This window comes from Wolffia australiana, chromosome 10 (genome assembly GCF_029677425.1).
Source record: "Wolffia australiana isolate 7733 chromosome 10, ASM2967742v1".
NCBI lineage: Eukaryota > Viridiplantae > Streptophyta > Magnoliopsida > Alismatales > Araceae > Wolffia > Wolffia australiana.
Genome location: NC_135844.1, coordinates 7,198,423 through 7,259,370, shown reverse-complemented (window position 1 = coordinate 7,259,370; position 60,948 = coordinate 7,198,423). Strand labels below are relative to the sequence as shown.

The 60,948-nt window shown below is 39.6% G+C and overlaps 4 protein-coding genes across 4 annotated transcripts; 3 read left to right on the top strand and 1 right to left on the bottom strand.

Annotated features, from left to right (window-relative positions):
- The first annotated feature begins 20,934 nt into the window (after window positions 1-20,934).
- Window positions 20,935-23,780, top strand: PRA1.H (prenylated RAB acceptor 1.H). Its single transcript, XM_078582421.1, has 4 exons — window positions 20,935-21,505; window positions 21,581-21,720; window positions 23,377-23,448; window positions 23,523-23,780. The coding sequence occupies exons 1-4, from the start codon at window positions 21,048-21,050 to the stop codon at window positions 23,615-23,617; spliced, it is 765 nt and encodes a 254-aa protein (XP_078438547.1). The 5' UTR covers window positions 20,935-21,047; the 3' UTR covers window positions 23,618-23,780.
- A 3,360-nt stretch (window positions 23,781-27,140) lies between these two features.
- LOC144708958 (transcription factor MYB73-like) lies at window positions 27,141-28,459 on the top strand. The gene is made up of 2 exons (XM_078582422.1): window positions 27,141-28,058; window positions 28,329-28,459. The coding sequence occupies exon 1, from the start codon at window positions 27,301-27,303 to the stop codon at window positions 28,048-28,050; it is 750 nt and encodes a 249-aa protein (XP_078438548.1). The 5' UTR covers window positions 27,141-27,300; the 3' UTR covers window positions 28,051-28,058; window positions 28,329-28,459.
- A 13,102-nt stretch (window positions 28,460-41,561) lies between these two features.
- LOC144708925 (uncharacterized) lies at window positions 41,562-42,314 on the top strand. The gene is made up of 2 exons (XM_078582374.1): window positions 41,562-42,083; window positions 42,165-42,314. Exons 1-2 carry the CDS (start codon window positions 41,811-41,813, stop codon window positions 42,288-42,290), a joined length of 399 nt encoding a protein of 132 aa, XP_078438500.1. The 5' UTR covers window positions 41,562-41,810; the 3' UTR covers window positions 42,291-42,314.
- Window positions 42,315-43,773: 1,459 nt separating this feature from the next.
- Window positions 43,774-46,986, bottom strand: PDE334 (ATPase, F0 complex, subunit B/B', bacterial/chloroplast). Its single transcript, XM_078582423.1, has 2 exons — window positions 46,482-46,986; window positions 43,774-44,181 (listed from the first exon to the last, which is right to left on the bottom strand). The coding sequence occupies exons 1-2, from the start codon at window positions 46,878-46,880 to the stop codon at window positions 43,918-43,920; spliced, it is 663 nt and encodes a 220-aa protein (XP_078438549.1). The 5' UTR covers window positions 46,881-46,986; the 3' UTR covers window positions 43,774-43,917.
- Between the last annotated feature and the right edge of the window lie 13,962 nt (window positions 46,987-60,948).

The following is a 60,948-nucleotide window of genomic DNA, read 5'->3' as shown; positions in this document are numbered from 1 at the left end:
GTATACAATTATTGAAAATCCAAGCCTTCATCAAATCTTACTTTGTTGTGTCGACTTCAAGAGTGCACTAGTGAGATTATAATTGCATGCTTTTCTAATAGTTATGTGTCTTCACATATCTCATCCCATTTATGAACAATTTAGGACTTTTATTTATCAAGATTCCATGTATACATGCGCAGTGAGAATGAAAAAAATTAGCAATGATTTGTGCATTAAGACATCACAAATTCTGGTCACAAAGGATTTTCTTGTATTTAATAGGTTTTTATAACATTAAAAATATAAATCAAATAATTGTGTAGTTTTGGAATGATTTAAATATTTTTAAGTATTCAAAAATATAATTTATTTTATTTAATCGATTGTTCATGTAGGGAATGCACGTCCGATATCCGGCATTGAACATTCAATATCTGACATCCAAAAAAAATGGAGACCATGTCTGATGTCATATATGGGTATTGGACTGATTTAGTCTTCCAGGTGAAAAAGGATATCAGGGACAGATATCGAACGGTTAAGGTTGAGACGGATATCGGATACTTGATACCGGATATCTATATCCAGATATCGGACTCGGTATCCGGATATCGATATATGGTATTAAGAGGAAAAATCAATAATTATCACGATTTGAGATGATTTAAGTTAACAACGACAAATGTTTTTACTATAATGTTATCTCGTTCAATTTATACAGCTCAAAAATTTTATTTTCTTCCATATGGGATAATAGGATTTGGCGTCTAACACTAAACTCTGAATCCTACTGTCCCATATGGAAGAAAACAGGAATTTTGAGTTGTATATATTAAACGAGGTAGAATTTATATTTAATGAATTAATTATATATTTTTGTTATATTTAATACATATACATTTAGTCGGCTTGTTTATTATATACGACTCACTATTGTTGTTTTCTTTAATATGGGACAATAGGATTTGGAGTTTAATGTTAAACTTCAAATCCTATTATCGCATATATAAGAAAATAAAAAATTTGAGCTGTATATGTTAAACAAGCTACAAAATTAATCAGAAGCTCCACTTTCCTGTTGACCCATGGATTTCCTTTCAAAACTATGACACGATGACAGCGACAATGAATTATGTTTATTTTTACAACCTTTCTAGGTTGGTTATCGAAATCCGATATCCAACTCCGAAATATAGTATCAGGTACAGCATTTGTCCCAATGGCGTAGTCTGATACCGGTATCGGGACGGCCGATCCCTATAGCCATGTGGAAAAACCTAATTTGTTTAGAATGCGACCTATGATTGGTATCAGCCAATCATTGACTATAGTTAAAGATTTTCAATGGCCAATCATTAGTGGTGTTCAATGATTACATCATGCTTTAAAAAACATGTCAAATATATCTGAGCCTATAGAAAAATGTTGGGTTCTAGAGGCCTTGATATTGATGAATAAATAAAAAAATTCGGCAGTGGAAGACTTGAACAAAATCAAACGGCATCATTAAAACTATGAAGGAAGTACCTTTGCACAGATTGCATCCATGATTTCTTGGATCCCGGAGCAAGACAAGTCGAGCTGCTCAAGTGTGTAGCCTCTAGACGTATCCAGGGGATCCTCAGCACGTCGAACCTCCTACTTCTCGTTGACGAGCCCCGTTCAATCTGCATCATCATCGTTACGTCATCTTGATCGCATCGCGGGTGAAGAGGGGGTGTGGGGAGAAGAGAGAAGAAGGGGAAGGCCCCCTGAACAATTCTGTCCTGGGTGAATTTCGTTGAGGGCCTTCCCCTATGTACTAAGTGGGTATTTTTCATAAAACCCCCAACACTTATGTATATCTACTGACGTCCAAAAGACCCTTGGTATGTGACCCTCTAGGCCGATGTATCGGTCTAGTTAATGACTCCAGCGCCCTATAACCTTTATTGGCCTTCCAAATTAATTAACTATATTATCATATAGATTAATTAATGTTGGATCAATTTAACACAATCGATAGGTCGAGTCTCCAACACGTGGGGTGTGAAGCTACACCTCGTGTTCTATAAGATACAAAGGAGTGTGTTTCAATGCACTTCATGGAATCTATTCATCATGGGTTACCATGTATGTATAGTCCCTCATCCACTTGACGCTCCATGGATGACTTAGGGTATGGTCAACTGTCAAACCCTAATCATTCATCTGAGTTAGTACTGATGATGTATTCGAAAAATCATCGGAGAAGTCTTCTCCAATATATCACTACATTGGCCAAGGACTTCATCGCGTCATCTTCCTTGAGCTATTACCTCTTATACCAAGGGTGGATGATCCCATCTTGACCACTCAATTGTCTTCGTAAACTTCTTGATGTACCCGAACTAAGACCACTTAGAATCCCATGAGTAGAAACTTGTTGGCCATAGCCAAAGTACAATCGTCCATCCACAAGACGTCTTTGGTGTCCCAAGTCTAAGGACCACTTACACAACCATGACGTGAATCGACCTGATTGACAGTTCTTTATAATACCATTCAAGGATTCATACGGATCAATTCATTAAACTCTTTCCACTAAAGATCACCCATTATCTATCCTTAGTGTCTGCACACTAATGGCTACGGGACCCGACCATACTCATCATATGAGTGAGGCTAGATAGTGATATTCTATCAGGATACTTTGATGTCCTTCTCGTGTATCCTTTGAATAGGAATATGTATGACACATGCTTAAAGACTAGTGATCCCCATATTACGATCTCATCATAATTCACTAAGTTCGATCATGTGTTCATCACGTGCATTATATGAATACGTTGTCAAACTAGCATTTTACATATTTGATCAAAATTAGCATTTTACAGATTTGAACTGAGAAACTGTGATCCCATTGAATCTGATAGGGATTGCCCTAGGTTTGGCATGCTCTGTATCCATGAAATATATTTGAGTATTAATATTTTTAATAGGATAGGAGTACACATATAAGGAGTCGATATATGATATTTATTGCATGATACCTAATGATCTTACCAAAATCAGCTTGACAGAGAATTTTTCATCTACCAAAATCTAAATATATATATAAGTTATAATTAGTATTTTATTATTATTAAATAAGTTATTAGTATTATATTAATGATTTTTATTGCACTTCTACTGTGTGTTTGGGTGGCCAATAAATATATTAAATAATTTAATATTTATTATATTAAATAATTTTTCATCTACTGATGCACTGTTCATTCTAGTTCGATTGGGGGTCAGGAATGCTTCCCCTACCCTGCAATTTTGTTCTGATCGTGAGAGCTACCATCCTTCTCCTCTGGGCGACCGATTCTCATGGGCAAAATGCCCCTCTCGCCCCAGGCACACTCCACCGCAGAGAAAGAGGTCCCCGGCGACCCCCCCTCCGTCAGCCCTGGTCTATTGACGTGGCTCTAGTCACCGGTGGATAAATTTGCAATTCCGTGGTGACAAACATTGCAGAGGCGGTCGATCCCACCCCGCACAAGTCTCTTCCAGCATGCCAATTCTCCCGGCGGCCACCCCTTATGGGAATCAGCGAATTCCCAGCGTTGACAGTCATACCACCGCGGTGGATCATTCTAGTGATTGTATTGAGTGACAGGCCCTCCCGACGGCCCTCCGACTGACCAATCAAACTTCGCGGATGACCTGATCACGTTGAATCCGCTAGATCAACGGATCTGCCGATCAACCGTAACTCTGCTTGCATTGATCGACTTTGGTTGAGAGAAGGGAAGACCTGCCAGTCAGTCGGGATTCTCAACACTTGATCAAAGACCCAGCGCCACAAAAGGAAGCTCGTTGTCGGTAATTCCGGCTGCGGGCATTGCTAGAATTTTACCGACGTCGGCAAATCCACCATCTATCTAGTCGATTAGACTACAGACAATCGCACATCCCCAGCGGCGTGGCACCAAATTCTTATTGGAGATGACGCCTCGCCGATAGCTGGGTATCTTTTCCAACCAGCCAATGCTCCTCTCGTCACTCGAAATGAACCAAGAATGATCGCACGCCACCGTGCGACCCTGATTTTCTGCCGTCCATTTTCAACCACCGCTTGAGGTCTACCTACGTGTTGTCGACATGACGAACTGCAGCTCGCGACGTCTGACTGAATTGGCCTACACCAGTCCCCGTAAGGGTGCGCCAGGAATTCAGCATTACGCGTGAGCCGGTTCATCTCGGCCCCGATCGCGATCCCTCCTCCTCCGACCTCTACCATCGCTCGGCCATCATCATTGCTCGTCGAGGCACCGTCCACTCTCCGACGCCTCTCCGCCACACCCGCTTTGACTGCCGCTGACTGTCGACGAATTTTGCACCACGAGTTCCACCGACGAGGTACGCTGTCCTCTCCCACTGCTCGTTTACTTATCTCTTGTAGTATAATTTTGATTTGACTCCACCGCGCTCGGGCTAGGTAGGTGAGAGAGGAATAATTGAGAGAAACTATGACACATTTGAGTGTCTTACTGGTATGGACGAGTCCGTCCGTTATGTGCAAGCCCTACTGATTGATTCTGTTTGATCGTAGACATCCTCGTCGCTCCGACGAGGTTCAAGAGGCCACCGTCGCTGTCTCCCGGCAACCTTGTCCAAGCTCGAAGCTCGGTGCCTCCCTTGAGTCGGAGCATGCACGTAGGGGCACTCATTCATCGCATCGTAGTTATATCTACTCGTCTAGGGTTTATGCGTCGGACGATGACCATGTCGACATTCGATACCACCATCTATTATTGGTACCGAGCCATCATACTTGGTGCCGACCAGATGACGTCTCTGACGACGTCCGCCATCATATTAATTTGTGGTTGTGATTAATTTTGTCTCAACCAAATAATGCCTTTGAAAATTTTTATCTCAGTCAAGGGTGTATAGAGATAGAACTAAATCAAGAGTTGCAAGAGAGAAAGAAAAGGTCTAAAGATAATAATACTAGTAATGTATTCTATTATGGTTAAACTCTAGAAATAAATGTAAGAAGACCTATGTATAGATAGATAGGTATAAAATAGTGAGGTAGCTAGAGGAACAAAAAATTCAGGAAATAGAGAAAATAAATTGAAAACGGAAGCAAATTAGCAAGGCACTATAGGTGTTTGTGAAAATTTTGAAATCAGAGTGTTTATTTTGAATTTTCAATTCAAATTTGATTCTTTTAATATAATTCGAACATGAAAATCAGTAGAGCAAGGCAATTACTAGATTAGATAATGAACTTAATATTTAACATTCTCATTTAAATAAAATGCATAAAATCAATTTAAAAATATGTAATTATAAGATGTTGAATACAATGGCTGCAAGAGAACTTAAAATCTTTAATGCAAAATTCTAAGTCGTATCTTAATTAGTTTTTGTATTTATACAAATAATTATAAATACAATTTATGGGAATCCTTCAAATGACCTCATACCATATTTCATCTCTCTATAGACAGTCGCCCTCAGCTCTAGACTGTCATATTTCGATGATCTCCTCCTCCATTGTCATCATCCCGAATCTTTCTTTCAGGGACACGAGGATATGACCCCTGGTATACCAAAAGGATCATAGAATGAGCGACAAACAGAAGAGGATCTTCCTCCATTAAAATTCAAAATCATTTTTTATTACTCTAAGAAAGATGCTTAGGAAATGACAAATTTCAAAATTTTTAGGGAAATTACTAGCTAGGAGCAGAAAAGCTCAATGTAGGATTAATCCTAGGCTTTTCAAGCCATCCAGGCGGCATTTTTCTCCATTTTTGTTAATCGAAATATGGCTCAAAAGTGACGAATACAATGGCCCCAGTCAGAAACGGACGATGTCACCCTAGATTATTTGATCCATGCTCTAGAGGATTCAACAGTTGCAATTAAATCACAGTTATTGACCCTCTTTAATTACGATGATCTTCATCCATGTCAGCATTGCCCCATTAGCCACTTTTGTTAGATAGCGCAATTGTAATCATCCATGTCACCAGCCACTGCCATTAGTTCATCACTAAAAGAGAAAGAAATAGACAATAATAGGCGCGGATAGATCTTTACCATTTAATTCTCTTTAAGATGATCAACTATCAAGATTATAATGAAAGATTTTAAGGAAATCCCTCTTTACAAAAGGTATAGGGCCAGGTTGACCCATAGCCTGTAAGTCAATTTTTTTGTTTCACACTAAAATTACAGGCCATTCTTAGCATTTCTTTATTTGCCTTTGGCATGACCTGCATTTTAGCTGAAACTGCAAAGTTGATCACATATATCCAAAGATACTTGCATAATTTTAATAAAATTTTCTCTGTTTATTTAACCTTTTCTTCCACACAAGCATAATGCCCATGATAGTTTCATACTGTGGTTAGGTACTAACAACCTTCGTTATTTTTACCTAATATGATTCTTCATGAAAGGGAAACGTGTAGTCTATGTCCATGACCATACTATAATTAAATAGTCTCAATTTGAGGTGTGAATGCCCCATTAACAAAGTGGTTATACATTAATGTAGTCCAAATACTATATCTAAGATTATATAGTATGTTATAGTATGTCATTGTATCTAAGATTATATGATCTCTTCATTGCGCAAGTTTATGACTTTACATTTTATTTTATTACTAATCACATATGGTTACTCATATTCTAACTTATAAAAAGTCCCATCACTTCAAACTTCCATTTCCTAGTCCTATTTCTTATTAACAAGTCATATAAAATTAACACTAATACACTGTTAAATCTGTCCAATGTCTTTTATAATCATTTAGACCTTAAAGTATTCAAATATTTTAAAAACCCATCCATCAGGACATGTATCCATATTTTTAACTCATACCTATTTCCATAATGGATATTATATTGATCATATCAAATTAACCCAATAAAAATGTGCTTTTATACTTGAATTTTAGCACTTTATGTAAATTTGCAAGTATATTATTCATCATTTGACATTAACATGAGAAAGTTGTTAGTAAGTTCCTGAGTTCTCTTTTCTATTGTATTGATTTAGTAGAGTTACCCTGCTTCAAGCAGATTTTTATCACATTTTCTTGATATTTTAATTGGAAATCAGGACTTGGTTAACTTAAATACTTATTTCTAGATCCAAATGGGAGAAAAAAATAAATTCCAAGAAACTTCCTGCACCCTAACTGCAAACCGGAACAAGGCTAGACCACACAAAGAGTCTTGACACACAAGAAGTCTATTTTTGGAGCCCACTTGAAGACTTTTTGAGATCTGAATCAGAAGAAGAAGTTGTCACAATAAAAAAATTTCCCAAATCTGAGCAATGAGAAATGTGTGTCAAGACTGGAGAACAGGATATCCTCTCCTTTTAAACCCTCAGAAATGAACAGGATATCCTCTCTACGTATTTCATCTTTGATTTTGGCTCCAAACTTGTTTTTGGCATCCTAGTGTATCAGATTTATTTTTTCCATTATTTTTCCAAAAGATTGAGGAAGACTCCACTTTCTTGAGCACAAAAGTTGAATGGGTAAGCGAAACAAAAAATGTGGGGAGGTGTGACAATCAGTTTTATTACATCACCTATTTTTTATTTGAATTTATCTTGGCATGTCTTTAAGAGCATAGACTGCACTTAAAATTTTCAAAATCCCTAAACTACATCCAGCAAATGATTTTGTAGCTCAAGAAATAATTATGTTAAAATACTGCATGTCACCCTGCACATCCCTATCTACCGCTGCTTGACCTATCCATAGACAGTGGCTGATACAGTCGTTAACCAAAATGACCAGTCATGATCATTAAAGCAGCTGATCTCACAAGTTAACTTCGCAATGCCAACTCAACGCACTCAGCTATACCCAACAGGCCATGAACTGAACTGAACCAAACCAACCCAGCTTGACCTTAGCTCAACCAAACCAAACATGCAACAGTCCTGTCATTCTGTCTCCTCCAGCACTGCCCGGTCGTTCAAATTCGGCTTCTACACCAATATCATGCAGCAGGGTCGTCGATGGGGCGCACCGTCGTGACCTTGATCGGTCAAGATCCTCCTCCAAAATAATACCGATGGGCCGTTCAAAGGAGTCGACGGGGGACCACCGAGATTCTGAACGGTCAAAGATGATCTAAAGACCGAGACCAGGCACTCCCGAGAGAGGGAGACAAGTTGCCACCAGAGGTTGGCGATGGCGCTTGGATCCCCTTTCTACCCTTCCCCTTCCTTTCTTCCTCTTCTTCCCTTCCTCTTCTTCTTCTTCCTGGGGATGAAATCTGCACGTGGAGTAACTGCTAAACAAGAATTCCAGATCTGAACGTGGATGTGCCCCATCATGGCCTTATATAGGGCCATGACGGCCCCATTACTAACATTAAGACAAGGGGCCCAACAAGGGACCCCTTTTTACAACACAAACTAAACAAAGGGGACATTTTTAATGGCTTGAACATGAAACAACGGATAAAACACGACGATATGGACTCGTCACATGAGTACAGTGAACTCGCCGTGATGAACACAAAACATGAATTGGACAAACAAAAATGGAGAATTAATACACGAGCACGTAAGCGGACTTGATTTACACGGTGTATTTAAACCCCGGCATCTTCACAGATGCTTTGGCATGCCGGTCGGCCTGGACACGGACCGGCGGTGATGCTGATGACAGAGAGGGTGGCTCCGAAAACATTTCCTCAGTGTTGTTGGAGTGTGGTCCATCACAACCCAAACTTGATTGGGCAGTGAAATATGAAAACAAATACGATCATAAATAATTATGTGATCTTTTCACGGATCCAATTTACAATTCTTAGTTCCTTGAATGAGTATCTTCAAGAGGTTCAAATGTCCAGCCTCGAGATGAACCAATGAAATCTTCAGTGTATTGGATCTCATCTTCTTTTGTTTAAACTGTTGAGCTCAAAATCTAAGTGGACTTCCTCACCATCCACTTTCTAAAGAAGCAAAACACATAAAAATCAAGAGAAGAAAGATGGAACTCAATAATGAGTAAAATGAGTATTAAAAGAAGGTGCTCATAGATATTATACGGCCATCAAGCCAATCACACTTCTGTGACACGTCTAAGTTCATTGAAATAACATTATTATTATTATGTATATTCATTATTATTCTGGTGTGATTTCTATTGTAAAGTACTTGAATATATGAAATGATATAATAAACTATGATGGGATCATGATACAGTGATCACTGGTATTTAAATCTGTATTATAAATATTCCAACACAAAGGATACTTGCGAATGATATCAAACTATCTAGTCCTACTTATATGATAAGTATGGCTCGTTGTGCCACTACTAGTGTGGAAACATTAAGGACAAAAGGCAGGTGCTCTTTAGAAAAGATTTGAGTAAATATATTTGTGTGAATCCCTAATGGTATTATACCTAAGTGTAAATCAGCTTGACTCATCTCATGGTCGTGTAGTGGTCCAAAGACTCGAGACACCAAAGAGATATTGTGCAGCTATGTTTTGACTATAACTTATGATTCCCTAATCTTATCTCAAATCTAACAAGAAGTACACGAAGGTGATTGAGTAATCAACTTAAGATCATATATCCTTGATATAAGAAGAGGTTCATTTCAAGGAGAAGATACATTAGATCCCTAGCTAGTGTAGTGAAGATATTAGAGAAGATGTTCACAAATGATATTTACTCTGTATTGGTATTAACTAGAGTGGTAGATTGGGGCTTGACAGTTGACTATAGATTAAGTCATTCTAAAGTTTTGCATTAGTAGGACATTGTGCATTTAACCTAACAAACGATGCTAAAGTTTTCATCTATGAGTTCATTAAGTACAATTTATCTTCTAAAGCATGCGGTGTTGTTTGGATCATCTGGAAAATTAACCATTTGATTTGGTTAAAAAAATCCTTGACTAATTAATCAATATAATCTCAAATATTTAATTTAAAAAATCCCAATAAATATTTTAGGGCAGTTAAATTTATAACTAGACAGATACATGTCCCAGAAGAGTCAAACACGTAATATCTATGGATGTCAGAGAATAACCTTAAATTATAAGGGCGTTGAAAAAATTTCAAAATTAATTATAAATAATAATGGCACACATTTTATGTGCACGACTATGAAATAGAATCCTATTGATAATAGATACATTAGAAATAACATATAAATCAACTCCTATCAGCCAAACTAATAACATGCACTTTGTACATGATAATCCATGATTACTCATTTTTTTCAAAGCATAATTACATCTTTTTAATGCATGCTATCACGTTTTTAATGATATTTTTGCAAATTTTATATAATTTCACTCATACACTTATTTTTCAATAAAATAAGAATATTGTGTGCTTAATTATATTTTAAACGGAAGTTTGCTTGATAGTGATTGAATGGAAAAAATTTCATGCAAGAAGGTCTTTTAATATAAAAGATATTATGTATATATATGTGTGTATGTAACTATATTCCAAGTGTTTTTAGGCCTTAAATCAGCATAAAATGCCGCAATAGCAGGGATGACATTCCGGGTCACGTGGCATGCACACCACATGGCGCACCGAGAGAGGATGAGACACGTGCTGGGAAGGAAAATTATATACTAGTTTTGAATGTCATTGTAAATTTTAATTTGCCTGAATTAAATAAATTTTTTGATAAAAATATAAAATTCACTAAAGACGTTTAGTTAGAGTTGATAACATGATGAATGCATGTATATTTCCATATATTTTAGATGTTTTGGTATTATTAATTTAGAATTTATCATGTTATCACTTGAATTAACTAAATATTTATGCACTAGCTATAAATTCTAGTTTTTGCGCATTATGGTTATTTTTGACTAAACTCCTTCACTTCTTTGAAATCAAGTAATTGTAGTACTAATGAGTATTCTATAGTTCACATGTGGAGAAATTCACACTAATGAGAAGATGGTAATTCTTAAAGAGTTGGAGAATTTTTTAGAGTTTAGTGATTCTCCAAGGGGGCTTGAATGTTGTGCGCCTTCAGAAAAAGCCTTCCAAACAAAGAATTTGAAGATCACGAGGGGAAGCTCTTAACCCTTGGAGAAAAAGAGGCAAAAATGGAAAGAAAAAAAATAGAAAATATCCAAAGGGGTATTTTAGTAGTTCTTCAAATGTATAAATACTCTTTTCCTCCCTGAGTTCCCCTTATTCTGGATGTGCTCCAGCAAGTGTCTGTCCAGCAGGACAAGGCACATTTCAGAATCCAGGTTGTTCAACCTGTTTAATGTAGGTTTATTGAAGTTTTCTCTTAATCCCATCTCTTGTTTGCATTGAAAATTTACCAATCTTGGAAAAATATAAGGAACCAGACTTAAGAGAAAGCATTGAGGGCTCAGTAAACTTCTATTCAGATTTTAGGAACCTAGATATACATTTCTCCCATCATTATGCATCCATTTACCCTCAAAATCCATCATTTTCTCACTCTAAACACTCATTTTTCTAGTTTCTGTCACTCGCTAATCAGTTATTCTCCCTATATAATTCATCCATATCCCTAGTTACTCCTATAAATATTTCATAAAAAGCTTCTTCATTTGCACCTTGAAATTCTATCTCAAACTCCTACACTCTCGCTTAATTTTCTCTCTCTATCTCCCATTTTTATCCTTTTCTCTCTCTAGAATTTTTTATTTCTCTCTCTATACCTCCATTTATGTCCCCAGTTCAGCCCCTCAAAATTTCATAAAAATCTCCTTCATTTACACCTTCAAATTTCCTCTCAAACTCTCTCTTCAACATTTCTTCATTTTCTCTCTCTAAAATATTTCCCTATCTCTCTCTAGATCCTCAAGCATTCCCCACTTCGAATCCCAAAAAAATTGTAGTTAACTATCAATTTTTATCCTTTCAAAACTCGGATTTTCCCCATCATAGTTGACGTCGTGTGCTGTCATGTTGTGTTGTGCGGTGCTTGTGCGGCAGGGACTCCCTTCTGCCCGCCGGTCCGCATGCGGGCAGCACACTACCGCAGGCCATATTCGGTCAAGCCCCGTAGGGCTTAGCCTATTTGCCTAAGTCCTAACTTAGCCAAATTGGGCTGAACCTTATTGGGGTGACCCACTAAGGCTAGACCTATACGGGCCACACCAGGCTGCCTGGCCCATCCGGTCCGCCGCCGCAGCCGCACTGCCGGTGTCACTCCACTGTGGCCACCACCACACGCTGCTGCCCCCCCCCCACTGACGCCACTCTACCTCCGCTGCGGCCACTGCTCCGCCACCACCACCACCGGTGATCACCAGAACAAGCAATTCTCTATTTTTAGCATTTAAAAATTATTCAAAAATCAGAAAAATAGGAAAAAATATTTTCTGCGTTTATAAATTCCAAAAAGTTAGGAAAAATCCATAAAATACATATAATCAATTTACAGTGATTTTAACATCTAAACAATTCTCAAAAAATCTCTAACTCTTGTTTTTTATATTTCTAGTGATTTTTGGTGTAAATTAAATTCCAGAAATTTCTAAAAATATTTATTTTTTATTTTTGTTTTTAAGAAAAATTAGGAAACTTAGTGTAAAATATTTTTAGTGTTTTTCTTTGTATTTTGGCTTCAATTTAAATCAAAGGAAATTATATAAACGAACTAAAATCCAGAAAAATCCCTGAGATTGTATTGTTTACGCATTTAAAATCATTTTAAGCTTGAGAAAAATTATGATAATAAATTTCTGCCTTTCTTTGGATCGAACCCTTACTTTCCCTATATTAACTACAGAGTATTTAAGTGGAATTTTTCATAAATATTGTTTGTTAAGTCTGAAACAAAACAACAACATAAAAACCTTAAATTTGGAGGTATCAAGAGTAAGGTCATCTCCACGGGGACTGGCCTTTTAGAGGTGCTAAATAACTGAGTTATAGGGAATGAGAAGTAATGAAGGTACTGAAGATAGTGAATGTAAGATCGTATAAGTCGTTAGTAATTTGGAAATAATATCTAGTAGGTTAGGGAAGTTAAGATAATATCGAATAATGATGAACAGAAATTGTTGAGAAAAAGAGCAAGACACAGAGAAAATATAAGATATTATTTATAGTTTTTTATAGATCTTAAAAATAATAAGAAAGATGTATATTGAGATGAATTAATAGAATGATAGTTGAGGATGAGGTTAGTGTAAGTAATGGAAGAAGTATAGAAGACTAATAAGATATATTGAATAGTAAAGTTCTATGAATAAGGGTTTGGGGGTTACCTATTTAATTATTAGTAAGCTGTATGAGAATATGAGTCGGCTCTAAGGATAATGGTATTCATATTTCAGTTGGATGAGGAACAATATTTTATAGAAATAAGATGTAAGTACTCAGTTAATAAGAATAATTATTGTAATAAGAGGTAAAATGAAGAAAGAAGTAGAGAGATGTTTATATATGCTAAAAGAAATATTTTGATAGATAGGGAGAGAGTGTTTAAGTAGATGTTGATAAGTGAACAAGAGAGATGTTTATATATGCTAAGAATTTAGGATTAAGTTTAAGAAAAATATGGAAAGAAGGAATTATATAATTTATAATATAACTAAGTAGCTAGATAGGAAGAGAGAGAGAGGTTAAGATTAAATGACAAGACTAAGAAGAGTAATAAGAATGGTTATATATGATTAATAATGTGATTATACTGGTAGGCTATGACTTATATAGGTTTAGAAGTTTCTATATAGTTATATACATGTATTTATATTTATATATATTTTATATATTTTTAATAGTAAAAAATCGGGAGTTAGGGGATAGTTCTGACAAACACCTTGAAGGTGATTGACAGAATGCCTTGGAGAGGCCTAAATCCTGGAATGCAATATTACGATTTTTTCTGTTTAGATATATATATGTTTTATAAGGATAAATCAAAATGGACATATAAATTGATGAGAGACCTTGAATGCTCACAAAACACTCGATAAAATGCTTGAACAAAACTGCGGTATCGACTTTTTAAATGACATATAAATTCATATTAAGATCACAGCCCGTCGGCCACGATCAGTAGCATTATTATCAGCCCTACCTAGTGCAGTGCTGAAAGAGATAGTACGATGCAATACCAAATAAAAAAATTTAGGAAGCGTTACTCTATAAAAAAAATTCATAGTATTATAGATAAAAAATAAATGACTTCCCTCTGTGCGAATTGAACTCCATTGGGCATGTGTAGGCCTGTTGTTGGGCCTCTTGGGGCGTATGTTGTGTGCTTAGTAGTAGGCCAGCACTTGGGCTCCTTTTGTTGGTGGTGCCTGAAGGCTGGGGGTCGGCTTGAGTGCTGAGCCCTCGTTGGCTAGTGACTGGCTTGAGTGTCGCCGGCTCCCCCCTTCAGCTGGCCACTTACAAAAACCTTTATTATTTTTTATTTTTTTATTTTTTTCTATATTTCCATATTAATTTCAAAATATTTCCTATATGGAATTAATTAAATGGCTTTCATAAATTAGATAGATTTTTAATGAGGATAAATGGTCATATTGAGTATTTTCAAGAATTAATGCGAGGAGGAAGAATTTATAGTAAAATGAAGATAAAATTAATAAAATGGTGCATATATAAATATAAAATGTGTATAATTTTACTACAAAAATATCCTTTATCAGTGGCACACATCCAGAGCATCAATTGGCAGCTGCCTCTCCAGACCACATGATCCATGTACTTGATCCACTTGATCTGAATCAAAGAAAGGTGGTGATGCTTTTGTTATTTCATGGTGAATCGCGGTGACTTGCCACATGGGTGCATGGGAATGCTCCATGTAAGATTCAATGGCAACGCTTGATTGGTCCATCAGATCTAACAATCCACACTTAATATGCGTTGGGTGCTACACGCCTTGATATGGATGAACATGATGACTCCATGCAGCGGAAGACTCATAATGGAATTGAATGACATCGATAAAACCATGAAACTAATTACCTCAACACGGATCGCATATGTGATTCCTTTGATCCTCGAATGAGTTACGTAGAGATACCCAAGAGTGAAGCCTCTAGAAGTGTTCATGTAGTCCTCGACACACCGGATCTCCTTCGTCTCATTGAGGAGGCCCGTTCAATCTCCATCGTCGACGTTACGTCGTCCCGATCGCATCAGGAATGGAGAGGAAGTGTGGGGAGAAAGGAGAAGAAGGGGAAGGCCCCTAAAAAATTCTGGCCTGGGTAAATTTTGTTCAATATCCTCCCCTATTTATTTAAGTGGGTATTTTTCACAAAAACCCCAAAACTTAAGTATATCTTCTGACGTCCAAAAGACCCTCTAGGCCCATGTATCAATCTAGTTAACAACTCGAGCAGCCCCATGACCTTCATTGACCTTCTAAATTAATTAACTATATCATGATATAGATTGATTAATGTCATATTGATTTAACCCAATCGATAGGTTGCGTCTCCAACATGTGGGGTGCCAAGCTACACATTGTGCTCTAGAAGATACAAAATAGTGTGTATTGACTCACTCATAGAACATGTTCATCATCAGTTACCATGTACGTATGGTCACTCATCCATGTGACGCATCTAGGATGACTTAGGGTATGATCAACTGTCAAATGGTCATCCAAGTTAGTACTGATGCGTTCGTAAATTATCCGAAGAGCTCTTCTCCAATACTTCACTGCCTTTTCCATGGAGTTCATTGCATCATCTTCCATGAGCTGTCATCTATTATACCGAGGATGGGCGATCCCATCTTGACAAATAAATTGTCTTCATGAACATCTTGATGCACCCAAACTAAGACTATTTAAAATCTCGTGGTTAGGGACATGTAGGTCATAGTCAAAGTACAGCTGTCCGTCCACAAGATGTCTTTGGTGTCTCAGGTCTAAGGACCACTTACACAACCATGACATGAATGAATCTGATTGACAGTTTGGTATAATACCATTCAAGGATTCGTATGGATCAATTCATTGAAATCTTTCCACTAAAGATCACTTACTATCTATCCTTAGTGCCTCCACACTAATGGCTACTGGAACAGCCATATTCATCATATGAGTAAGGCTAGATAGGGAAATTCTATCTGTATATTTCAACCTCTTTCAATCCTTTGAATAAGAATATTTAGAACAAATGCTTAAAGACTAGTGATCTCCGTATTTCGATCTCATCATAATTCACTAAATCTGATCTTGTATTTATGGACTTCATTATAAGCATAACACGTGTACCATAATAAATATGTTCATCAATCTATCAGATCTGACAATTACGATTAATTCCATATTTGATGAAGGTGATTTGACAGCCAAAATCACCTCTGATCTTGACCAAACAATCTAACCAATCTTAGGCCTTTTGATGATCAGTTACATGAACAACCAGAAACACATCAGATCAAAGCAGTTACAAAAATAAATACCCATAAATGTTATAATTCTAGTATTCGTACCTTTCTATCCCAAAGGTGGTTTCGAATTAATGTTTTTTTTTTCAGATGCACCTCTTCACCTTCTAAACATCAACCATCTCTGATCTCGTAAAATAGGGCCAAAAGCTAAGTCTTTTTCAGTTTTATTGTGCACTCTTAGCATTGACTAGCCTTGTGAAACTTAGTGCCTTGGAATCATCAAAACCTGTTTCTTCCTTCTTGAAAAAGGGAGTTTTTCACATCATATTATCAAACTTGATTTTTTTGGTTCAACACACTAAAGCCCCAACAAAATATACAGGCTCATGAATGGTCGATCATTGAGGGAAGCATCACTTCATTGAGGTTTAGCGTCAACAATTTTAGAATTAGAGTTTATCCCATATATCTTTGATTTCACTTTGATTTATCATTCCAAAATCCTAATTCTCTTTTTCCACTTTTTATCATCAATTAAAGAGCTTTTAAAGGAGAATTAATAACTCACATTCATCAATTGCTCCAAATCATTTTCATCATGTCGTTCATTCCATTTTTTTGTTTCTTCTTCATTCATCTTCTCACCTCTGAAATTTTAATAAAATTAAAAGCTAATTGCGATTTAATCACCATTCCTCTCTGTGGTTTGACCTCGTTCTAACTCTATACTTGGTTATTTTCTGTCGAAGGTAAAAATATTACTAATTTATTGTAAAAGTTTGATTTGCCCAAACATCAATTTAAACCCCCTAAAATTTGACCAACCATTAACCCTTTGTCTTTTCATCAGTAAAAGCAAAGGAACTTCTACCTACATGCTCCATAAAACATGTTCCAACAAAATTCTATCCCTTCTTATGATGATTTCTAAAGTTACATACAAGAAGAGCATGCTAAAATGGAGCACATGGAAGTGAGAATTGCTAGAAAGGTTTAAGGACACCGGTGATGAGAGAAGATCATAGAAATTGGATTCCACAAAAAGTGTAAAAGGGATAAATGTGGATTCCACATCTAGGAACCAGGTCAAGCTTAGAAATTTACACTTTATTTCTTGTTATATTTCATCAAAAAAATCATCATAATACCATGCATGCAATTTCTGAAAAAATGCACAATTGTTACAATATTTACGAGGCTGAAAAAATAGGAGTGGAAACGTCTCATGAATACAAGAATATGAAGACTCAGTTCGTGGTCTTAAATATTATGTTCCTTCTATTCCATTTCTAATGTTTTCAAAAATGTTAAAGTAAAATTAATAATCATGATGAAGATCCAAACTGTTTTGACCAAATAATAATTAAAATTCATTTTAATGAAGTTATACTGCATATTCCCTCCTATTCTAGTTTAATTTTACAGAATCCTATTTGAACATGTTGGGAACCAGGAGCCCCCTTAATCAAGTGTGAGATATACAAAATGCTTTTCCCCAAAGTCTCTACTTTATTCAGGAGCAGGTGTGAATATTACACCTAAAGCCACATAAGATAAATTTACTCTTAGGGTCTCAGAACCTATTTTTCAATAACTAGAATTAGCAGATGGTTAAACTAGACAACCCTATGAAACTTTGGAGGATGTAGTTTTAGAATTTTAATAGTTTTATTTTCCAGTTGATTTCGTTTTATTTGAAATGAGGATAACCTAGGATTGTAGAAATCCTTCACAATCATATGTCGACCCTTCTCGGCCACAGCTAGGGCATACAAAGATTGTGAAAAATGAATAGTTGAAATAAAATTGGAAAATAAAAATTTGAAATCAACATGTCTAAATTAATAGAAGTATGAAAAATCTTGAAAGATAAAGGTTTAGTTTACTCCCTTGAGGATGTTGATGTTTACTCTATTATCTTCATATCATGATTTACAAGATGAGTTATCCTTTATTTGAAATGATGTTTGTTCTCTTGCATCAAAGATTGATTTGGAACCATTACCATCCATACTTAAATGCACATTTTCAGGAGTAATCATGATAATATCATCTCATCATTTTTTATTCCTTATCTATACACCAGTAATTTAAATTACTTAAGGTGCTTAGGGGCTATAAATCTGAAATGAATTGGTCCACGTGTTTATAAAACTTTTATTGACCAAAAAGCTGAATCTACTTGAGAGCGCCTAATGAATTGAATTCTATCATGCAAGTAGTAGTTATGAAAGGGATTAAATGGTTATAAGCTCAATTTATTTATTCAATTTGTGAAAGCGCTTGGGTGAGTATTGAACATGTCCTCGACAAGAGAATAGGAATAACTAGGACAATAAATGATAAAGAAGAATAGGATCAAACTGGAATGCCCACTGGTTAGAGAATATGCATTTAATATATGAAACTTAATGTAGTAACTAAGAAATCATTATCCCATGTCATTTCTTGGTTAGATTTTGGAAAAATTAGTGGCTGAAGACTATTTATACTTTCAAGATAGATATTCAGGGTATAATCAAATAGATATGAACCCTTATGATCAAGAAAACACTACTTTTATTGTTCTAGTTGAAACATTTGTACCTAGGATAATGCCGTTTGGATGGTGTAATGCTCCAATGACAATTCAACTATGCATGACTGCCTTTACTCATAATGATTAGGATATTGTCTGTAAACTTTTGTGGGTTAATTATCTATTTTTTCAAAAATAAATTTCTACATTCTTGGATAATCTGGAAATTCTTTTAAGTATATTAGTGGAGAAAAGTCACATTTTCTGGTCCAAGAGGAGGTAGTTTTCTAGTACCTATTCAGTACCCGTGGGTTATAAAGTGAGCAAGGCAAAGATGGAAGTGATGTAGAACCTTCCACTTCCCACCAAAACTAGAGATCAATAAAGACGTTTTGCAGGGACTGATAGGTGTAGTGTGGACAGAAAGAGACAGCATATTTTAGACAAAAGATGGAGAGAGGACTAGAAAGCATATTTTAGACCAGCAGATATAAGGCCAGCAAAGGAGATAGAGTCTGAGTGAGAAAGACAGATGCATAGAAAGAGGGAGAGAGATATATATAGATCTATCTATATATATTGAGAGAGAGAGAGAGAGATGGATAGAGAGATGGATAGAGAGAGGGAGAGAGACAAAGAGATAGATAGAGAGAGAAGGGGAAAGACAGAGAGAATTGGATAGAGAGTGGGAGAGAGAAAGAGATAAATAGAGAGAGGGAGAGAGACAGAGAGAGAGAGAGAGGTAGAGAGAGGGAGAGAGGGAGAGAGACAGAGAGGTATAGAGAGAGGGAGAGAGACAGCGAGGAGGGAGAGGCAGTGAGAGAGAGAGAGGGAGAGACAAAGAGATAGGGAAAGAATTAGGGAGGTGGATAGAGAGAGAGACAGCGAGAGAGGGGGGATAGAGAGAGGGAGATACGTTGAGAGAGGGATAGAGACAAAGAGATAGATAGAGAGATAGGGAGATGGATAGAGAGAGGGGGAGAGAGATACATAGAGGGTGAGAGACAGATGGATTGATAGATGGATAAAGAGAAAGGGAGAGACAGAGAGAAGCTAGAGTGGGGGAAAGATGGATGGAGAGAGAGACACAAACATAGATAGAGAGGGAGAGAGGGAGACAGAAAGATATGGAGAAAGAGAGAGACGAGAGAAAGGGAGAGAGGGAAAGAAAGAGAAATTATATATCTCAATATATTTGGAGAGAAAGTGAGAGAAAGAAAGAGAGAGACAGAGACAAAGAAAGAGAGAGGGAGAAATATAGATATATGGAGAGAGAGAGAGAGAGAGGAGACAAAGAGAGACATAGAGAGAGCGGGAGAGAGATTATAATCTCTACATATTTGGAGATCGAGAGAGAGATAGATAAATAGAGGGAGAGAAGGAGAGACAAAGAGAGAAATAGAGATATATGGAGAGAGAGAGAGAGAGACAAAGAGAGACACAGAGAAAGAGAGAGATTATATCTCTACATATTTGGAGAGAGAGAGAAAGAGAGAGACTATATAGCTACATATTTGTAGAGAGAGAGAGATAGGGGGTGAGAAAGAGAGAGAGAGAGAGAGAGAGAGAGAGAGAGAGAGAGAGAGAGAGAGAGAGAGAGAGAGAGAGAGAGAGAGAGAGAGAGAGAGAGAGAGACAGAGACAGAGAGAGAGAGAGAGAGAGAGAGAGAGAGAGAGAGAGAGAGAGAGAGAGAGAGAGAGAGAGAGAGAGAGAGAGAGAGAGAGAGAGAGAGAGAGAGAGAGAGAGAGAGAGAGAGAGAGAGAGAGAGAGAGAGAGAGAGAGAGAGAGAGAGAGAGAGAGAGAGAGAGAGAGAGAGAGAGAGAGAGAGAGAGAGAGAGAGAGAGAGAGAGAGAGAGAGAGAGAGAGAGAGAGAGAGAGACAGACAGACAGACAGACAGACACAGAGAGAGAGAGAGAGAGAGACAGACAGACAGACAGACACAGAGAGAGAGAGAGAGAGAGAGAGAGAGAGAGAGAGAGAGAGAAATTTCAACTAGAAACATTCTTTAAACAGAAAGAGATAAGAACAACATCCAGTTACAGATGTCAACACTGAAGAGCTTCAAAACACACTACTTAAACCCCGCCCCCCCCCCCCCCTTCCCCCCTCCCCACCCCGAACCCACCACAGCCCACACCATCAAACAACTGCGAAGTCGCGACCCGTCCATCTTCTTCCTCCTCCTCCTCCTCCCACTCCACAGCCACAGTCCAAGAACCAGCCATGGCGCCCGCTGCCGGCGGCGTCTTCTCCGCCAACCCCCTCTCTCTCAGCGTCCCCGAGCCAGAGTTCGAGTCATGGCTCCGAGAAACCGGCTTCCTCGAGCTGCTCGACGAACGCGCTTCCAAGCCCAATTCCAAGCTGCCCTTCTGCTCCAATTCCTCCTCTTCCCCTTCTCCCGACGTGGGTTCTTCCTCCTTCTCCCCAAAATCTCCCTCCTTGATCTCCATCTTCCCCACCCTCGTCTCGATCTTGACCGTTAATCCCTTCGCCAAGCTGAATTCGGATGATTTCTCCACCGCCACTCCTCCCTGGACCGTCGGATTCTTGACTTCCAGCCAGGGTTCTTCTTATTCTTGGCCTGGGGGGCCTTCCATCGCGAGGATGAGAGTCCAGGAGAATGTCAAGCGTTATGCGAGGAATTACGCCTCCTTGTGTTTGATCATCCTTGCGTGCACCCTGTGAGGAGCTGTTTTTGTCGTTTGATTCGCGTTGTTCTTTCGAATTATGAGCTGATTGTGCGGGTTTTTCTTCAGGTATAAGATGCCCATGGCTTTGCTTGGCTTGATTTTGAGCTTGGCTATGTGGGAGGTTCTCTGGTTTGGAATTGGATTTTGGGATCCTGAGGAGAAGTATCCTGGAGTTCGATTTGCTTTTATTCGTGTTGCACAGATTGGTAAGATTGGATGATTCCCTTGATTTTTTTCCTCCATTTAAATCATCTATTGTTCTTGAAGTGGGGGTTTGAGATGTTTTGATTAAATGTTTTGATAGAACGCGCAATTTTACATCGTCGAAATATTACTTCTATTTATCGATTAAACTCGATGTAATGAGAAAGGGTAGGATCATATGCCTTTGCACAAAATTCGTTGAATGAATAATCTGAGATAATGGAATAATGATTCTCGTCGTCAGCCATGGATGGCAACGAGGCATTGACCATCAGTTGTTGGAATATGAACATGATGGCAGTGATGATGATGAAATCTTCTTCGTTATCGTCTTGGTTACTCTGGAAAATCTCTTCTTCTGCGGATGGATGATGAATTCATCATGGGTTCCTTGTTCATGATTGTAATTCATGTTTGAAATTTTTTTTTTCATTGTCCTCGTCGATAGATGGATGAAGGAACGACGATGGCCATGATGATGATGAATGTGATATCAATAAATGGATAACGATGATGAATTGACAATGCCCTCCTCCACTCATCATCTTCATCACTGATGCCGAAGCCGACCTATGATTAATATCTTTTTATTCGGTTGAGAGATTTAACATACAGACCAAATGATTTGCTGAGCCGCCTCATTCTATCACTTCCAAATGTTTATCTGTAATTATGGATGAAGAAAATCTATGATTTAGCTCTGGTGCGAGATTGCACTTTGCATTGTTCCTCATGATCAGTTTATTTGCGCTTTATTTGGAATGAGTTGTATCATTTTTTTTTAAAATAAATATTCTCAGAAATCGGGCGAATGATCCTCAGAAAATTTATCTACGGTTAGAGTTGGAGAATAATGACAAACTCATCATCGCTTTTAGTACACTTTTTCATAATCATCATCATCCATTAATGACAATTGGATGCCGGCAAGGAGGATTTAGTCATCAACAATGGGACAATGACGATGATGATAATGATTGCGATTAATATGTCATCATCATCGTCTTCATTAACACCTGAAAATCTCCCGCTATAATCGGATTATGACGAATTTGTCATTGTTTTTAACGCTCGTCATCCGCAGATGGATGACAATGAGGATTTACCATCATTCGCGCCATGGCCATCTTGCCCAACCCTACCTGAAATCAATCTCCTGTTCTTGAGGTGGGAGATTTTAGATAAGGATCACAATGATTTGTCAAACCATCCCTTTTATCACTTTGAAATATTCATTCAGTCTTTCTGGATAAAGAAACGATATGAATTCGGTTTCGAGCCTAGGACTAAAAAATTAAAATTTGGGCAAGATCGAACTTAAAGAGAAATACATGCATAGTGGAAATGGTGAAAACACCCCAAAATTGTATAATGAGAAAACTGCCCAAAATGTGATGGGATTCTTATTACATGTTCCTTCATTTGTTGTTAACTTATTTTTTATGTTATTATATTCTCGGGGGTATCCTTTTCCCAGCTGTTCCTATAAATGATTTTAAAATCTCTGTTATCCGATTTCTCTTGGAAATGGTAGAGAAACAGTGTTCTCTTTGGAAGAAAACACGGATATAATAATATATATTTCCCCTCATTGGTAATTAATTTTCCATTGAATAATTAATTCCTCAGGACCATTTTTTGTTTTTGAATTGTCTCAGCGACCGCCGCTGTTCTCTACTTCTGCCATCTTCAGGTTGCCATCTTCTGTGCCATCAGCATCAGCTACGCTGGTACATATTTAATTAATCTACTTTAAATAAATATTTTATATTTTCCTCGTTTCTGATTGGCTGTTTAATCGCAGTCATGATCCTCCACGCGTCTCTCAGGAAATTAAGCTCCTCGTCAAAGCCGTTGACCGGGACCGGTAGACAAAAATCTAGTCAACGCATGTCTTAGCTCTAAAGTTTTGGGAAAATATCACGCTTGTCTGTATAGTTCGGCTTCCACATGCATCGATTTTGTCTAACTGGGTAAAAAAGAGTCCCATTTCTGGATAATTGTCTGATAATTATCCTCTGCGTCTAACTTCAGAATAGAAATTACTTAATTTTCTCTGCCCTGATTGGTTATCGTCTTCTTTTGAGAGATATCTAGAGAGAGAATGGAAGAGGGTAGGAGAAGAGAGAGTAGTGTGGGCAAAAGTCAGTCATCCGTTCCGTTCCGTTCCTTACCGTCATCAGTCATCTGTCCTGACCTCAGAACTGTAACCCAACGAAAGAAGTCGACCAGGGTCGTCTTTTCCGTCTGATTTCGTCATCCAGGGTCGAGAATTTACTATTGGTTTCTTATTGTCCCCATGTTTGTTATGTCATCCTTCCGGCCCCGTCTGTTCTACTCCGTCATCCGTTGTCCGTCCTCAAACAGAAGTGGAATTTAGGAAATAGAGAGAAAAAAGTCAGTTGAATTTCGAGAGAGACAGTAAGAGGGAAGGAGAAAGAGAGAGAGACTGAAGGAAAGAGAGACAGTGTGAGAAGAAAAAAGTACAGAGGGAGAGAGAGAGAGAGAGAGACTGAGAGAGGAAGGGAAAGAGAGAGAGTGAGAGAGAGGAAGGGAAAGCGAGGGAGTGAGAGAGAGTAAGAGGGAGAGACAGTGAGAGAAAGAGAGAAATAGAAAGAGGCTGAGAGAGGAGGGAAAGAGAGAGAGTGAGAGAGTAAAAGGGAAATTGAGACAGATGAGAGGGAGAGAGAGAAATAGAGAAAGATGTGAGAGGAGATAGGGAGAGAGACTGAGGAAGTAGAGAGTCTGACAGAGAGAGAGAGGAAGTAGAAAGGTGAGAGAGGGAGAGAGAGATAGAGAGACAGACTAACAGAAGTAGAGAGAGGCTGAGACAGAGAGAGAGAGAGAGGATATAGAGAGATGAGAGAGGGAAGTAGAGAGACTGAGAGGGAAATAGAGACAGCTAAGAGGGAGGGAAAGAGAGAGGCAGAGAGAGAGGAAATAGAGAGGGGAGAGAGAGAGAGAGGAAAGTAGAGAGACTCCGAGAGAGAGAGAGACAGAGGGAAGTAAAGATACAGAGAGGGAGACAGAGGGAAGTAGAGAGACTGAGAGAGAGAGAGAGACAGACGGAAGTAGAGAGACTGAGAGAAAGAGAGAGAGACAGAGGGAAGTAGAGAAACTGAGAGAGAGACAGAGGGAAGTAGAGAGACTGAGAGAGAGAGAGAGAGAGAGGGAAGTAAGAGACTGAGAGGAGAGGGAGAGAGACAGCAAAAAACAGAAGAGAAATAGGGAGAAACTGGAAGAGGGAGAAGAGAGAGAAGGAGGCAGAGATAAATAGACCGACTGAGAGAGAGAGAGGGAGAGAGAGAGAGAGAGAGAGAAGGTGCATTTAGAATGAAGAGAAGTGAAGTAAACCTGCCAACTGCTAAACTGTTGGCGGTTTATCTCAGAATGGTCCGCGTTTCTCTCTCTTCCGAAACCCCACTCTCTCTCCTCTTCCCCGCCCACAGTAATCGCCTTTCTCTCTCTCTCTCTTCGGCGTCCAATTCTCTCTCCTCTTCTCACCTACTCTCTCCCTCTCTCTCTTCATTTAACAATCTCTACATCACCGCTGTCTTTGTACGGCTTCGGCCGGAGCATTCAATCCCCACACCATCTCTCTCTTTCTCTCTCTAACCCCGTTCCACTCTCTCTCCTCTTTCTCTCTCTTCTCTTTCTGCACTGACGCGCGGGAGTCATGTGAGATATGCTTCCCACACGGCACCCCCTCGTCAAACAACCCCCAAGATAGAGAAAGAAGAGATAGAAAGAGAAAGAAGAGATAGAGAGAGAAAGAGGGGTCCGTTGGCGTGCCAGCTGGCCACAGAGGCGGGCCCCACAGATCGGACCAATGGGCCGCGGCAGAGACCGGTTGCCTGTCTGGGCCTGGTCTTATCGACAGCGGCCCGCGATGTTGACTTTTTCGCACGCGCCACACGTGTCAACGCCTGGGCTTTGACCTACGCCGGTAGGGGCCCACCCCGGAAGAAAACGGTCGGCGGTTGAGCTGTTTCGAGGAAACTTCCCAATACCGTACTTTGAGACTGACGGAGGAGATCCGTCCAACGATCGAATCGACGGCTCAGATTCGCCCTTTTGGGGATATCAAAATTTACTAGCAAAACGACGTCTCCGGGAAAAGTCCATGGTCGTGATGTGACCCGAGGAGAGATAGATAGATACGTATAGATAGTTTGGTGGATAGATCTTTGGATTGGCAGAAAATAATATTGATAGGTAATATATATAGAAAGATAGAAGTATAGATGGATGGATGCATAAATAGTTTTGATGGACAGAAAAATCCATATATAAATGGATAGATGGAAAGAAAGATGGATAAATAGATTGATAATAGACAGATAGAAAGATAGATAGTAAATCTTATCTTGAAAGTGGTGCCAATGGTGACGGATTAAACGTTGTAAAATAAAGATAGATAGACAGATAGATAGAGGGAAATACAGAGATAGATATTCCGTGGATAGGTTGATAAGTTGATAGATAAATAGATAGATATATAGATAGATAGATAGTAGGCAGATAGGTAGATAGATTACTATTTAGACTTAGCGGGTCAAAAACGGGGGTCCAAAGTCATCAGGTTAAATAAAATAAGTATATTCTTACAAATAGTATAATAACGAGTATCAGAAAACTGTCTCTTTTTTATGCTTGCCATTATCAGCAGTAAAATATTCACACTTACCACGAGGAATTCAGTATTTTCTATTTTTTTTAATATTTTCTCGAAGCAGACATCCGCTACACCGATGAACGTTTTAAACGCCAATATCCGACGTGGCGCAGACAAAAATACGTGTTGCTCAGCCGTCGGTCAGATTGCGCGCGTGCGCTGACAGATGGATAAGAGCTTTCCACGTGGAGGAAAACGTTTGGGTCGGAGTGCCACGTAGGAGCCTTATATTGACACGTGCTAGCTGTCGGGCAGCACCAAAATGGAAATTTTGAAAATTCGAACCGCGACGGTTCGAAGGGCGGCGGGAAAGGCGCCTTTTTCTGTTGAAGGCCAGCTATCAGCGCGTAACGGCCGAAGATTTATCCCGGTTTTACCCCGGTGTTTTTTTACCGCGGGTTCTCGTCACCGCGCCAGCTGGAGCCAAGAGAGCGGGCCCCACATTCCGGTCTCAGGCGGTTACGCGAAAGCGACCGGTCACCGCTGGTCAGCCCGGCCCGCGTCAGGATTGGTCAGGCGGTTAATTCGGTGAGCGGTAGGTGGAACCCAGAGAGGGGCATCACCGCAATAAAAAGTCTCCCCGGCCCTTTCCACAACGAAACCCCCCGCCAGTTTTAAAAAATCCGAGCGTCCTACGCGCGCCGCGTGGCAGTTTACAGCTGTACACTCCATCCGGTCAGCCCACCGGCTACTCCCGGTCTCCCCCCTTTCAACTCTACTTATTCCTCTTCTTCTCCCCCCCTCTCCTCCGCACTCCTCTTCTTCGATTCACCTTCTTCTTCGATTCCTCCTCGATTCACCTTCTTCTTCTTCGATTGTTCGTCGATTGATCGTCGATTCTTCCTCGATTCAACTTCTTCTTCGATTGTTCGTCGATTGGTGGTGGATTGTTCGTGGAAGGTTGGGGATGGCGAGCGGGGATAGGATAAAGGGGCCGTGGAGTCCGGAGGAAGACGAGGCGCTGCAGAGGCTGGTGCAGAAGCACGGGCCGAGGAACTGGTCGCTGATAAGCAAGGCGATTCCAGGGAGATCGGGGAAATCGTGCAGGCTGAGATGGTGTAATCAGCTGTCGCCGCAGGTAGAACACCGGCCCTTCTCCGCCGAAGAAGACGAGACGATCGTGAGAGCGCACGGCAAATTCGGCAACAAATGGGCGACGATCGCGCGATTGCTCCACGGCCGAACGGACAACGCCGTGAAGAACCACTGGAACTCCACGCTCAAGCGCAAGTACGGGAACCAGACAGGGAACAGAACGGAGGACGACGACGACGGGACGGGGTCCCCGCTGGCGAAGCGGACGGCCAGCGAGTCGAGCTCCGAGTTGAGCGAGTCGAGCCAGCCTTCTCCGAAGCTCTACCGGCCGATTCCGCGGCCCGCCGTCGCGGCCACGTCGGACGACCCGGCGACGGCCCTCACGCTCTCGCTCTCTCTCCCCGGGACGTCGTCTGAGACGGGACGCGCGTCTCCGTCATCCGCTGGGATGACGGACGACGTCTTCGCCGTCGTTCAGGAGTTGGTTCGGAAGGAGGTCCGGAGCTACATGGCCGGGCTCGAGCGAGGCGGTATCGTGTTCCTGCAGGACCCGCAGAAGCACCTCGATAACGTACGCAACGCCGCGGTTAAGCGGATCGGGATTAGCAAGCTGGAGAGTTAACCAGGCAGGTTAGATTCAAATCGAATCGAGAAAAAAAAAAAGGAAAAAAAAATCGCTGTTTTCTTCTTCTTCTTCACTGAATAAGAGAACGGCTTCCGGTTTTCTGTACAGCATGCAAGTTAACCCTTTTTTTAATTTTAAAGATCTTTCTTTTTTCTCTTCTTCTTCGTCGATTTGAGCAATTGAGCTCGAGCCGGATGAAATCTCCGCTGACCCACATCGAAAGTAGCGATTTTTGTTCGATCTGTGGAGGTTTGATTTGGTGGGTGTGGACGCAGAGGAGTGTTCTGTGGGCGGTTCTGCGACAGGCCTATCGGGAACGGCGGTCACCTCAGACGGCGGCTGCCGTTGTCGCATTTAATTATTTTAGGAATATTATTTGATTCGGAAAGTTCTCTTCTTTCTCGCTTCTCGCTGTTTTTTTAATCCTCAATCGCCTTCTAATTAGGGGTATTAATATTCGTCTTAATATTGATTTTAAAAATGTGGATCCAGTTGACCTCGAGGACTATTCATTTGGGAAAATAAAATATCTTTCCGTTCATGGTTAATGTAATTCCCTAAATTTAAGGATGTAAAATGAAAATCGAGCCGACCCTGGATTAAAATTTCCTGAAAAGAAAGTGTACTAAAATCTCCGAAATTTAATAAAATATCGTAGGGGGTAGTTAATTTAAGGCGATTGTAACAAATTTCTTTTTTTCCCGTCGCACTCTTCCCATAAATGATGTAGTCGTATTTTCCTCTATTTAAACATCTAAAAATGAATTATGATATTGGGAAAATAAAATATTACTTCGAAACAGTTAATATCGGAATACAATGTTCACCCCAAGTTCATGGATATCATGAACATGAACTAAATTTCAATTCATGATTAATCATAATCCCCAGAAATCATGATTAAGCATGCAAAATGAAAATCGAGCTGACCCAGAATAAAATTTTCACGAAAAGAAAGTTCTAGCAAAGTCTCCGGAATTTAATTAAATATCTGACGAGCGTATTGAAAGCAAATTTTAATGTTTAATTTCGTCGATGAAAGCAAATTTGTATTTTTCCCATCGCCTCTTCCCATTAAATGATATGAGGTTGACATGCGATGAAGTCAGTTTTTTTCCTGAATTTTAACAATTAAAGTCCAAATCGAGATTGTCTCCAATTAAGCTACAAACACTCAATAACCCTTGTACCTAACTTCGGAAATTTAAGAATATTATCCTACAAGCCAATTCAACCCCAATATAATGGATAAAATCAAATCGAAACGAAACTATCATATAAAAAATTCCTAGAACTCGAGCAAAAGTCAAGATCAGCCAAGCGAAACATATACTAACGGTTAAACATATTTTCCTTAATTTAACCATTTAAAAAGCAAATCGAGGTCCCTCCCCCCGCCACCAAAAAAAAATATATAGAAAGAAATCTACCCCCTCCCGAAATTTAAGAACATTATCTGACGAGCGTATGTACGCTGAAGATAATGGATTCGATCAAAGCGAGAAGGCAATAAATAAAAACCATATAATAAATTCCAAGAAATCGTGCAGAACACCTCGGCAAAACAATAAATAAACTTTGAACTTACATATTTGCCTAATTTAACCATTTGAAATGCAACTCGGGATCTCCCCCAACGAATAAATACTGCAAAATTAATTCTACCAACTTCCGAAATTTAAGATTATTGTCTGGCAAGTGAATCCACCCCCAAGATAATGGATAGAAGCAAACCGAAACGACACTTAATATAAAATAGAAAAAGTATTCTCCAAAATAGAGCAAAACCCGGGATCACCAAAGCAAAACAAAGAAAATACTTAAAAATATTTTTGTGAATTTAACCATTTAAATTGCAAGATCCCTCCTCCCACCAAATAAAATTCTAAAAAAATTTCTATCCAATTTCCGAAATTTAAGAATATTATCTGACAAGTGAATTTACCCCCCAGAACGGATACAATCAAACCAAAACGTCAATGAGTATAAATCTGTAAATAAATTCCCAGAAATAGAGCAAAACTTAAGATCACCAAAGCAAAAGAAAGAAAAATGTTTAATCATATTTTCGTTATTTTAACCATTTTTAATGCAAATCCAGATTCCCCCATAGAATAAAATACTAAAACAAAGGCCTACCCCACTTTCAAATTTTAACCTTATTAATGAACAAGCGTATTCACCCCCAATATAATGGATCGAATCAAACCCAAAAGTCACTAAATATAAATCAGCAAAAAAAAGTTTCCCGAAATCGAGCAAAACAAAGAAAAATGATTAAACAAAATTTCCTGAATTTAACCATTTAAAAGACAAATCGAAATTGCTGCCCCACCCACTCCGTCCGAATAAAATACTAATAAAAATCTACCCAACTACCAAATTTTAAGATTGTTATCTGAAAAACGTATTCACCCCGAAGATAATGGATAGAATCAAAGTGAGACGACACTACATAAAAATAATATAAGAAATTCCCAGAAATCAAACAAAACTCAAGATCACCAAAGGAAAACAAAGAAAAAAGTTCAAACCTACACTATGACAAGCGTATTCACCCTAAAGATAATGGATAGAATCAAAGGGAGATGACACTACATAAAAATCATATAAGAAATTCCCAGAAATCAAGCAAAACTCAAGATCACCAAAGAAAAAATGTTACACTCTTGTAATTCAAGTCAACTTGGTTGAAATTCCAAATGCTGTAATGGTCCACAATGTACTGGATAGATGAGGTAGAAAAAGATAGAGAGGTAGATTAGAGAGAGAGAGGTGGCGGGGTTGATGATGCCACAGAGCAGACAAGTTGGACAATGCCTAGACTCGGTCCGATTGCCACCCTCCGTCAGAAGTGGTCGTCTGCGACGAGGAGGGTCAGAGAGGCCCTCGAAGTGGAATGCACAATAGCACTTATCAAGAGTAGGCCCTTAAAAACATCGAGGAGATTCTGGATGAAATAATCACTGTCACTGAGAGTGGGCCAGTGCAAAAGTTTCTTGTTCATTGGCAGGGGAAACTATCTACTGACGATGCTTGGATCTCTGAGCGGACTGATCACCTGCCAATGAACAATAAACTTTCGCACCGGCCCACTCTCAATGACAGTGATTATTTCATCCAGAATCTCCTCGATGTTTTTGTGCCAATCGGATGGTAAAGAGGGGGAATGGACTTGGCAAACTCGCTCTCTAGAGAGGGTAAGGGTAGCGACTAGTCATTAGATGAAGGAGGTGTGGCTGGATAGAAGACCAAATCAGAGACGTTGAACGTTCAACGTCCTTCTTGGGGAATCAGCCGCCTCTGCACCGCCTCTGCTCCGCATGCGCGCCACACGGCGTCCTCACTCCTCCAACGCCCCGTCAGCGTGGCACTGTGCCACCGCCTGTGCCACAACCATGTCGCCACACCGTCCGCGTTGCCGCCAAGCCGCATCGCCACCCCTGCCGCCGCCTGTGCTGCCTCACGTGTCGGCGCCCGCCAGCGTCTAGACTGATCCTTGCGTCACGGTGCCCCCTAGCCCCGCCCGCGCCTCTCATGCACGCCTTGTTGCCCCGTCGCACTCTGCACTCGCTGGTGCCACCCGCCACCCGTGCTCTGATAACTCGTCGCCACGCTCTGGTCACAGGCCTCTCCTGCTCCCACTACACCAACAGCGCAGCGTCTGTGCCTTCGTGCCGCCACCTGTAACCCTACGTGGGTCGTCGCTCGAGTGCCCCCCACATCACCACGTCACCCTCGCTTGCACCAAAGGTCCGTTCTTCCTCTCACTAGTGACTTGTGTTATTTCATCTGGCATTTTCTACCGTGTTTTTCCACCGCAATATTATGGCCATCGAGATTTTTTTCTTGGTAGAGGATAGGTGTGCGTTTCTTGGTTTTCTGGCCATCAAGATTTTAAACTCTGAGTTTCGTTTTCACTGAGTGGTTGTCAGACACCATTCCCGCCCTCGAACAAGGAGAGGGGCTGCACCATCCTCACATTTTTCTGTTTTTAAAGGTTCAAACCGACCAAATGATTCTGAAGCTTGTTTTAATACCATTTCCTGGCCTCATCTAGTTGACCTCACCAATATCCACACTAGCTGTCCTGCAACAGGATGCTAGATAAAAATCATACAAGAAATTCCCAAAAATTGAGCAAAACTCAAGATCACCAAAGCAAAACAAAGAAAAACGTTCAAACCTACTATATGACACATGTATTCAACCCCAAGATAATGGATAGAATCAAAATAAGACAACGCTACATAAAAATCATACAAGAAATTCCCAAAATCAAGCAAAACTCAATACCACCAAAGCAAAACTGTTACACTCTTGTAACTCAACTCAACTAGATTGAAATTCCAAATGCCTTAATAGTCCACAATGTACTGGAGAGACAAGGTAGAAGAATGTAGAGAGGTAGATTAGAGAGAGAGAGAGAGAGAGAGAGAGAGAGAGAGAGAGAGAGAGAGAGAGAGAGAGAGAGAGAGAGAGAGAGAGAGAGAGAGAGAGAGAGGTGGCGGGGTTGACGACGCCACCAAGCACACGGGTTGGACAACGCCATCGAGCAGACGGGTTGGACAATGCCTGGACTCGGTCCGATTGCTGCCCTCCAACAGGAGTGGTCGTCTGCAACGAGGAGGGTGTTAGGACCCCACTGAAAGTCTACAAAAGAAAGTCTCGTGGGCCTCCGCAGGGCTCACAACTCGCATCAGCTCCCATTAGGGCGGAAGTAAAGGACGGGGCGTCCTTCTTAAGGGAGGGACGGAGATGGAAGAGGGCATCGAAGAACTGGTATCCTTCCCCTCCTTACTCTCTCTCTCTCTCTCTCTCTCTCTCTCTTCCTGGCATCTTCCTCGCCCTACCTTTCCTTGACCCAGCTGCTCTTCCCACCGAGTCCCTGATCCCCTTACTCCTCCCAGGTTACCGAGCGTCCAACGGCAGCACCTTGAGGAAGAGCTTCCCCGAGACAAGGCGTCCTCGGACTTGTTCCCTTGGAAACCTCGTTCTCTTGTCGTTTCCTGTTTTGTATCCGTGGGTGTTAAAGAACCCTTGTGTTGCATAAATCGTGGACCATCTCCTCTTCTACTCATTCGGAGGGCTGGGGTCTTAACAGAGGGTCAGAGAGGCCTTTGAAGTGGAATGCACAACAGCACTTACCAGAGTCAAAAGCCCCTTCTCTTCTCTGATAGTTTGCTGAAATAGTCCTCGCTAATGGGCCTCCGGCATGGGCCTGGGCCGGCGTTCATACATGTGGTGGTGTATCGCATCAGGACTCCCTCCTAATGCAATCAGCTCGTCCTCAAGCTGAAAAGCCGGAAACTGTTGGCGCAGTCAATCGATAGAGTCCCAAGTTGCCTCGAAGTAAAGAAGGCCGTCCCAATGCATGAGAACTTGAGCCAAAGATCAAAACGCCGTAATCTGCGACGGCGTGACTCGCTCTTCTAGCTCTTATGTGAGGCTTCTCAGTAGTGCTTGTACCTGTGACTTCCACTGCTCGATTGAGTTGCGATACATGAAACACCGGGTGAATATGAACCTCTACCAGTAAGTTGAGGCAGTATGCCACCGATGGGTGATCCTGTACGGCCCGAAGTATTTCGCTGCCAGTTTCTCATTTGATACTCGTGCAAGCGACTTCATGTAGTACGGCTTCAGTTTGAGGAATACCAGGTCCCCGATGTGGAACTCAACATCCCTACTGCGGCGATCAGCCTTGCTCATCATAATTGCTTGTGCGTGCTCCAAGTGTTGGAGTAGATTCAGAACCTGATCCCTCTCTTGAAGGAGATGGTCCACATCGTCCAGCGGTGTCGCTGTGCTACCAGGATGTAAAAGCGTCAGCAGCTCGCGTCCATATACCACCTTGAAGGGTGTCATTTTGATGGCGGCGTGGTATTAGGTATTGTAACTAAGCTCTGCTCAGTGCACCCACCAACACCATTTTTTAGTTGATCTTGTGCAAAACAACGTAGATAGGCCTCAAGGGATCCATTGACCACATTAGTCTGTCCATCGGTCTCCGAGTGGTATGTTGACCTGTGTTTCAACTTGGTGCCTTGTAGTTTATGTAGTTCAGCCAAAAAATGGCTCAAGAAAATACTGTTGCAGTCTAACGCTATAGTCTGTGGGGCGCCGTGGAGCTTTATGCTTTCCGTGGTGAATTTAGTGGCCACTTCCCGGGCAAAAATGGATGACAAAGCCCAATGAAATGGGCATACTTATTGAGATGGTCAACCGCGGTCAATATGCAGTCCACGCCTCCCAACTTGGAAAGGCCTTCTATGAAGTCCATAGAGATGTGTTCCGAGATCTGTTGCGGAATGGGAAGTGGTTGTAGGAGTCCCACTCGAGAAGTGATGATGCCTTAAATCACTAACATTGTGAACAGCCGTTGACATACACCTTGATGTCATGTTCCATACCCCGCCTATAAAACTGTGATGCCACTCCTTTGTATGTCTTGAGAAAACCCCAGTGACCCCCGATGATGTCATCATGAAGTTCTGTCATGACGTGCCCAATTCTTGGAGAGTGTGCGGGAATCACAAAACGGCCATCGTGAAGAAGTGTTACGTCTGTCATTTTGTATTTGCCTTGACTGTTGGGGTTCTCCCATAACATATGGATGATTGTCTGCAGGGTTGCATCTCCGTCCACCTTGTTGGGTTCGGTGCCTTGGTTTGTCGATGGAAAACATGTTTCCATGGATGCGGAAGCAGGTCAATGGATTCGATCATTCTTTAAAATAAAATATCGTATGTACCTTTCGAGGAGCTCGTTCCACCTTTGACTTTGTCGCTCCGAGATTGTTCAAAAGCCGTTCACGTGTCTAGCCTCTAGAAGTATCCACACGATCACTCGGCGCTTAGATCTCCATGTCTTCTTCTTCAACTCTTCTTGAAAATCTAGAAGATCTCCTCACCATAAAGACACTCTCCTTGGATGAGTGGAGAAGAGAATGTGATGTATGACTTCGTCTAAGACGTCATCCGGTAGACACCGAATATGATGGTTCGGTGCCGATAAAGGATGATGGTATCGAACATCGACGGTGTCGTCGTCCGAAGAGTAACCCTAACGGGTCGATGTAACTATGATATGCAAAATGAATGTCCTACGTGTCGTACACCTAGGCTCTGACTCGAGGGAGGCGCCGAGCTCCATGCTTGGACGGTGTCGCCGGGTGACGGCGATGGTGGCCTCTCGAACCCCGTCAGAGCGACGAAGGCATCTGCGGCCGAATGGATCTATCCGTAGGGCTTGCATGTAACGGACGTACTCGTCCGTACTGGTAAGACACTTAAAGTCATTCGTAGTTTTCTCTCAATGCCTCTCTCACATACCTAGCCCGAGTGCGGTGGAGTCAAGATGAAGTTATACTGCAAAAGGTAAATAAATGAGTGACGGGAGAGGATGGCGTTCCTCATCGGCGTGGCTCGCGGTGCAGATCTTTGTCGATGTCAGCGGCGAGTCAGAGCGGGTGGGCGAAGAGATACCGGAGCTGGATCTCTATGTAAAGGTCAGAGAAGAGAGGACAATGAGTATGGCAGTGAGCGCGGCTCAAGCCGGCTACTAGTCCAAGTCAGCGCGCCTCTTGTGGTTGGCAGCGCTGACAGAGTGGGAAGCTAAGGCGAGCGGGTGAAAACGGGATGGTTGCCTTCGTGGCTGAACACCCGGCCTCTCACATGATGGCTGTCGGATAGTGTGGGTGACCGATCGAACTCACGCAGCGTCGGTTGGTGACCACAGAGTAATGACTAACCGGTGTGGTATTAGGAGGGTCAAATTGCGTGACCGGAATCTCCTAGAGCTTCAGACGGTCAGGGTCATGTTTGATGACCAAGCAGGGCCGTGCGGTGGCGTAGGAGTTGGGGAAGATTTGCACTGCAGCAGGAGTCACCGGGAGGTGTTTCTCAGCAACGGATTGACCCGAGAAATCTAGACTAGGGCTCGTTCTGGCAGACAATGGAACGGAAGTCAGACCTGCTGTTCCCATCAAGCCCCTTTTCACTCGTTGACCGGCGGCGAGCTACCTTCACCAATGAGACCAATATGTAGAGATCCACCTCCGAGAGGGCTAGCAGCGTTGACTGGCACCCACGACACCTTCCGATGGGAAGGGAAGCTTCTCAGAGGGGTGGGGAGTTCGATTCCCCCATTCAGCCGCCGACACTCACTGGACAGACGGCTCCGTGATGGAGAATGGACGTCAATCGCGGCACCCAAATTGAGGAGGGGGGGCGCAACACGAGCCTCTCCATGAAGGGAAGAACCCGGTGTGGAGGAAGAGGGAAGGGCAAATGGTCCACACACCCCTTTCCTGCTCTTTCTTCCCCGATGCTAGCTTCTCTCCGCGCTATGCTTGAAATCAGCCAGTAATTTTGCTGGATCCTGCACCTGCCGTGCGTGGATTTTGCCACACAATTTCATGAACAGGGAGCAGAGAAAATTCACTACGAATGGAGAATTTCGTTTTCCCTGTCCTCCTTGATCGTCCTCTTCTCCCCTTCCTTCCTGCAATCACTTCTATGAAGAATGGGGAGACCAGAAATCAAAAACAATGGTTCTTCTCTCTTTCCTGGTCTAAGGGATTAGGGCGCCCCCCTCTTCCCTTAGAAAGGGGAAAAGGATGGGCCCTTAAGTGGGCCAACAAAAGGGGGATGAAGGGTCCATTAGGGGGCCCTTATAGAATGGGCCCCCATTACAAAGAAACAAGGGAAAATGAAAATATAAAAAGATAACAAGGGGAGGCAAAGGGATCCCTCTCGTGATGATGACGACGGGCATGCGGACATGTCGCGCACGTGATGAAAACACAATGACGAGATGAGAAAACATAAAACACAAGAAAGAACGAAGAAACAAAATACGATAAGTCGAGCAATCTCATTCGAGCTTCGACGACGGCGGTGGGCGGCACGGACGACATCATCGCCGATCTTCGATGGCATGCGCCATCATAGTGGAGAAAGGGAGAGCTTTCAAATCAGGCTTGCATGGGTGCTTAAAATGAGACCCTTTCCATCTTTATATTTCAGTTAAGGTTTTTCTCGTAAACCCTAAAAAGTAAAAGATATCCACCAATGCCCTTATGACCTTGTACGTGTGACCCTCTAGGCCCATGAATCATAATAGTTAATAACTTTAGTGGCCCAATAAAATTCATCGAACAACCTTATTAATTAACTTTATCAACATATAGATTAATTAAAGAAGGATTGATTTAACCCAATCGACAGGTTTAATGTCCATCCCGTGGGGTGCCAAGCTACACCTCATGCTCTAGAAGATACCGAGTAGTCTCGAACTCTCTCATGGACCCTTTACCCTCATTAGTTACTATATATGTATAATCCACCATCCGTGCAAGACTCTCGAATGATTTAGGGTATGGTTTATCATCAAACCCTTAGCTGTCATTCGATTAGTACTGATGCGTAACGGGGATTATTAGAGAATGCCTTCTCCAATATCCAATATCCTCACTACCCTGGCCAGAGATTTTTCTGCATCGTCTTCCATGAGTCAATCTCCTCTTATATCGAGGGCAGATGATCCCGTCTTGACCACTCAATCATCTCCATAAGCGTCGTACTACGTACGATATATAAATTATTTGAATCCCATGATTAGAGGCCCGCAAGTCATAGTCAAAACGTAGTTGTCTACTCACGAGATGTCCTTCGTGTCTCAGGTTAGTGGATCACTTATACAACCGTCACTTGAATCAACCCAATTGATGTTTAAGTATAATACCATTCAAGGATTCGTATGGATCAATTCAATGAACTCTTTCTCCAAAGAGCACCCACTATCTGTCCTTAGTGTCACTATACTAATTGCCATAGGATCAGCTAAGTAGGATCAACTAGTGCTATTCTATCCTGATAATTTGATGTATGTCTCAACTATCCATTGAATAGGAATATTTAGAATACATGTTTAAAGACTAGTGATCCCTGTATTATGATCTCATTATAATTCACTAAGTCATTGCACGTATTCTTGGACTTCATTATGAACATTGCACGGAATAATAATGAACGTAAATATTTTATTCAATGAACTTAAATAAACATGATAGCGTGATTGGCTTGACGTCCACATAATATCCATCACACCTCCTATTGTAGGCCTTCTACATTGCCCCATGGAGAGAGTTATACAACATGTGCAGTCTTGTCCGCCGATGTCATTTGGTAGGATAGTGCATCGACCACTTGAATTGATCTGCCTGCCTTGGATTTCTCTTTGATGATAACCCATCAGTTTCAAGAGTAATTGATTATATCCACCTTGTATTTCTCTTTGCTCGAGCAAGTGGTTGATGCTTCTTTGATCTGTGCGTATGACAAACACGTGGAACATTAGATAATGCCACCATTTCTTAACTGCAAAGACCACTGCTATCAGCTCTCTTGCATAAGTTGAGTGGTTCTGGATGGTGGTTGGCAGGGCCTTGCTGAAGAATGCGATGGGGTGTTCATTTTTCAGCAACATTGCACCCACTCCCATTTCTGATGCATCTGTGTTGATCATGAATGGATGCATGAAGTCAAGGAGAGCCAGTACAGGTACTAATGACAACACGTGCGTCAACTCTTCAAATGCATGTTGCGCTACCTATCCCCATTGGAAATATCATTTTTTGAGCAGTTGGGTCAGAGGCCAAGCCTTGGAAGCATAACCCTTGATGAATTATCAATAGCACCCTACCAAACCCAAAAATCATCACTGCTGGCATAGATTTTGAGGGGGTTGCCATTCGTGGACAACTTCAATTTTTTCTGCATCTGTGGCTACTCCCTTAACTCAAATCCAATGTCCCAAATATTCCAATCGTGGTTGTGCAAAGGAGCACTTTTTTGTATTGATGCTCAGTTAAGGCTCTGCCAGTACTTGCATGACCGTTAGTAAGTGTGCCTCATGCTCATCTATGGTGCGACGATAGATTAAGATATCGTCAAAGAAGACCAACACAAACTTTCAGATGAAGGGTTGAAAGATCCCATTCATCAGGGGTTGAAAGGTGGCAGATGCATTGCACAGTCCGAAGGCCACCACCAAGTACTCGTAAATACCCTTGATGCATGCGGAATGCGGTCTTCTTGATGTTGTTGGGCTTCATGCGAATTTGGTGATACCCCAACTTGAGGTCAAGCTTTGAAAAGACCATCGTGCCATGGAGCTCTTCTAGGAGCTTGTGTACTCCATCGGAATAGGAAATGGATTGGGCACGGTGACACTACTGAGGACCCAATAGTCAATACAGAACCGCCAACTGCCTGTCTTTTTCTTCACTAGTAGAGCTGGGTTGGAGTAGGGGCTGCATGATGGTGGGATGATACTTGCAAACAACTGTTCCTCCACCAGTTTTTCCAACTCGTTTTTCTTTAGGTGGGAATACCAATACGGACGGTAGTTGACTGCCTCCGCCCATGGGATCAACATGATCTGTTGGCTGTATGAATGGTGCGGCACTAGTGTCTTTGGCATCTGAAAAATGGACGAAAAATTGTGTCTGATATAACTTAACAACACTGTCTTTTGTCTTCGCCCCCACTTCTTGCAAGGCCACCGACGAAGTTATGGACAATTTGCAGAGTCCCATAACTATGGGTTGGTCACGCTAGGTCCATGATGACGTCAATGCTACTCCGAGTTGGATCTCACCTAGATCACCCTATAGTGTGTGCCATACGTCATCCACTTGGAACCGTAGTAGCAACAGGTCCCATTGTGTCGACGTTCACCCGAGGGTGCGGAGCTAAGAGACGCCCAATATGACATCGAGGCATAGATCTTGTACCAGATAAAAAGAGACAGTTGCTGAATACTCTTGAATTTGGAGTTGAATGTCGGAACACAACTCCATTCCCTAGGTCCATCTGCTATCTCCGTAAAGAATGCGGTACAGAGTAGTCTGCTGCCTTCTCAAGCTCAGTGATGAAGTTGTTGGACGCCCCTGAGTCAATGATGACCTCTTTGTCTTGGATACGACCATTGAGTTGCACAGAATGCGCCGATGACATGTTGGTAACTACTTGAAGAGTGATCCTTTATAGTTTGCGCGGGCTGTCAGCAAGGGAGCTGGCGTCGTCCCCCCTCTCTGCTTCATCATCTGATAGAATACCCATCGAGTCCTCTTTATTCATAACTATAGAGACGTTGAGCGTCTTACGGTACACATGTCTTGGGGTGAACTTTTCGTTGCATTAGAAACACAGCCCTTGTGCTCTTCGGCCGGCAAACTCATTCGCAGTTAGGCGAAGTTGGCATGGGGCCTGTGGAGGCAGTGTTCCTCTTGTCATTGCACCCAATTGAGCTGGGGCAGTGAAGCTTCTTAACAATTTACCCCCGGATCTCTGAGCCATGCTACTTTGCTAGAGGAGGATGGTTCCAATTGGCCTCAAAGTTTTTCGGCTTTGAATGCGCAGTCTATCAGGGCTTTAGTGGAACGAGGCTCCCGTCGGTCGATCTCCACCTGGAGAGACAGTCGCAGAACCGAGTACAATGCGTGCATAGCAGTTTCTTCTGATATCTACGGTAAGTAGCCAACCAAGTCGACAAAGGAGAAGACCACTTCGTCCACGGAGCCCGTTTGATGGAGCTTAAACAATTGATGGTATGCCTCCCAGGGTTGTAAGACGAAGCGATGCAACGATTTTTGTTTGAAATTGTCCCAGCTGACAAATCCGGCTCGGTCATCTTTGAAGCAGAATCATGCTGACGCTTTGCCTTCCATGTATGACAAGACAACTTGGAGTCACTCGACGTCCTGAGCTGGGTACGATCGGAAGTAATGCTCCACGTGCCGCGTCCAATGCTCTGGATGCCCTCCCGTGAAGGATGGTGTTTCAGCAAACCGATGATGGCGAGGGGACTGGTGTTGCTGATTGCCATGGCGGTGTCCTCGTCGAATGGGCCCTCGCCATTCATAATCTTTGTCCTCATCGCGATCCGAATCGGAGTCTCCGGTGAAGGCCCGGCTGTCATGACGGGGCATCAAGGGCGATAGACGAGGTCCCAACCATAGTCATCGTGGCGGAGACGGCTCCCTTGAACCCAGGCGAGCTCCCGGTGGTTCCCGAGAGCTCCCACAGTGGGACCTGTGCATGGGTAGCCTCAAGCCGTCGTCCCTATGACCCGGTCAGTACTCTTGCAATGGTAGGCAGTTTCGGGCCAATTTAGACTGCCAGTGAGCTCCTGGAAGCTCGTCGTCGGCGATCCAGCGGCATTCCCATCTGAAATCTGGAAGGCTCTTGCTGTCCTTCGTGCCGCCAAACCTGGCCGTGCGAGATGGAGATGGGTCGTCGGCCGAGAGGCCCCTCAGAAGTGTTTTTTGATTCTGAGATTGGAGCTCAGGGTGGTCTCGGTCATCTGCAATTTGGCCTCCTTCTAGTGGCTGACGAGCTGGGCAGCCCATAAGTGAGCCCGATTGACTTATCTCACCCGTCTGCTTAAGGTGGGCCCAATCTCGTCGTGGGACTGGTAAGTTGGGCCACGGGTCTTTACTCGCCGGCCCATTAAGCCGACTGGGGAACCGAAACGACACTAAAAAAATTTAGAAAATAAAAAGAACTCAAGATCACCAAAGAGAGAGAAAGAAAAACGGTAATCCAACAGAATTCGACCGTTGCCTTGTGCAACGTCTCTCTCCGTTGCACCCACCCTCCTCCTCTACAAAGACGCCACCATCTCAACATAGAGAGAACACCGACGTGCAGACCTCTCTCAAACGTCGTCTCTCAATTCAATCTCCGACAATGAAAGAGAGAGGCGAAGGGCAGGCTAAAGAATCGAGCGAGATGCCCACTGACGACAGCCGTCGATGGTGCAGACTCAAGAGAAGAAGATGCGATGGAGCCCTCCCAGCCGTCCGATCTCCCTCCCCGCCGCCCGTTTCTTCCTCCGCCGCGACGCCCAGCTCCTCCCAGTTGAACACGACGGAGCTTCGCTTGCTCGCCTTCGACGATTCTTCCTCGAAGAACACGGTCGAGGAGGAAACTTCTCCTCTGCAAGTTGCTGAGATTGCTCCGGTAAATCGATTAAATGTAGTTTACTTTGATTTTTTTTTTGGTGGGTCGTCTTGATTTGATTGAATGGATGTGGGTTTTTAGAATGGGGAGCAGTGCCCGTCGGAGGAGGAAGAATGGGAGGAGGCGACGTTGTCGTTTCGGTGCAAGTGCGGTGCGGAGAAGGAGTTTGGATATCGGTTTTTCAACAAGAAGCCTGCCCGCGAGTAGATATAAGATGACGATAATTGTATAGTTTTTACGCCCACAGTCTCTCTCTCTCTCTCTCTCTCTCTCTCTCTCTTTCTTGATCGTCAGATGAACACGTCGACGGGGTTATCTTCAACCCTTTCCATCTCTCCCTCTCTCGATCTTGATCCAATTCAACGGGGTTATCTTCAACTTCTCTCTCTCTCTCTATCTTGATCATCGTATTACTCATCGGCGTGGTTATCTTCAACCCTTTCTCTCTCTATCTGTTGATCTTGATCCTTGGTACCGTTTTTGAAACAAGAAGCCCGCCCAAGAGTAGATGACGAGGACGATAATTGTTTCGTTTTTACGCACAGTCTCTCTCTCTCTCTATCGTGATCATCGGATGAATATGTTGACGGATTTATCTTCAACCCTTTCTCTCGCTCTCTCTCTCTCTCTTAATCTTGATTTTGATCTTGATCCGATTCAACTGGGTTATCTTCAACTTTCTATATTTCTCTCTCTACCTCACTCTCTTTATCTTGATCATCGGATTACTATTCGACGTGGTTATCTTCATCTCTCTCTCCCTTTCTCTCTCTCTCTCTCTCCTTGTGTGTTGATCTTGATCCTAGGCTAAACAATTGAACGTGGTTATTTTCATCTTTCTCTTCTCCCTCTATCTCTCTGTTGATCTTGATCCTTGTCTAAACAACTGAACGTGGTTATGTTCATCTCTCTCTCTCTCTATCTTCAAAACTTCAACGGAATTATCTTCGACATTGTCTTTTTATTGATTGTGATGCTCGGAAGAACAAATCAACGGGTTATCTTGAACCCTCTATCATTCTTTCTCTCTCTCTCTCCCCGTTGATCTTGATCCTTGTCTAAACAATTGAACGTGGTTATCTCTCTCTCTCTCTCTCTCCCTCCCTCTCTCTCTATCACACACACGCACACGCGCGCGCACACACTCTATCGACGGAGTTATCTTTTACATCGTATCTTTCTTGATTTGATGCTCGGATGCTCGGGTTATCTTGAACCCTCTATCATTCTCTCTCTCTCTCTCTCTCTCTCTCTCAGAGTTGAACAATTCAACGGGTTATCTTCAACCCTTTGTCTTTTCTTACTTAATTTTGATGGTCGGATGAACAATTCTACAGGTTTATTCTCAACCCTCTCTCTTTCTTCATTGTGATCGGAGGATGAATAATTCAACGGAGTTTCACCCTTCTTGATTTTGATCTACAGATGAAAAATTCGAGCAAATTGTCAACAGCCCTCTCACTCCCTTTTTCATTCTGATCATCGGATAAACAACACAAACAGGGTTATTACGATGGGGATCTACTGGATAATTAAAAAATGGCGCAAGGTTTTTATTATGTGAAGATACAACGTTATCCTCTTTCTGAGAGAGCGAGAAAAACCCCATCGCCCGGTAATTACAATCTGCTTGTTTGATAATCAAAGGGATGAACAATTCAACAGGGTTTATCCACCGATGAACCGGGCATTCAGATAATGGCATCAAATTTTGATACTTGGGACATACAGCGTTATCTTTTTTTCTGAAAATATGGGAAAACCCAGGTAGCCAGGTAATTACAGATCCAAGAAGAAGAACAACAAGACGGACAAGTAGAGGACAGACAGTAGATTAAGGAGCAGGGGGGGCAGGGATGACCTTCTTGACGATCTCGTCGCTGAGAGCGGCGATCTGCGAGTCAAGGGCTTTAATTGTCTCCTCCTTCTGGCGCTCGAGGTTGCTGAGTGCCTCGGTGAGCTCTGCCTCGACCCGCTTCCTGCCCTCAGCCAGCTTCTGCTCCAGCTCCGCCGTCGTCTCCTTCTTCATCTGGTTCAGCGCTGCCGAGATCTCGGCCCGAGCTGCCTTCATCACCGCTGCTGCCTGCTCCTCCATTCCCTTCATACAACAATCATCACGTCAACCTTAACGTCATCGAACCACATTGATAATGGAGCTGTCATCAATGGATTTGGATGACGAGCAGTTGGGTCAAGTGATCTCCATTGTCAGCAGTCATTTTGCTAAATTTTGGTTAACAATTAAAAATCAAATGTGAAAATGAAGCTGCCGTTGATGTCGCCATCGTCAACGTCATCTACCCATGTAGCAAACTGTTAGAATTTTTGCGTTACGGCTGTCCTAAAACTTATAGCTTGTCGCAAGGGCATCACTTTTCCTCAAAGACAGGATGTTATCCTTCAACATAAATGATGGTTGACATCTACTGTCTGTCATCCAAATTCCGTCATTTGCCAAGCTCTGGTAAGAAGTCAAGAACAGTGCCAATGTCATCGACCCTGTCTATGATGATGATACTAGATATTAATTAAAACGCTAGCGTTTTCAATGTCATCGACCCACATTGAAAACGATGATGTCATTGAAGAATTTGGATCATGACCTGTAGACATCAAGCTTCATCATCAACGTCATTGACCACATTAGCGATGACCAATGAATTTTTTCAGACCTCCGAACGTTTGAAAGTACAGCTTCCATTGACGCTACCATTGTCAATGTCAACGTCAACGTCATGGACTCAAACTCAAAATGACAATCTCATAGAAATTTTTTTGATGATTGATAGTTGATGACAACCTATATCATCGTGGTTATCATCGAGCCATGTTTGAAATGACGATACCATGTCAAATTCGAATGACAAGCAGTCGACATCAACCGTCTGTCCTTGTCATTGCCCTTAAATTTTGGTAAAAACCAGCCACAGAGTGTGAAGCTGCCGTTGACATTGCCGTCGTTATCAATCCATGTTCAGAACAATGACATCATTGTCAAAATCGAATGACGATCAGTAAACCTCAACTGTGCGTCATCGTCAACCAATGATTCCCCTAGAACAGACAGTAGAGGAGTATGAAGACAAGACAGCTGATGATGCTGTCATCACCACCATCAACATCATCGAGCAATGTTCTTTCAAAACAACAATGTCATGTTGAATTCAGATGAAGAGTGGTTAACATCAGCTGTCCGTCATTGTCACTGAGATTCTCCCTAGATTTGGGCAAAAAGGACAGTAGTAGAGAGAGAAGATGAAGCTGTTGTTGATGTTTCTATCGTTAACGTCAACATCGTCAATTAAAATTTTTGATGACAAAGACTTCATAGTAGAATCCAGATGATGATCAATTGACGTCAGGCATGGTTGTTTGGTTCCTTTTGTGCGAATTGTTCGTTCTGTTCAGTTTTCCAAACAGAACAATATCAAATTCGAACAGATCATTGCACAGACCCGTTTGCGGTTCTATTGTTTGCTTTGTGCGAATTTTATTCTAATTTTGTTCGAATGTGCGAATTTTGTTCGTTCTTGCACAAAAAAGGAACAGAACAAAGAACAAAGAACAAGGCCCTGTGTGTTTCTTTTGTGCGAATTTTTTGTTCGCTTTAAACGAACAGAACAGAACAGAACAACCATGTCTAGTTGACGTCAACCATTCATCATCATCAGCTGACATTTCTCCTAGATCTTGGTAGAAAACGGGCAGTAGAGGACTGCGATGCGGCCTCGAATCCGCATCGCAGCTGGGACTTGAAACACCAAAGCGCCAGAACTCCGGAACAGGTTGGACTGCCTTCCCGATTGGAGAGCTGCTTTTCCGGACTGCTTCTCGTTGGACAGCAAACTCCAGAACTCCGGAACTCCAAAACAAAACTCGGAAACTCTCATTCATACTGAACGTCAACGTCATCGAGCTTCGGATAACGATCGGTTGACGTCAGACCTGCGTCAACCTACACTTCCCCCCTCAATCTTGCTAAAAACGGCAGTAAGGAGTGTGAAGAGGAAGCCACCGTTGACGTTCCTACCGTCAACGGAAACGTCATCAGGCCAAATTCATCAAAACCAACTAAGCCATGTCGACGTCAACGTCATCGAGCTTCGGATAACAATCGGTTGACGTCAGACGTGCGTCATCCTACACTTCCCCCTCGATCTTGTTAAAAACGGCAGTAAGGGAGTGTGAAGTCGAAGCTGCCGTTGACGTTCCTACCGTCAACGGAAGCGTCATCGAGCCAAATTCATCAAAACCAACGAAGCCATGTCGACTTCGGACGACGCTAAGCGCGCGTCAACCGACACTCCCCCTTCCTAGATCCTAGTAGAAAAAACGGGCAGCAAAGGAAAGCGAAGAAGAAGCAGTGGATGACGCGGAAAACGTCATCGGACGCCGTACCTTGACCTCGGCGGAGGTGTCCTTGACGTCGCCGAGCTTGGAGCGGATGGCGGCGTCCCGCTCGTCCATGAAATTGCCGAGCGGGGTGAAGTAGATCTTGTCGAGGGCGACCATGAGGAGGAGAAACTCCGCGGCTATGGCGGGGAGCGTGAGGTTGAAGTCGAAGAGCGCGGCCTTCTCGATTTCGGCGGCCATGGCGGGGAGGGAGGAGGCGGCGAGAAGCCCGGCGGCCATGGCCGCGGCCTTGCCGGCGCTCGCCGGGCGCAGCGCGAGGAGCGCGCGCCGGAGCTGCGGCAGCCTGCGCGCGGCGACCTGCGCGGCCGGCGGGGACTTGGGCGCAGACGTGGAGAAGAGGACCCGCGAGGGGGTTTTGCAAGAGGCCATGACAGCGCTCGCCATGGGTCTGCTCCTCTGAAGCTCGCTTCCCTCTCTCTCTCTCTGCCTCTCTCTGTGGGTGGTTTTTTTTGCGGTGTCAGAGATGGGGGAAGAGGATTGGGGAGGGGGGATAATGGGAGAGGAAGTCCCTCGCTATCCTCTATCCTATCTCTTGGCCACAGAAAAATTTGATTTTTTTTTCTGGGTCTTCCCGGGGAGGGTTGCCCATAACTCGGTACTGGGGAAGGGCTCATGGGTCTGGGTTATGGTGCAGGATCGACCCTATTTGTTTTAGAGGTTCGTATGTATCGTCCCGTCCCAAATATTTTCGTCCATGTCCTGTCCCGTCCGAGATATAACCGTCCCGTACGATGTCTGGGAGGAAGTAGTGCTTACGTGACGACCGTGCGTCGGCATTAGGGCACTCAGAATTTGACATGTGGCACGGCACGTGCATCGGCCGGCTGGAGCTCGTAGCCTCCTTGACTTCCACGGGACGCAGAGACTGTTCAGTTCGCCGTCTGAGGCCCCATACGAAATAATCGTTTCCTTTAGAGACCGACGGACGATTCTGCATACCGTCATTCGTCTAAACTCCCGGAAGGTACAATTTTTCCATCCACTGACAAAATACCCGTCCCGTCCGCATCTGTGCACTATAGTCTGGGTAGAACATGAAAGTTGTGCACTGTAGTCTACTTTTTTTCTATGAAAAAAAAATCTCTGGGTTGTTTATTGGTTTTTCAGTTGTCCCATAATTTACATGTGAGAATCGGTATTGATGCTTTGTGTGGTGCGCCTTTTTTGAGTACTATTATGTACTTAATTTTAGAGTCCTACGTAACTGATATCCGCTATGGTGAGCTAAGAAGATTGTTATGGTAATTCAGTCCTGCATCTTAGTCTCCGTGTGTGAGTGTTTGTTTATTCTGAGGTTCTCTACCTCCGGAGAATCGATGGTTTGGATGGTTTTGTATGCCAGTGAGGATGGAAAACTAGAGAGATTAATATCTGAATTTCAAAATTCACAAACATGTAAAATCTTAAAAAATAAACCTCCTAAACTTTTGAAAGAAATTTAGTCATGGATGTAGAACCCTCAGTCATCTTTGTTTTGCATTATTCACATTAGCATGCAAAACTTATCCCTAATGATTCCAGGAGAATGAAAATTCTAATTATGTATTATATTTAAATAATAATTTTGTTTATATGGTATGGTGAACCATTTGAAAATCTTTGACATTAAGATGAACGGTAGCTAGCTAATTACCAATCTTATAAATGTGATAAGGGATGCTAGATGTTGAAATTCAAGAGGGATTAAAACCTATAAGAGAAACAAGGTGAGTCAAAGAGAGAAACTGAGCACCTGGCCCCCTCTAATATCTGGCATATAATAGAAGATTACTTTTGCAGTGATCCGATAAAGTTTAAAGGATGTACTTATACTTCTCCTCTTCCATGCCAACTTGTCCTGGGTAATTCTCTGAGTTGTCATATTAATATGACAAACATTTGCAAGAATCTTTCCCATTAGCGATCTTTTATCAATGTCATTGATACATTGATATATTTTCAAGTTGGATCATAATGGTCCTTTAATCCATGGCATTGAATGAGCTAGGCTCCTACGCTGCACTAGAAAATTTTTAAAGAGTGTACTTATGTTAATTACCTGACTATGATGATAAAATTAGAAATGTTTGCAAGCCAATATTTCCCACCAGAAATATTTTAAAAATGACATGTCTAAGGTGGATCAAAAGTGCTGATGGGGCGGATGACTAGGCGGTTAACGAAGCAGCTGACGTGGTTAGTGAGTGTACCAGAGTCACGTGAGATCCACGGCTACATTTAATCCCATCAACTAGATTCTATGCGGAGGATGGCCAAGGGCAGATCCATACATCTTCGCCTCTGGGCGTTGACTCTGTCATCCATGCAGCGGATTTTTGGTGAAAAAGGGGGCCACAAGGCATCCTATTGCCATCATGGACCCCCAAGGCAGGACCATAAGATTTAAGGCCAAGGAAGGTCCCTCCTTGTATTTTAAAAGGGCTCTTCAAATCCCCAATGTCACGATCTCTTGACCAAGCTACACTGCAGCAGTGGGAGAGCCATCCTTCAACTTCCTGGCCATCTAAGGATGGTGACAATTCTCTAGAGGCTTAGGGAGCTGAGGACAGATTGGTGGATCCAGTCACTTCGGATTCATGCCAACATGAAGGAAGGTAGCCAGGGATACACACAAAAGGGATGGCGATCAGCGCCCTCATTCTCCATCTTCCTAAAATCAAAAAAAGGAACTCCATACGATGTATTTTTCAAGTTTACCAGTTTCCGATTCATGGATTAAGTTCAAATCACTTTTTGAGTTTGATTTCTTCAAATTTAGTAGTTCGGCCTATGCGAGGCATTTTGACAAATACTGATAAGGTACTAACCATTTCATCTAATTTTCTCTAATTAAAAATATTAAAACTTACTTATGAAATATTTAAACTTATATAAACCATATTATATAATTATAAGCTATGCCTAACAATAATAATGATATAAATACATATTCATTAATTATTCTTATTAATCCTAATCGTCTTCTCTTATCCTCTCCCTCTCCATCTAATTAAGTAAACTCTTCTAAAAGATCAAAACCTTTTCTCCCCCTATCTCTCTTAATCTTAAACTCGTATAGTATATAAATCTTTCTTTACCGCATTAATCTATATGTAATTAAATAATCCCTTTATTATTATCATCATCATAATTATTACCCTATTCCTTAACTTCTTCCTATTATACGTTACTACAAAAAAACACTATTCACTAACTTCATAAATCACAATATTCCTTTACTTACTAAATTTATCCCTCCTATCTTACACAACCTAATATTAATACTTAATATATCACCTAATAAGAATAGTATTCTCACTAATCTCTCTTCATCTTATTTCTCGCATATCTTAATTAAAATCTAAAAATAATTCTTCCAGGACCTAACTTACTCTCTCCCTTTGTTAATAACACTGTAAATCAAATTCCATAACCTCCACTATATCGCTTATTCACTACCTCTAATAATTTTATAAAAAAATAAATTTATTGTAAATATATTGCTTCTCCCTTTTTCTAGTTCTCCCTAACACTACATTTACTACCTATTATGATATGTCATCTTACATTCTACCTTACTTTAATTACTTCTTTCTACTTACTACTTATCATCTTCCTTATCTCTTTCATCTCATCCCTATACAGTTAACTTATCTTATCACAGACGTTATCATCTTATTTGCCTTGACCCTAGTTCCACATTAGATATATCTTTAAAGGCCAGTCCATGTGGAGACAACCTCACTTCCATTATTCATATTTGATTGAGTTTCTTAAATTATAGATTGCATTTCCTTTATAAAAATTAAAGTTTCAATGATATTAAAAATAACACCATCATTTTCCCCTCTCATGTATGATATTAAATATGTCATAAAATTACAAATAAAAGTTTTTAGATAAATTTTTAGACATATTTTTCATGATATAATATCGTGTATCCACATGCAAAATCTGAAAATGTGTGTTTCTAAATAGAATAATAAATTATCGAAGAATGGGAAAAGATTTAATGATTTGACATCATACAAATGAATTAATAATTCTGTGAGGAATTGATTGTCATTTAACACTTTTCCAACAACCTAACATATATTCATTGTTGGCTGTTTGGAAAAAATGACATCCACAAAATTATATATATATATATATATAAATAAAAATACACATGTATATCAAACGCATATCATTGATATAAAATATGTTCTTATAAAAAAAATGCATCCTCATTCAATTTGCACCCTTTACATTTATCTTTTTTTTCTATACTGCAAAAGTTAATTTCTGAAACATGATAGAGGAGGTTACTATGTTTTTCAAACATGAAAAAAATGTTTGATGATAAGTTTATACATTAACATAATAGATAACTTATTTGTGATTGTATGTAAAATTCACAACTAAAAAAATCGTAACATCCATAAATACATTATATTCAGAACATATCTTGATATTTATTCATTGATTTGAATACTATTTAATATATTATAGATGTTGTGCTAAAAACTAATCTAATTTTGTATAATATTTATACAACCTTAATGTAAAAGATTATTATAATAAGAATCAAGTACACACATCCTTTATAGGCATAAAATTAAAAATAAGTATACTTATATTAATTTCTTATGACCCTCTGAGTTGATAGTCTCTAAGAGAAGGTACTGACACCCATAAGAATGAAAATAAAAAAGGAGGATACAGTACTTGTAAATTAGATAGGTAAACTTGATTTAATTCATTTTTTAACTTAATTTATATTAAATGTTCATTTGATATCTAACAGTAAATCAAACTCACTGAATTCTAGTAGCATAGATATAAATATGTGAGTTTATATTCCTCTTCACTTAGATATTTAGAGTGATTGGTTAAGAGTCTATTGGTATTTTATATATCTACATTCCACGCCAGCAGAAAATGAATGTTTTAATGTTATTGATCATTTGATGTGATATTTTTTTATCAGGATTGAATATTTATCTATGATAAAAATATTGAATTCATAAAGGAATCGAGGTGGGAGAAAGAACTTGAGATTTAAACTCATTATCTTTAAGAAGTTGAGATAATTACAGTATTCTACTATACTCAAAGTTTAAGCAAAAGTGCAACGTATAATTACAGTATAATTTTTTGGAGTCTATGGCCTTGATCTTGACGAAACTAAATTGATTCTTGTAGCGAAAGACTGATAACAGAATCAAAATAACATCAACAAAATGATGAACGAATCACCTTGGTACGAATCATATCCATGATTTCTTGGACCCTTGATTGAGATGTTGAGCTGCTCAAGTGTGCAGCCTCACGACATATCCAAGTGATAACTAGCATACCAAATCTTCTCCTTCACCTTGATGAGCTGTATTCATGCTTATTCATCTTCATTATGCCATCCCGATCACATCCAGAATGGAGAGGGACAATGAGATAGGGGAGAAGAAGGGGAGAAGAAGGGAAGAGCCCAAAGTAATTCTGGCCTGGGAGATTTTTTTTCAAGGCCTTTCCCTCTTTATAAGTGTATATTTTGATAAAATCCCCAAGTTTTAGGTATACCTTTCCACGTCCAAAAGACCACTTGCGTGTGACCCTCTAGGCCCATGTATCAGTTTAGTTAACAAGTCTAGTTTCCCAATAACCTTTATTTACCTTCCAAATTAATTATGATCATAAAGAATGATTAATATCACAATGATTTAAACCAATCGATAGGTTGAGTCTCTAGTCATAACACACTAAGTATTGGGTTGTTTATATGAAATTTACATATTTTATGGATTTAAATAATTAAAAATGTGTGTTGTCAAGCTTAATTTTCTAACGTCAGATTTTATATGAAATTTTACATATTTCTGACGTCAGATTTTTAAAGAAATTAATTTTCCGCTTTGGAAAATATTTTTAGTTTTTGTTTGACTTTATATTCATCAATATAATAATTTTCCAAGTCCAAATTCATATGGATTATATTTTTAAGAATTAGGATTCATTTTATAATGATTTATCGATATATTTTGCCTTAAATTGCACCTCGCAATGTGGCACAATTCGATCAAATCCAATGGCGACTAACCAAAAGTTTCGGCAATGATTAGTTGCGTAACCTTTGGAAAAGAGCATATTTGGCATCAGGAATCACAAATGCATAATGTCCCAATCATTGACTAACAAGTTTATCATTTTTGTTATTGATTTGGTTGAGGAGGACCAATATAAAAAGGTAACACTTAAAGTGCAATAAATGTGATTTGATTATCAAGAAGAAAATAATAAAACAATCAGAGAGAAAATTCTGAAATTATGATTGTACAAGTGGTATGCACATGTACCACCGCAATTGATTAAAAGTACAATAAATTGATTGATAAATTGACAGTTTTGTATTTCTCCTCTACACAGGGACACATGGCATTCTCTAAGTGACTGATCATAGAAGAAGAGGTGATCATGTCAATCATTAAATGAATGATGATTGGATATTTTAATGCCAATGGAAAACAAGGAAGCAACAACGCTGATGACAAGGAGGGAGAAAATATAAATAATTAGAATTGCTCCAACTTCAAAGCTTGATATCTGACAATCCAAAAGGCTGATTGTGCTTTAGTTTTAAGGGTGTCTAGGTCTTCACCCCCTCTTTCCATCCATCCATCTGTTATATAAATAGATATGCAGATTTTTGTGAATGCATCCTTAAACTTGCTTCCTACACTTGTAGGATGATATAAAACTAATGAGTTTCCGAGATCATCAAGCTTGTGCTTGGTGTCTTGGGTGTGTTAGATGAGGCAAGAAAGAAGCGGGGGAGCTTACCTGGACTAATAAATCACCTAGATCCTTGCAGAATCTTGGGATCTATCTCATGCTTTAGAAGATACAAAGTAGTGTACTAACTCACACAATGGAACGTGTCTATCACCAATTACTGTGTATGTATATTCCTCATCTACTTGATGCTCCTAGGTCACACCCTAATTGGCAGTGTGAGTTAGTACAGATCCATTCAAAAATAATCGGAGAAGTCTTTTACAATATTTCACTACCTTGGTCAAGGACTTCATTGCATTATCGTCATTGAGCTATCTTCACTTATACTAAGCGCATACGATCCCATATTGACCATTCAATCATCTTTGTACTTCTTTTTCCACCAAAATAAGGTTGCCTATAATACCATGACTAGCCAATGTAAGTCCACAAGACATATTTGGTACCTCTGGTCTAAGGACCGGTTACACAAACGTTAAGAGAATCATTCTGGCTAGAATTTTGCTATAGTATAATTTAGGGATTTGTACGAATCAATTCAGTGCGCTCTTTATGATAAAAATAACATAGTATATTTCCTTAGTGGCTCCACATTAATGTTTACAGGATCCTTTATACTCCTCATATGAGTGGGACAAGATAGTCCTATGCTACGTGGATATTTTGATTTCCTTATCGAGTATCCTTTGGATAGGAATATTTCCAACAGATGCTTAAAGGCTAGTGATCTGTGTATTAAGATCTGATCATGTATTCATGGACTTCATCATAAGCGTCACACTTGCATTATAATCAATACATAATGAACAATGAACAAGATGTGGGATGTATGATCGGCTTTGGGACCACATTTATTTCTACCATAAAGCATTATGTATCAATGAACCAATACAAAATATGATAAAAATACTTTGTAATTTAGAATTATAATTTACTTCTATTTATATTTCTCATCTAGGAAATCATGGCATGATGACTCAGATATCAAATTCAACCACTTTTTGGATTATTTTCATTCCAGAAAATTCATAGTATTCACATTATTTTTTCATTATGCAAGAAATGTTTTAATGCATTAGCTAGTTTTCAGAAATTAAAAAAGGGAATATAAGAGTCCTTATCGACAAACATTTAGTATTATCATAGATAAATCCGAAACATAGTTTGCAAAAGACTTATGTATTAATCAAATTCGAAAAGAAATAAAGACATCGTTAAGTTGAAAATATGATATTTTTATTTCCCATTTCTCACTTATAGATTTCATAATTTATTTTAACATGAACTATAGCTTTGATGATATTAGGATCTATTAAAACATAAATGCACATATAATCCTGAAAATTTCAAATTGTTGAATTTCTAGATTTCATATTTAAGCCTCCTAACAAACATGAAACACTTAAAGATGATTTTATGTAATCTCTGATTTAAGACAACATGGGATAATCAATAATAAGGTTTTTATTATATATTCATTCCTTACATGATTTTAAGTGGTAAAAAAATACGACAATGACGTAGAGTAATGAGTGAAATGTACTTGAACTCTTATGCATCCTTTACATTTCAAGTGAATATCTATTGTTTTATTGATGGATTTAATGGAAATATTTTAGTACATCTTCAGAGTTTTATGATCATTGTAATAAAATTCAAATAAATTATTAATAAAAAGATAATTATTTAAATTCAATTTATATGCATATTCGTCTAGTGTACGCTTACTTCGTGCAAAACTTATTCATTAATATTTTATGGAATTAAAATTGGATTATAATTCAGTACAATGGATATATGTATTTTAATATAGTAATTAATTTATGAATTTATATCCTAAAAATATTAGTATTTATATATTCTTATATAAACTTGATAAACTGCATTTAGAAATAATGTTTCTTACGTACAACTGCTTAGACAAAGTCGAATATTATCATCCTTCATGCCAACGCTCAAAATATAAATTTGTAAAATTATTTTAAATGTGATATCCTTAAGGATCCTTAAAATAAGAGTCAGATCTGAGTGAGTATACATGAAGTCAAATCTCATGGAATTTTGGGTGATGTAAAATAAGTTCCAAGTCTATATTAATGGTGATCAAGAAGTAAAAGATAGATATCTATCCAATATTAATTAGGAAAAAACTTAGGTGTCTTATTTAGAATGTTTAGGGGGTTCTTTTTATAGATTTGAGACCATGGATGGGTACATTAGAAAACGAAGGAACTTCCTAAAGTTTTAGCCCATTTTAATGATAGATGCACAAATTGCAAGTTAAATACTTATTTTCTCCCTTCATTTGTTCCACATGTTAGAGCACATTTAGAGCATACGTCTTCCACATGTTAGAGTGAGTTAGAGCACCTTTATTTCTATTTTTCTAGTGGTTTCAGCTCGTGTTAGGAGTAATAATAAGTTATATTTTAAAATACTGCTAAATCATTTGCCGTTGCCAATGATTGGTCGATGATAGTTATTATAACAATCTGAGAAAAAATATGATTGGGCCACCTGGTCAACCAGAACCAATTCCGACGTAGGAAATATATTTTCTTTATGACTTTAACCTCATAAAATTGCAAATACGACTATGTGTTCTCAATCGGCAGCATACAATTAATAGAATTCTAATATAGTGAAAAAAAGAATGAGAACAGAAAAGTGAGCAAATCAGAGACGTACCCCCTCATATCATAAAATATAAATAACAGGTTTATGAGAACAAAATAAGCCACTGGACAAGGCTTTTAAACATAGTGTTACAGTAAAACGTAAAATAAGTAAATAAAATAAAAAATGAAAAATAACAAAAGATAAAGGAAAAAAATGACAAAAATTAGAAAAATAAAAAATTAAAAATATTGAATTTTTTCATAAGAGTTAAAATTATAATTAAAATAAATTATAAAAGTTAAAATTATAATTAAAATAAACTATAAAAGTTAAAATTACAATTAAAATAAAGTATAGAAGTTAAAATTATAATTAAAATAAAATGAGCTAGCAAGTCTTGGGTGTGAGGGTTGGCCGATTGAGAAATCCTTAGCTCAGTACTTGGATGCTTCGCGGATTGAGAACTCCTCAGCTCAGCTCAGTCTTTGGAGGCTTCGCCGATTGAGAACACCCAGGAGGTTTCGCTGATTGAGAACACCTAGGAGGCTTTGCCGATTGAGAACACCTCAGTCCTTAGAGGCTTTGCAGATTGAGAACACCTTAGTGAGGCTTCACCGATTGAGAACAACTTGGAGGCTTCACCGATTGAGAACACCTCATTTTTGCAAAAAAAACATAATGTCATTCTAAAATACAATAAAAACCAACATATTTAAATAAATAAAAGTACATCTTCAGATGTATAAAATTATTTTCTCCATTAAACTAATATCAGAAAGTTCGGAAAAATACCTTAAAATTGATAATACTTATAACTTTATTCTAAAAATATAATAAATGCTTGAAATATATATATTAACAATCATTTTAATGAAATTTTGCATATAAGTTACATACAATTAATATTAGATATAGCATGTTATTTGTGATTATAAACTACCCCCAGCTTAATAATTTCTAATTTTTTGGTCGTGCCCATTATGTTTTCCATAAGTTTTCTATTCACCTACAAAAAATAAGACATGTACATCTAAGTGTTAAAAATATCAATCAGATGTCTTAGCTTGAATACTTCCTATGATGATTAGACACTAGCACTCTCATGAATGTGTGAAACGACCTCTACTGGGCTGGCTTTCATGAGTGTAGCCTACTTCTAGGTGGGTATGATACTCTAGCCTTGGAATTTCCTCTTATTATTTAAAATGGTGTGATTGACACTTCTCGCAAGCAAGGTAACTCTCTCATTACTGGCATATACTTAGTGTTTTAGGTCTCATATAACTTTCTCCCTACATGAAAATAGACAATATTCATTCTTATCCTCATGTATGAGCATAAAATATCGAATGTGTATCAATGAAACACAGAGATGAGACAACTTTTTAAACTATAGTTAAATAAAAGAAAAGAATGTTAGACGGATCAAAAGAAACTATTAACATAGGTGAAGGATAATGGATAGACAAACAATACTTATATGGTTTATTCTCAAGAATAGAAAAATGAGCTGCATACACCAGAAGTGTGTAGAGAAAGATGAGGATGATGGATAATAACGTATGACACTAAACTTCCAGAATCAAAATTTCCCTAATGTCTTGTTTTTTTTAATTTTTTGGTATCATTTATTGTGTTTAAAAGGGGTAAACAACACAACTGTAAATTTTTATTAATAGAAAATGAGGACATGATGATACATAAAACTCTTTTACAATTCATCCCATTCTTGGGAGAAACACAAAAAATATATTTATAAAATTAAGAGTAAAATAAGACAGGGGATAATAAAGTAACACAATCATAAAAGATTGATATCATAAAAAGAGACAAGAGAAAAAAATTTGGGAGTAAAGGCTATCATTAGTAGTTATAGAAAATGGGGGAAGGAATGGGTTCCTATAGGGATATGCAACAAGTTAGTGAAATGGTGTAAGTAACCTCAGAGAAAGGTGTGAAGAGAATAAATATTATGCTTGAAAGAATTAATTGAATTGATCTGCATAAATCCCTGAATGGTATTAGACCTAAATGTCAATTATGTTGATTCATGTCATGGTTTTATAAGTGATCCATTGACTGTAGATACTAAGGACACCTCTTGGATGGATGACTATGTTTTGACTAGGGCCTATGAGTCTCTAATCTTGGGATTCAAATAAGTCTTCGCTCAAACATAGTAAGAAGTACATGGAGGTGATTAAAGTCAAGATGGGATCATTAGTCCTTGGTATAAGAGGAGATTGACTCGAGGAATACGATGGAGATAAATCCCTGGCCAGGCCAGGGTATGTTTTGACTAGGGCCTTCTCTAATGATCCCTGTTACGCATGAGCACCAATCAAATGATGGATTAGGGTTTGACAGTCAAACCACATCCTAAGTCATATGAGAGTCTCGTGCAGACGAAGGATTCTACTTATATGGTAATCAATGATAGATAAGGTTCCATAAGAGAGTTCAAAGACTACTCTATATCTTTTAGAGCATGAGGTGTAGCTTGGCACCCAACAGGCTGGAAATGGTAGATTGGGTAAAATTGATCTTTGATTAATTAATCTATATCTTGATATAAGTAATAAATAAGGGTTTTCAATAAATATTGTTGAACCTTTGAAGTTATTAATTAGAATAACATATGGGCCTAGAGGGTAACATGAGTATTATTGTACGGACGTTGGAAGACATACTTTATTTTAAGGATTTTTATGAAAAGTCCTTAGTAAGTATAAAGAAGAAATAAGCTTCAGATATCCATCAGGTATCATGTTCTCTTTGATTAGGACATTGCTCTAGGTGGTAGAGATAGGTTGACAAAGGGGTTAAGCTTCCACCCATGCTTTGGGCCGTTGTCCATCAACAATGAAGCTTTGACTTGTATAAGGTTTAGTAATAAACACAAATGCACATTAAAACAATTGAGACACAATAAAAGACAGATCCATCTTGATTTTAATTTTTAAGGAAATAATTTATGACTTAAATTAAAAGACAAATTTTTTATTTTTAGCTAAATTTATCCTTTGGTTTTTTCATGGAGGAGCTTCATTTCGGCTTTGTAACGCCCAATTTTAATATAGAATTCTAAGTTTTAATTACATTTTATACAGAGAAATATTTCATGACATTTAATATGTAATTCTAATATATTTCATATTTTAGATGTAAGCAGAATTTTCTTATGATGGTAGTTTGACTTGATTTACCACGTTTTACATTTTGCCAAATATATATATATATATATATATATATATATATATATATATATATATATATATATATATATTATGTTTTAGCCTTTGTAAATATAACATCATATGTTTTAAAAATAAACTTTAATTTTTTATATCTATTCATTTTAGCCTTGAAAAAAGTTGTAAAAAAATTCCTGAAAAAACAGCTTATCATTTCTATCTATTTTTGCTTTCTATTTAATTCTGGAAAATGTAAGCATAAAAAAATATATTTCAATTTTCTAGTTTAATATATAAGTAGGAGAAATTAGTTATTCCCTTTTTGATAAAATACAAGTTTTAGAATATTATATTAAAATCTAAAAAATATAGAAAAATTACTGAGGTAGTTTTTTTACTTTTAAAGTGATTTCTTTTCATTCATAAGCTTACAAAAATGATTAAATTGAAAATTTTCCTCCTTGTGGTTCAACTCCTTACACTATATTAGTCATACAAAATGAAATGGAATGTGCTTTTAAATATAATTGAACAAGACTTCATTAATAAAGGACATAAATCCCCCAAATTTGTACCTATCAAGCAACCCCTTAGTGGAGGAGGCAAGAAAAATTTGATCTATGATTTTTGAAAGCTTTATAATTTTAGCTTGTCATATCTTCTGTTTTTTCTGTAAATTAAGAAGTGGAGAAGTTTTTTTTTGAAAAGGGAAAATAAAGAATGCGCCACTAGGTGATTTCTATCATTTTATCCCCTAAATGTGTTTTGTAAATAAATGCTTGTAGGGCACAAACCAACAGCAGATGATCAGACTTGGTGGAGCATGATTAATAGTGTAAAATAATATTAAAGAAAATATAATATTAGATTAATTCTGGATAAACTTTTTCAGAGCTAAGATCCTAGTATCTGTATGAATTTAATGTTAAATTTCCAGTAAAAAGTTAACAATTATTTTCATGACGAATATGATGTTAAAAAGTTTTAAAAATAATCCAGGAAAATAAAATATCATTCTTAGAACATATTTTATATTATAAAATTTAACTTTGCCATACATTCACGAGAGTACACTAATAGTTATCATGTTATCCAAAATGATGAAATGTCAATGTTTATATGATGTATATTTGAATTGATGAATTAGCGTTAGCTCCATGTCCTTATCGGTTTATTGAAGCCTTTCTAATTTTTGAAATGATATTTTATCTTGTAAGTCATATTTATTCTTATAGAAATGATCTTGATTATTAATACTCTGAAATCCTAGTATTTTAGATTTCGTGGTTAAAATATAAATGTTCGAACTTTGTCTTAGTCTATTGAGTTTCTATTACAGTTATCACAAACTAGTTTTTCCTCTGAAAGATTTGGCCCTTTATTTTAGGTGTCTCGGATTTTAAAGGATTTTCTTAATTACTCTGTTATCATAATTAGCTTCTTTTTTTATTTAAGAGGTAAATAATACAATGATTAAATCAAGTATTATAATCTTTGAGTTAAAAATATTGCATATCCTTACATAATAATATTTTTTATTAGATATTTTAAAATGAATAGTTATTTTCCAGGTTTGGTATAATAGAAGTAAATATTTGTTAAAATTTGATTTTTTTATTATAACTTAAAGAAACTAAATCAGTGAGTCGGCCTCATAAACAATAGTCTGAAATCACCTTGAGGGCTTCAGGTTCAACGCCTATTTGTATCTCTGTCACCTGACATCAAATTCACCTTTAATAATTACTTTAATTAATGAAAATATGCGTAATATTAGTCTCATATCTTAAGTTTTCATTCCTATTTTAACTGCAATGAATATATGTATTTTTTTATCATACAAAAAATGACTGCATCTGTTTTTAGAATGATATTCTTGTTTTTGTGGT

Bases quoted from the DNA above. Each gene is read 5' to 3' on its own strand.
- PDE334 (XM_078582423.1), bottom strand. From the start codon at position 46,880: ATGGCGAGCGCTGTCATGGCCTCTTGCAAAACCCCCTCGCGGGTCCTC. The intron at 44,182-46,481 runs GTACGGCGTCCG...TGTTGTATGAAG, and splicing joins ACACCTCCGCCGAGGTCAAG to GGAATGGAGGAGCAGGCAGC.
- PRA1.H (XM_078582421.1), top strand. From the start codon at position 21,048: ATGGCGCCCGCTGCCGGCGGCGTCTTCTCCGCCAACCCCCTCTCTCTC. The intron at 21,506-21,580 runs GTGAGGAGCTGT...GTTTTTCTTCAG, and splicing joins ATCATCCTTGCGTGCACCCT to GTATAAGATGCCCATGGCTT. The intron at 21,721-23,376 runs GTAAGATTGGAT...GAATTGTCTCAG, and splicing joins TATTCGTGTTGCACAGATTG to CGACCGCCGCTGTTCTCTAC.
- LOC144708958 (XM_078582422.1), top strand. From the start codon at position 27,301: ATGGCGAGCGGGGATAGGATAAAGGGGCCGTGGAGTCCGGAGGAAGAC.
- LOC144708925 (XM_078582374.1), top strand. From the start codon at position 41,811: ATGAAAGAGAGAGGCGAAGGGCAGGCTAAAGAATCGAGCGAGATGCCC. The intron at 42,084-42,164 runs GTAAATCGATTA...GTGGGTTTTTAG, and splicing joins AAGTTGCTGAGATTGCTCCG to AATGGGGAGCAGTGCCCGTC.